Here is a 60,948-nt window from a genome sequence, read left to right on the forward strand (position 1 = left end):
AGTATTAACAGTGGCAAATGATGCAAGAAAACAAAGTTATACAGCTTCAGCCAAAAAAAAAAAAAAAATGCTTCCCATTTTGTTCATCCAGTGTCTAGTCCTTGAATTTATTTAAGCTATCAACTTACACAAGAATGGATGGAAACTTCTAGCAATCAACCACCCATTGGTTGAAAGAAAACTTCCACATCCATCCTGCAATCGTCCTTCCTCAATTTAAATTCCTCATTTGTGTAGTCTGAGTATAGGAACAATCTTATCGGCCATGGGCACTAGCAGGATATTTTGAAGGTGGTGCATGTGGGAATAAATTTTTTGTTCACCAAATTTTCAAATACAATGTATATGCAATATCTTAATTAAGTCAAGCTTGAGTGATTTACATGTTCAGCCAAGCCAATGTTTCGTACAATTTATATTGTTTTAATGTTTCAATAAATTAATGAAAATATTAAAAAGTGCACTTGCATTAGCATTAGCAATTAGCATTAGTAGAGGCATTTGATGCAAGAAAGCAAGCTTATGCAGCATCAGCCAAAAAAAAAAAAAAAAAACAACTTCCACTTCACCCCTCTGTTCATTCAAAATACCTGTCCAGCTGAGCATTAAACTTATTTAGGCTATCAACCTACACCACAAGGGATGGAAGTCTGTTCCACCAACCAACCACCCGCTGGCTAAAGGCAAATTTCCGCACGTCTGTCCTACATCTGTCTTTCCTCAATTTGAATTTATGCCTTCTCAGGTGATTTTTCTGAGCTAGAGGTAGAATCCCATCAGCATTTAGCATGCTTAAACCATTCAAGGCTTTATACACCTCTATCAGATCACCTCGCTGGTACCTAGTCTCCAGACACCGTAATTTGCAAAACTTAAGCCTTACTTCGTAAGCGCACCCCTTTGTTCCATTCACTAATCTTGTTGCCCTTCTCTGTACTCGTTCCAGCAGCTCTACATCCTCCTTGAAATGAGGCCTCCAGACCTGTATACAGTACTCTAGGTGGGGCCTGACCATTGCCTTATACAATGGAATAATCACCTCCTTATCCCTGCTGGAAAAATTCCAGTATATCATTGACAATACTCCATGAGCTACTCTTGCAGCCCGTCTGCACTGCTCAGAGAACTTCATATCTGCCTGCACAACCACCCCCAATTCCCTTTTATTCTCTACCACTGTCAGTGTAGTACCACAGAGTTGATACGTTGCTCCGGGGTTGCTGTTTCCCATGTGTAGTACTTTACATTTGTCAATGTTAAACTTCATTTGCCACCTCTCAGCCCATCTGCTCAACCTTTCCAGATCCTGTTGCAGCAGCATAGTGTCAGTAGTGTCTGTCCTTGACAACCCTGCCAACCTTTGTATCGTCTGCAAACTTGGACATTAAGCTTGATATACCATCATCAATATCATTTATAAATACAGAAAACAATAATGGACCCAACACTGAGCCCTGAGGGACTCCACTAATAACATTAGTCCACGATGAGCAGTGTCCATTGATTACAACTCTCTCTCTTCTCCCTCTCAACCACCCCTTTATCCATAGCAGCAATTTGCCTCCAATGTCACACTGCTCCAATTTGTGTAGCAGTCTTCCATGTGCAACAGTATCAAAAGCCTTTCTAAGATCCAAGTATATAATATCAAAGTTATTCCCTGCATCCAGTTCTTTTGTGACTGCACCATAGAATCCAATCAAGTTGGTCAGGCAAGACTTCCCCTTAACAAAACCATGCTGTGTCTGAGCTATAACTGAAGTCTTGTCTAAATGATCCTGCAGTTCTTCTTTAACCAGTGCCTCCATTAATTTTCCTGGAACAGAAGTTAAGCTCACAGGTCTATAATTACTTGTGTCAGCCTTTAATCCTCCTTTGTGAATTGGGGTCACATTTGCACATTTCCAGTCTATGGGTACTTCCCCTGAGTCCAAGGAAGCTCTCATAATTATGGCTAAGGGTTTGCTTACTTCCTTTGCTGCCTCCTTTAATATAACTGGATAGATCCCATCCACCCCGGGTGCCTTTCTTGTGTTTATCTTCAACAGTTTCTCCTCCACTTTACTCCCAGTTATTTCAAGATTCTGTAGCTTACTGCTAGAGTTGAATACACCTCTGGCATTCCCCTTGCTGAATAACTCCTCATGTGTGAATGTCGATGCAAAATATTCATTTAGTTTGTTAGCTACCTGAGCAGGATCATCAACAGTTGACCCATCAATATCAAGTGGACCAATCTGATTCATCCCCTTCCTTCTAGAGTTAACATAAGTAAAGAACTCTTTGCTGTTTTTCTTTGCATCCCTTGCCAAGGATTTCTCGTAATCTGCCTTTGCCTGCCTAACCTCCTTTGTAACTTGGTTGCATATCAACTTGTATCTATCATAGGCTTCTGTGTCATGTGTTAATTTGTAAGTATCCCATGCATTTTACTTCTCTGCCATATGCCTCATTAGTTCATCTGACATCCATTTTGGCCTAAACCTTGAACAATATTTCTTAGTTGGTATGTAAAGCCTAGTAGCTTCCAAGATAAGTTCTTTGAATGCTTCCCATTTTGAATTTGCTGTTGGTAACATCATCAGTTGGTCCCACTGTATAGAATTTAAATACTGTCTCAGTCCATCGTAGTCGCCTTTACGGAAGCAATAACCCTTCCCTTTACCCCTAATGGTAGTTACCTCTTTCAGTAAATCCCACTTCAGCACACTGTGATCACTGCCACCTAGTGGTTCGTTTATCTGCAGATTCTTAATGCATGAAGAATCACTGCTGATAATCAAATCAAGAGTATTACTCCCTCTAGTTGCCTCCCAAACATGCTGATGTAGAAAACAATCATCCAATAAATCCACAAAAGCACTGCTAGTGTGTGAGTAACCAGCCCCCAAATTCCAGTCAATATCTGGGAAATTAAAATCTCCCATTATAAGACTCTCTGATTTACTGGCCCACTCTATTTCCCTGTACAGTTCCTTATTATTCTCATCAGAGTCATTAGGCCTATAGCACACTCCTACTCTCAATTTTGATCTCCCAATGCTTATGTCACACCAAACTTACTCAACACTGCACTGTCTGGCGATGTCGACTGGCTTCACTTCCTTGGTTTTTATGTGTTTCTTAACTAATAGTATAACCCCTCCCCCCTTCCTATCCTGTCTATCCTTTCTGTAGACGTTGTACTCCCCAAATTGCAGTTCTGCATCCCTTATATCTGTGTGACACCACGTCTCTGATATCCCAACAATATCTGCCTTCGATGTTTTGAGCAATACCTCAAATTCAAAATTTATTTACTAAACTCCTAGCGTTGGTGTACACGCAAGTATACCTGCACCTGTTTCTATTCTTAGCTACCCTAACACAACCCATGTGTTTACTTGTACCGCAATGGCTCCCAGCAGTCTCTGAAATATCATGCATCTTGTTTTTCAGGCTTCTGCTCATTCTAATAGAAGCAGTGCAAGAATCTCTTTCACCTCTGCCAGTGGCTACCGTCAATCTATTGGTCTTTGTCTCCCCCCAAGCTAGCAGTTTTCCGACCCACCACACCTTTAGTCCAAAATCCTTACTAACTGTGCATAACTGATTAAGATTTTCCTCTAATTCTTTGGGATCGTGGCTTATGATCACAATGTCATCTGCAAATCGTAAATGGTTTAGGTACTCTCCGTTCACATTGACTCCTTTCCGCGACCAGTCTAATCTTCTGAAAGCTTCCTCAAGGGCAGCAGTAAACAGCTTCGGAGATATTGTCTCCTTGTCGAACTCCTTTCTCGATTTTAAATTTGCTACTGTCTTTGTCTAGTCTAATAAAGGATGTAGCAGTCTCATATATTTTCTTCAAAATCATAATATATGGAGTATCTATGCCTTGTCTTTCCAGTGCCCGAAACATTGCCTTATGCTGTATGGAGTCAAATGCCTTTTCATAATCCACAAATGCCAGGCATAATGGTGTTTTATATTCATTTGCCTTCTCCATTAGCTGTGATATTACGTGAAGGTGATCCATAGTTGAGAATCCTGTCCTAAAGCCATCTTGCTCTTTCGGTTGATTCTCATCAAGTATTCTTTCTAATCTGTTAGTAATGACTCTTGTGAACAACTTGTAGATATGGGATAACAAGCTAACTGGTCTATAATTTCCAATTTCTGATTTATCTCCTTTCTTATGCAGCAAAACTATGATTGCATTATTCCACTGCTTAGGCATCACACCTTTTCTAATGCACTTTGTGAAGAGCCTTGCCAGTTTTTTGTGTTATGTCTCTTCCTCCCAATTTTAATAACTCTACAGTAACTTCATCTTCCCCCGGGCTTTCCGATTCTTCATTTTCTTCAATGCATGTTCTACCTCATCAGGAAGGATATCGGGTATGTCGTATGTGTTGCTACTTTGCAATCCATGTTCCCCACTGCTGGTATCATTCCCTTGCTCCTTGTATAATTCTCTATAGTAGTCTTCTGCTATTTGAATTATGCCTTCTCTGCTGTTTATAGGTACACCATCGCTATTCTTCAGTTTCAGTATCATTTGTCTTTCTGTATTACTGCTTATGGCTGCTGATTTAAATCCTTTGTTTTCCCTTAATGCTTGTTCTACTTTTCTTGTTTTAAATCTTCTTATGTCCTCTCTGAGTCTCTTTCTAATGGCTTTGCATAACTCAGTATACTCGATTTTCTCCCTGTCAGTGTTTTTCTTGCTCTTCATTTGTCGTCTTTGGTTCATCATGACAAGTGTTTCTTGACTAATTTTTTCTTCTTTGGATTTCTGTTTCCCTATAGGTTTCTTGGGCTTTATCACTTTCAGAAAGTTGTAATATTCCTCGTCGATATCTTGGTCCTGAGCAGTCTGCAGAAGCTCAAACTTGTTCTTAAGTTCCAGTACATACTGCTTTTTCTCCTCCTCTGTTATTTCAAAGACCTTTGTAATATTTACTTGAGTCAGTTTTTTCCTTTCCTTTCCTACATCTATATCAAGTGTACATCTTACCATTCTGTGATCACTTCCAACATTTACCTTATTCAGGACGGTAACATCATTCACAATATATCTTCTGTTAGTGAGGATGAAGTCGATTTCATTAGTTGTTAATCCATTTGGACTCTTCCGTGTCCACTTTCTGTTCACCCTTTTCTTGAAAAAAGTGTTCATTACTGACAGTCCTTGAGATTCTGCAAATTCCACAAGTCTTTCACCTCTTTTATTTCTTTCACCAATTCCAAAATTTCCTATAGTTCCTCTTTCTGCGCTGTTTTGCCTTTTTCCAACCTTAGCATTGAAGTCCCCGATAATAATAGTGTAGTGGGTTTTCTGTTCATCTAGAAGACTCTCAATTTCAGTGTACATTTCTTCAACCTCTTCATCATCATGGCTCGACGTTGGTGGATAAATCATTATAATCTTTAGCTTGTACCTCTTAGAAATCTTGAATATTAGTCTTGCCACCCTTGGTGATGTACTTTTGAATTCCAAAATGTTGTTTTTAAAATCTTTATGGACCAGAAACCCAACTCCACCTTCACTCCTTTCACTGTTTCCATTGGTGTACAGCAGATTTCCACTTGATAAACTTATAAGTGATTCATTTATAAGTGGTAGAGAATGAAAGGGACTTGGGGGTGGTTGTGCAGGCAGATATGAAGTTCTCTGAGCAGTGCAGAAGGGCTGCAAGAGTAGCTCATGGAGTATTGTCAATGATATACAGGAATTTTTCCAGCAGGGATAAGGAGGTGATTATTCCATTGTATAAGGCGATGGGGTCAGGCCACACCTAGAGTACTGTATACAGGTCTGGAGGCCTCATTTCAAGAAGGATGTAGAGCTGCTGGAACGAGAACAGAGAAGGGCAACAAGATTAGTGAATGGAACAAAGGGGTGCGCTTACGAAGTAAGGCTTAAGTTTTGCAAATTACGGTGTCTGGAGACTAGGTACCAGCGAGGTGATCTGATAGAGGTGTATAAAGCCTTGAATGGTTTAAGCATGCTCAATGCTGATGGGATTCTTCCTCTAGCTCAGAAAAATCACCTGAGAGGGCATAAATTCAAATTGAGGAAAGACAGATGTAGGATAGACGTGCGGAAATTTGCCTTTAGCCAGCGGGTGGTTGGTTGGTGGAACAGACTTCCATCCCTTGTGGTGGAGGTTGATAGCCTAAATAAGTTTAAGGCTCAGCTGGACAGGTATTTTGAACGAACAGAGGGGTGAAGTGGAAGTGGGTTTTTTTTTTTTGGCTGATGCTGCATAAGCTTGCTTTCTTGCATCAAATGCCTCTACTAATGCTAATGCTAATGCTAATTTCTTCTTCTTGTTTCAGCCAAACTGATGATATTCCAATTCACATTTTCTAATTCCTTTTCCAGCTCTAATATCCTGTCTTCACCGATGAGTGATCGTACGTTATAACAGGCCAAGTTCAATTTCCGTGCATGGCAGCCTGGTCGTACCCAGAGATTCTTAGCACCCTCTGCTTCCACTCTGATCCTCTCGCTGCCGTAAGAGGGAGAGTGAAAGCTGCTGGGGACTGAGGGCCATTTGTATTGTTGTGCTTTCATTGCTGGAGGGTTTGGTCTTTTCCTCTTCACGCTGACCAGGTGTCTTGAAGAGAACCACTCTACACGTTCGTTGCCACCTAAGTGACGTAACAGGGCTTACCATCGAGAAGGTGTGCATGAGTGGATTTTAGGGAGGCAGGCCAACCGGACTTCTCCTAAATCTTCTGTAATAGAGAGATATTGGATCCATCAGTGTTTTAGGCTGAGTGTCTGATAACACACAGGATACCTGTTCCCCTCTAAGCCCCCTTATGTATATGTACACCCCTATCCCTGTTGATGGTGTTACCACTAGCCGCCCCGATGCGCAGGCTCTCAAGCCATTTACGGTCCCAGAACCCGTGAGCCCGGTCAGTGATGACTGCAGCTTCAGGGGAGATCTGGTGCTGCTTCTCCCAAAAATGCTCTCACCAACATAACAAACCCCACAATCTGGGCACTTAATTTCGTATACCACCCCACTACTAACTTCTTTTGATATGGGGTCTTTAACTTGTGATATCACTGTGTGCAACCTCCATCTCGGAAGCTGCACACAGCATATCTGGTACTCACAGACCAAACGTGCTATGCGTTCAGTAAAGCCCTGCCCCTGTGATCACTGCATGCATTCCTTACTATCCGTGCCTTACTGAACGCATCGCACGTTCAGTCCATGGGTGCCAGATATGCTATGTGCAACTTACGGGACGGAGGTTGCACACAGTGATATCACAAGTTAAAGACCCCATATCAAAAGAAGTTAGTAGTGGGGTGGTATATGAAATTAAGTGCCCGGGTTGTAGGGTTTGTTATGTTGGTGAGATAGGGCGACGACTCAAAGAACATCTGGGTGAGCACGAGTGCTATAAGAACGGCAAATTATGCAAAGTCTGCTGTGGCGGAGCATTTTTGGGAGAAGCAGCACCAGATCTCCCCTGAAGCTGCAGTCATCACTGACTGGGCTCATGGGTTCTGGGACCGTAAATGGCTGGAGAGCCTGCGCATCGGGGCGGCTAGCGGTAACACCATCAACAGGGATAGGGGTGTACATATGCATCTCCTCCTTGAAGCCATCATTCATGAACAAGATGATCGGTTTTTATTGGCGTGCTCCTGAGCCATTTCCGGTTCCAACCATATTCCTGTGGAACCATGTGACGAGTGCCGTGAGCCTGCTATTTAAGGATGTTGTCGTACAGTAGAAGCACACTGTTGAGAAAGGAGTCTGTTGTCTCCGAAAGCTACAGTTTTTAGTGCTTTTATTACTATTATTTTAACTTCCATTTTAGTCATTTTAACCGTCATTTCATATTTATTGTAAATAAATCTGTTTTTATCATTTTTATCTAATTCATGTATTTTAATCTACAGTAAAACTTACAATTTCTGGTTGGTGTGAAGTATAATTTTTCAACATGAATTTTCCCAATCTCTTGGCCTGTTTGGAGACGTGTCCACTGATAGGCACTCTGTTCAACAAGCTATCCATTATAGCAACTTGTCCTAAATGCCACACTGCTCCAATTTGTGCAGTAGTCTTCCATGTGCAACAGTATCAAAAGCATTCCTGATATCCATGTATATATAAAAATAATTTTGTGCATCCAGTTCATTTTTGATTCCATTGTAGTACCCAATCAAATTGGTCAGACAAGGTTTTCCCTTAGTAAATGCATGCTGGGTCTGAAATATTACTCCAGTCTCGTCTAGATGGTCCTGCATTACTTTTTTTTTTTATGAAAACCCCAAACACAAGAGGTATCAGAACCTATAGTACTTAGTACCATGCACAGGCTGAAGGTTGAGATGATCAAAGAAGATGCTTGTTGAATTAGACTTGAATTTCTGTAGATAGTAATTTTTAGGAAATATATATAAAGGAAGGTTGTTCCAGAAAACGAAGTTGAATAAATAAATGAGGAAGAAGAAAAGTTGGTTCTGTGAGTTTGAAGTTGAGCAGTAAAAGGGTGTTGAATGGTTGCAGAATGTGTTCAGACTACTCTGGAAAGGAAGCGAGAATCATCGAAACCAATTCAGAACAGTGCCTATGGAAGTATCTATAGAAAAGGCATGCAGCAGAAACAGCATGTCTATGAGACATTGTTAGAAATGAGTCATTAATTCACCTAAGTGCCCGCTTTTGAATGGAATCTAGAAGAAAGAGAGGTTTTGGGGACACTGCTCCAGATGTGGGAACAATATTCCATGGTGGGGCAGATTTGCAATTTGTACTGAGTGAACAGCTGTTTGGAAGAAATGTAATACTAGTTTTTTTGATGCAGAGGAAGCAATATTTGTAATAATGTGCTTATGCCAAGAGAGATTAGAAGTCAGGGTAATTCTCAATAGTAATATATGACCTTGCCTAGAAATCAGAATTACCTGAAGACCAGCAATTAAGGAATTGGTCTCTAGTGAGGTAACATCATGAGAACTGATAGTGGATATTCGAGCAGCTGAAGCTATTTGTGCAGGTCAAGGCTTCTCAAACTGGAAGGTGGAATGCAATGTGCTATCATCAGCAAAACTATGGATAGGATTTCCAGTCAATTGAAGAAGGTCATTAATATACAAGAGGAAAAGAGCAGAAGAAAGAACTGAACCTTGGGAAACACTAGCATTAGTGGAGAAGTTAGAAGACAGAGCGCCATCTGCCATCACCCGCAGTGAGCAGTCAGAGAAAACTGGATACCTAATTACAAATAACAGTTGGCAAATCATAAAATGGATGCTTATTTAGATGCCAAATGCAATCAAAATCCTTTGAAATGTCAAGAACAACTGCATGAGTTTTGCCAAACTTTTCCAATGAATTTGTCCTTAGATGAGTAACCTAAGCCAGAATATCAGCAGTGGATCAACACTGTGGAATCCATACTTGTGATCATTGATCAGATGGAAGGTTTCTAGATAGTTAAAAGAGTTTGCAGTTAATTGATTTCTTCATTATTTTATATGGAATAGAAGTGCTACGGGATGATAATTAGATGGGAAGATTTTGCCAGAAGAATTACTATAGTCATACGACCAAAAAAACTATCAGCCAAAAAAAAAAAAAACACGCTCCCATTTCACCCTTCCATTTGTTCCAAATGCCTGTCCAGCTCACCTTAAATTTATTTAGACTATTAGCTTCCACAACAAAAGATGGAAGCCTGTTCCACCAATCTTCTACCCGCTGGCTAAAGGCAAATTTCCGCACATCTATTCTGGCTGTATATGAGCAACTTTCAAGAAACAGGGAAAGCACCTTTGGAATAAGAAAGTGATAAAACATGACACAGAACAGTAGTTCAAGAGCAATCCCTGAATCCAAAGATGCTCTCATAATTATGGCCAAGGGTTTGCTTACCTCCAGGTGCCTTCCTTATGTTTAACTTCAACAATTTCCCCTCCACATTTCTCAGTTATTACAAAATCATTTAGAGTATGGTAAGCTTCTGGCCTCCCTTTCCTACAGAATTCCTCATGTGTTAATGTAGAGGCAAAATACTCATTCAGTTTGTCAACTACCTGAGCAGGTCATCAACAGTCAAACCATTGATATCTAGTGGATCAACCTGATTCATCCTCTTTCTTCTAGTGTTTAAATAAATAACAGTCTTTGTTTTTTCTTTGCATTCTTTGACAAAGATTTCTCATAATGTGTCTTGGCTTGCTTAACCTCCTTTGTGACTTTTCTTACATACTAGTTTATATCTACTATAGGTTTCTTTCTGTGTCACCTGATAATTTATATGCATCCCATGCATTTTTCTTCTCAGTCAGAAGTCTCCAGTTCAACTAACATCCATTTAGATCTAAGCCTGGAATGGTATTTTTTAGGTGATATTGAAAAGCCTAGTTGCTTTTACGATTATTTCCGAGAATGCTTCCCATTTAGCATTTGCTGCCAATGATAACATCATGAGGCAATCCTGCTGAATAGAATTTAAAAACTGTCCGAGACCACTGTAGTCCTCTTACGAAAGTAAAATCCCTTACCTTTTCACCCTGACAGTACTTAGGTCTCTAAGTCCCATGTGAGCACACTGTGATCACTGCCACCTAGTAGGTTCCTTTATCTGCAGATTCTTAATGCACAAATAATCACCGCTGATAATCAGATAAAGAGTATTGTAATCTCATTTTGCCTCTCTAACAGGCTGTAGAAAACAGGGCTGAAATTTAGTACCCAGTACCACTCGTGTTACACTACATGATGAAGAGAAGGTTGCGTGAAGGACGTGAACCGAGAAGAATAGTTGTAATTAGAAGGGAAAAAAAAAACACTTATGAGAAGGGTCCTGTTTTTGATCAACTTTCATTTTTGTTTAGTGAAAAAAAGGTTAAGTTTTTACACGACTTCGGGAGGGATTCTAGCAAAAAACCGGTCGTTGGCCACAGCCAGGGGGTACTGGATACTAAAGTTTCCCTGAAAACAGCCATCTGATAAATCCACAAAAGAGTGCAACATTCAAGTTCCAGTCAGTATGTGGAAAGTAATAATCCCCCATTATGAGACATTTTGATTTTTACTAGTCCACTTTATTTCTCTGTATAGTTTTTGTTGATTATTCATGTTTATTCTGTTAGGCTACCTGACAGGTTTTCTTCTACAGTACTATACAACAGTAGAGTTACAGTACTATAAAAATATTTATGTGAAAAGCAGAAAACTAAAATTTAGAAATAAACAAGTATAAATAGGTACAAACAAATATAAACAGGTATAACTATGAACAAAGATAAGCTTATAGTGAGTTACAAATTGTAACCACTCAGTGAATGGTCAAGGCAAACAATCAACATATGGTCAAAGATGATCAAGGCGAATGAACTCCATCTACACGTTGCTATTCAGACCTTCACTCCTTATACATCTACAAATAATGTTCATATTTTACCATTTCAATACCATAGATTTAATTAAGAATCATTTTAAAAGGTTAGTGAATAGTGAGAATAATAATCTTGCATTTAAAGAAAAATTGGTATATGCTTAAAATATACCAATGGAAAATAAAAAAAAATTCCCTCCACAGAAAGAAAATTTGACAACAGAGAGCTATTAAATGCTCTATTATTTCTATATTCTATTATCTTATGAGATGCTACAGGGATTACCTTTATTTTTTGCTATAGGATGGCTTCTTTCAACCAACTCTCCTCTAACGCATTAACGATTAATTTGTAACAACATAATCATAAGTTTAATCAAACATCTTTCCCACTGTCAGAACAATAGCAGGACAACCCCAAGGTACCAATATTGGATGCCCAACTCAATTGGGTTGAGTTGGGCATCCAATCTTATAATTATATCATTGTTACAAATTAATCGTTAACACATTGGACTAAGAGAGTTGGTCAAAAGAAGCCATCCTATAACAAAAAATAAAGGTAATCCCTGTAGCATCTCATAACAGAAAGAAAAGGAAATGCATTCCTAAAAATAAAACATCTAAAAACTAAAATACTTATTGAAAGATATATTCTGGGTCATCAACTGTGCCTACCAATAAGACAAGACTTATATCTAGGCAAAACTTTTTTTATTATAACTGACTACATATGCAAACATCACCTTCAATATACAATAAATTAGCCAATCCCTTCTATGTCAGTACATACTTTGATTATAACTGTTCTAAATTATTTAGCAACCACTGATATCTTTTTTGGTGTTTCGATAAAAGCGAGTCTCCAGTGGATCAAATCCTCTTTCCTTTGCTCCATACACGGCCCAAGAAGGAGAAGGGGCCATGTAATCTGAAGATGTAAAAACTTCAGTTTTGTTACTTACATAGTATTGTTTTAAAAGCACATGGAACTTCTCATAATCAATCCAAGTCCACCATGCACCATTTACATAAAACTTTTTATGAGCAATAAGTATACAATTTGAGTGTTCATGTTCTGCTGCAATTTCATAATCAGGTAGGAGGTTTGCAATTTTTTGGCCAAATGAAAACACTTCCTCATGCCAAGGTACATTTTCCATTGTAAGAGTACTAGCTTTTGAAGTCCCACAGTAAGTCACACCTTTCATTTCTATAAAGTCTGGTTTACCTATATGAATAAGGTCTACATATCCTTGAATTTCTTCAGTATTCCACTCTTTGACCAAGGTGAGCCTGTAAACAGTTCGTTGGCCTTTAGAAGACAGTGCTTTCAAACTATCAATGAAGCGAGACCAAAAGTCATGAAACAGTGGTCGATCAATTTTTTTCAAACTTTCCTTACTACTTGCATCAACTGACACATATAACTGAGTGACAGGTTCTAATTTCCGGATAGCATCTGGAAATTGTGCATTTGTTACAAGGAAGGTTGATATTCCTCTCTCATGTAGAAGATTTATAAGCTTGTTTATTTCTGGATACATTATAGGTTCTCCAACAAGTGATAAGGCACAATGTTTCACTTCCATTCCTTCGGCTAAACGTTCGGGCTGCACACCTGGGACTCCTCGAAATTCTTTAATCATCTTATAATGATTTTGTAATGCTCCATACAAAATTTGCTCTGCATCATCCATTTTCCATTTCCATTCAGTCCCCACAGGATTTGAATGATGTCTCCAACAAAACACACATTTGTTGGCACAGGCAAGGCTTGGGGTAGTTTCCATGCATCGATGACTTTCAATACCATAGAAGGTATGTTTATAACATCCACCACGCCCTCGTAGCATTGATTTTGTCCACCGACAAAGTTTAACCCCAGAATGAGTTCCGATCAATTTGTAGCCTTGTTTGGTAAGAGTCTGGCGAAGTAAAGGAGTAATCATTTCTTTGGATTCCTCTGAGTTTTTGGAATGAGAATTGCGACCACGTTTTGTATGGTTCACAACATTTCCAAGATCTTCCACATCTAGCACTTCTAATTCATCATCAGTGTCAGTTTCTAATTCACCTTCATTTTTTTCTGCAGAGTCTACTTTATGTAAATCACAATTTGCATTTGTTTTGCCTATTTCCAAATATTTTAAAATTTCAAGTACATCATTCTGCCAGACTTCAAATTCGTGTTCAGTGTTTCCAAATCTGCCTTTGGCATTTTCATCACCAAGAACAACAGTTATTAGCCTTTCTGCCTGTAAGTTTGAAAGATATTCATCGAGGCACTTACTTACTTTATTATAGTTGTTTTCATACAAAGAATTCCCCAGCCCAAAAACTGCATACTTTATTCCCTTGAGGGCAGCCTTTTGCATTCTAAAATCCTGAGAAGCTTCTCGCATCCACTTAAAAAACCAAGAACAATTCAACGGAGGCTGTCCATCTGCATATGTAGAAACGATAAAAAGGCATATCGACTTCTTTGCTGCTTCTTGAAGAAAGTTGTCTTCAGGGTCGTAGTTCTGCAAATCGACCAAGTCTGTTTGCCACTGTTTCTGCTGTATAGTTCTCGACAACTTTTCAGCAAATTGCTTCGATCTGCCAGTCTGTGTGGCATAAAATATTTTAACATACTTCTCAAAATTAACAACGTTGCTTCGTCCGACTAGTTGACTATCACGAATACTTTTTTGTTGCTTATTTTCGTGCTTTTTAAATAAAGCGAACAGTAAATAACTGCAACAGACAGCGAAAATAGCAGCTAACCAAGCATAGTTAGCGAAAAAAGAGCTGACAAGCCCAGTTTCAAATTCCAAAGCATCACAAAGCAAATTACACAACAGAAAACACAACAATAATTGTAAAATCATATTAATTAACTATGCCTTACTTAATTTTGTACACCGATATTTCTTTCGAAGCTACATTTGCACATTAAAAATCAAGTACCACAAAACGATTCCACATGGTGAAAATACAACATGCGAAGCTGGAGCCTAACTAGTGCCATCTCACATTATTGAGAAAAGAAAGGCGAAGCAAACGCAAAAACAAAAACTGTAATAATAATAAAAATAAATAACTTATATAATAATAATAATAAAATAAATTAATTTACTAAAATAAAAAAATAAACTACTATGTAAAAAATTACATTTTGTAGCAGGTACATAATGTGTCCTGCCGCTAGCATATTTAACGTGTTTTACATTTAAGAGTGATCGGCAGTCGTTAAAACGTTTTAATTTTCAGATATTAATAAAATTCATGGATAACAATATAATAATGTTTTTATTAGAAAACAGGCCTTGTGCGTCGGATTGCATTATATCATCAAAGTTCCTTGCAACGACCGACTTCGGTCGTCGCAAAAAAATTTTTTTTTTTTCTAATAAAAAATAAATGCACAAAGCATAATTCCTTATGGGTTTAAGTACTTAAACCCATAAGGAATTATGCCTTGTGCATTTATTTTCCTAATACATCATTTAAAACACCCTTCGGCATCTCTCATATTGTGGAAATAACTTCGCAACTGTGATGGCATGTTGCATTGCCCGCCCACTGATGATGAAACCTACTAGCTTGGAAAACTCAGTTTCACGGACTGGGCAACTATATGAGGTGGGTGCAGTGGGTTGTAATGGCAGGGGACTGGAACCGCGTTCCTGACCCCATTATGGACAAAATTCTGGGCGGTACCCCGCATCATGGTACGGGGGGGGGGGTTCGTGAATTAATCGATGTTTGTACTAAATGCGACTTGTTAGACGTCTGGAGGGAAAAAAATCCGGGGAAACGAGCGGCCACCAGAATAGCCAATAATATAGGAACTAGGATAGATCGCACTTATGCAACGAGTCAGTTGAAGGATAAGATAACAATGATACGGCATGTAAAATTTGCGGGAGGTCGACAAGTTTCCCTTCCATTTACATGGCAGTAAATGGAAGGGACATTTATTTACGAACGTTAGGCTGCGAAAAGGCTATTGGAAGCTCAACCCAGCAGTTCTGGAGAGAGAGGATTGGGACTTTACAATAGTTATTAAAAAGATAGTAGAGCAAGGTGGAAATGAGTGGAAAAGGTGGACGAAAATTAAAGAAAGTGCTAAATCATTTTATTACTCAAAAATTAAGGAAAGAATAGACTAAAAGATCTCTTAGAAGAAAAAAAATTTACCAACGGTGCGGGGATGAAAGGGCAACAGCAGAAGTACAAGCGATTATTGACGGTATAATATTGGAAGAAGAGAAAGAAAAGGCGCGAAAAATACAGCTGAAATTTAGGGAGGCTGATAGTCCTTCAGCTGCGTTTTACCAAAGAAGACTAAGGATAAATAATTTATCCAAAACGGTTCAGGAATTAAAGACGATGACAACACACATTCAACAATGCTAACTATTATGAATAGTTTTGTAAATTACTATGAAAAAGAGCTTGCTTTGCAGAAAAAAGAGAGAGACAACTCCATTTGGAGACGATTGGACAATTCACACCCGAGCAAAAAGCATTACAGGACAGGGAAATAATTATGGGGGATATAACTGTGGCTCTGAAATCATGTAAATTACGACGCGTGCCGGGCCGGATGGTTTCGGGGTTGAATTTTATAAGAAATTTTGGAACTTGTTAGCGCCTATTCTTCTGGCCGTCTTTAACAATTTTTTTCTGGAATGGGTTGTACCCGAAGGCTTTTTAAATGCCTATACTACTTTCATTCCGAAGCATGGACGGGATTTAGCGAAAATTGGTAATTGGAGATCTATAACGTTGGCTAATTGTGACTACAAAATATTTGCAAAGATTTTGATAGCTAATTAAAACGCGACGTAACCCAGGAGCACACAGTGCTACGGTATACCGGGGAGGCGGATAGAATATAACCTTTAGCTATTAAAAGATATATTAGAATATCGGAAACGAAAGAGTTACAATTTAGCGTTAGTAGCAATCGACCTAGAAAAGACTTTCGATAGAATAGACCACGACTACCTTTTCTCTATAATTAAAGATACGAACATAGGTTCTCAGTTGTTTACAGTCCTGAGAAATCTATATACACGTAGTAGCACACGACTTTTGATAAATGGAGAAATTTCGAAAAACATTAAAATTGATAGGGAAGTAAAACAAGGATGTCCACTTAGTCCTTTGTTATTTACGTTAGCACTAGAACCACTACTGCGAAGAATATTATTATTATTATTATTATTTTAGGGTTGCCCGTAATTAAATACATTAACCCGTATTTGTGCCTGTAAATTGCGTATGTTCTATGGTTGATTTGCCTGTTTTGCTGGACGAAAAAACCCCAGTTACTGGGGAGAAAAACCTTGCTATCTACGCCTGAGACTGACTAACTCAGCCAAGGAGTGAAAAAAGCCCATTAAAGTTCCTCGCGTCATCGATGGGATTCGAACCCAGGCCTTTTCCACCCGGTGTGGGGAAGACGGTGACAATACCACTATGCTACACGCGCAGACACTACTGCGAAGAATAGACAGAACTGAGGCCATTCAAGGGATACCGTTGCCAAAGCCGGCGGAGCAGTGTAAATGTATAGTGTATGCGGATGATGTTACCGCCACTCTCACTACGAGTTATGCGATGGAAGAATTTATGTCACTCGTTACTTCTTTTGGTAAAAAGTCGGGGTTAAACATAAACGAAGATAAAACTAGGATCAAATTGTTAGGGGGAATGGGTACATCGGCCTTTATCACAATGAGAAGTGGAGTCGAATAAATCGATTCAAATATTGGGAGTTCCGTTTAGAGAGAGTCCAATGCTACCTGTACGAGGGCTCACCACTAAATTACGGGAAAGTTTAAAAGAGTGGGAAGTGGGACAATTTTCTTTTGAGAACAAATCCATTATTGTTAGAACCGTAATTCTTCCTATAATCTTATACACGGTGTTTATAACAGGAATCACAGCTAGGACAATGAGACGATTTTACATTCCAACATTTCAATTTCTATGGGGAGGAAAACGGCAAGAGATAGCGCAGAAATTTTTATTTTTACCGTAGAAAGATGGGGGAATAAGTATTCCAAAAATTAATTTGAGGTGTAGCTGTAAGAGGCTGCTGGATGTGGCTAATATGGTGCAATATAAACATTTAGTAGCGGTACTGATAAAATATTTTATGGGATTTAATACAGCCTTAATTAAAGGCGGCAATTATCTAGGGCCAAAGGCAGAGACAATTCCAATATATTACAAAAGAATTCGGGATATATGCACGCAATTAAGGGAGAAAAATACAGATCCTTTTAAGGGTGGTTTAAAACGACTCTACTGGACACTGTTAAACAAAGAAAATCCAGAAAAGTCAAATTTAGGAAACCATAATGCGCAGTTGTTTTTTAAAAATCTAAAAATCGGCGGAAACTACCCATCGCGTATTGATTTTTCTTGGAGGGTTGGTTACGGAAACATACCAGTGAACGATATCACGTATAGATTTAGTCAGGGAGGCAACAGATTATGCGAATTTTGTACCGAAATTGAAACAGTGTACCATTTATTTTATTACTACCGATTCGCGCAGGAAGTTTGGAAGAGAATTTGTAAATGTTTGAGGATAAGGCAGTTCACAATGGAGAAGGTAATTTATTTGCAATTCGATCATCCCTTAGGCAAGAAAAAAATGTTCACGATATTTTTAATTACAGAGGCAAAATATCATGTGTGGAAGCTTCGAAAACGGAAAAGGTTGGGACCTTTAAGGGATATCTTTGGGACTTGAAACAAACAACGTCTGCTTCCATGCAAAGGTTTTTACAGTTGGAAAAATGGCGTTTAGGGTCTGATAAGTTTCTGAAAAGGTCGGGAGAGCCACATCTTCTGTGCAGTTTCGTTGGAGATGAGGTTCATCTTAAGTACTGGTTTTAGTTATTTTAAGGGGGAAAAAAAAGCACCTGGGTTTTTTTTCGTTTATTACAAAATTCAGTTTTCTTGATAAAAATCTAGATCTCTTAGACTCTCATCAAAACAGTTCCATGATATAGGGTTAAATTTTATAACTCATTTGTTTGGTTTAATAAATCTGGTCCAATGGGTTATTTTTCACATTAAATTCACAAATAACTTCGAAATGATCGTCTGAATTAAGATTTTTCATGATTTAGGATTGGATTTTATAATTCATTTGTTTGGTTTAATAGATCTGGTCCAATGCGTTTTTTTTTTAATTAATTAAATTCATACTAGCTTTGAAACGTTCGTCTGGGTGGTGGTATCCGCTGAAAATAAATAACAGCAGTCTTCTCTACTAGAGAAGCGTTATTTATTTGAAGTAATACAATAGTAGCTATCTCGTTGTGGAGGCAACCACAATATAGGATACAATTAAAACAATGCCTATTACACTACATACGTAGTTCAAATTTATGGGTTAACTATGGTGTATTTACACCGATATTATACGGTTAATAATAATTACATATCGGTTACTGAAAGTATTGGTCCGTGATGACTAAAGTAGGATATATAATTTTTACACTGAAGAGTTTACAACTAAACAAACCATCTATAGTTGTTCCTTTAGGATAGAGGTGCGGAAATTTGCCTTTAGCCAGCGGGTGGTTGGTTGGTGGAACAGACTTCCATCCCTTGTCGTGGAAGTTGATAGCCTAAATAAGTTTAAGGCTCAGCTGGACAGGTATTTTGAACGAACAGAGGGGTGAAGTGGAAGTGGGTTTTTTTTTTTTTTTTTTTTTTTGGCTGATGCTGCATAAGCTTGCTTTCTTGCATCAAATGCCTCTACTAATGCTAATGCTAATGCTTTACGATTTATCGAAAGACCTGATGACATGTCCAACTTGAAGAATGTTTTATAATTATTATTATTATTATTTCTCCCTGGTTAGGGGATTCCACTCCGTGACAGGTACTTCTACCAAGTACACAGTGTGGTTGTAATATCTGGTAATACTGTTGGTCGAGAAACTCTCTGATTATCCTATGGGTGTTCAGGATTGCAACTATCTGGAGATCCTTGTAGGTGTTCACTGGGAGACCTATTGCTGCTAGGCAATAGGTCTCCCAGTTCCGTTACAGTTATACCTAACAGTTCCGTTTGTTGGGCACTAGCAATGTACAGCAATAATAATAATAATAATAATAATAATAATAATAATGAAAATTATTATTATTATTATTATTATTATTATTATTATTAGAGAGAATATTATTAGCAGAGAGTATTATTATTAGAGAGAATATTATTAGTAGAGAGTATTATTATTAGTAGAGAATACAAAGGGAAAATCATTTAATGTCAAGAGAGGAGTACCATGCAGGGCCAATTCTTGGTCCTTGAGATTGTCACAGACATTCTCTCAGATATGCCAGACAAGCTGTACTTGCTACCTGGGAGTCTAAAACGCTGATGGAACTGATATTCGGGTAGCACTCAAGTCAAGTGGACCCAATTTCGGCGAAATCGGGATGGTCTGTGTCAGCCAAATCCTGTGCTTGCACCTTCACGACGGTGGGACATTTAGTAATCCTGGGTATAACCTCCATGCACAAGTACATGGTGGGTGACCACCCAGGCGTGAACCAACGTAAGCAGGGTTCGAGGTGTGGAGCCCACACCACATCGAGGAATGCCGCCCATCTATGTTACCAGGCAGTACTAGGTGGTAGATGACTCTCATCAACTGGGGCAATACCACCACTTTGCTTATTGGAGGCTTGAAGTGGTGGAACCCATGTTTAGTCTCTAGAGCTAAGTTCCGGTCAACCCCTTCCCTATCTTTTCCATCATGCAGTATGATTGATAACTTTAGGTTTTGATGAACATCGTGGCGAGATGCAATATTCCTTATATTTCGAAGGAACAGCTCTAAAACGATGTTCGCAGGCCGGCTGTTAGTTAGATAACCATTTAGGTTTAGGCTTAAATGGTTATCTAATGAGACTCGTAACAGTGAAGGAAAATGCATGGGATGCATAGAAATTATCAAGCGACACAGAAACCTCTGGCAGATATAAGTTAGTCTGTAATCAGGTCACAAAGGAGGTTAGGCAGGCGCAGGCAGATCACGAGAAATCCTTGGCAAAAGGTGCTAAGAAAAACAGCAAGGATTTCTTTACTTATATAAATTCTAAAAGGAAGGAGGTGAATCTGATTGTTGCACTTGACATCGATGGTTCGATTGTTGCTGATCCTACTCAGATAGCAAACAAACTGAATGAGTATTTTGCATCTACATTCACACATGAGGACTTATTAAGGTTTGAAAATGGCAGAAGGTTATCAAATTGTAGCAGGATACTTAATGATTTTGTAATAACTTAGGGCAAAGTTGAGGAGAAATTGTTGAAGTTAAACATAAGAAAATTACCTGGGGTGGATGGGATCTATCCAGTTATATTAAAGGAGGCGGCAAAGCAACTAAGCAAACCCTTAGCCATAATTATGAGAGCATCCTTGGACTCAGGGGAGTTTTCCACGGAACGGAGATGTGCAAATGTCTCGCCAATTCACAAAGGGAGACGAAGGGTGACATGAATAATTACAGACCAATTAGTTTAACTTCTTTTCCGGGTAAAATAATGGAGTCACGGGTTAAAGATGCATTGCAGGATCATCTAGACAAGACTGCAGCAATAATTCAGACACAGCATGGGTTTGTTAAGGGAAAGTCTTGTCTGACAAATTTGATAGGATATTATGATGTTGTCACAAAGGAACTGGATGCAAAAAATAATTTTGATATCATATATTTGGATTTTAGGAAAGCTTTTGACACTGTGCGCATGAAAGACTATTGTACATTTTGGAGCAGAATGGTATTAAGGGTAAGTTGCTACAATGGATAAAAGGATGGTTAAGTGGCAGAAGACAGAGAATGGTAATCAATGGGTGCTGCTCTTCGTGGACTAATGTTATTAGTGGAGTCCCACAAGGTTCGGTGTTGTGTCCACTGTTGTTTTCTATATTTATCAATGATATTGATGAAGGTATATCAGGCTTAATTTCGAAGTTTGCAGATGATACAAAGGTTGGCAGGGTTGTTAATGACAGTAATGGCAGTGTTCTACTGCAACAGGATCTAAATAATTTGAGCAGATGGGCTAAGAAGTGGCAACTGAAGTTTAACCTTGACAAATGCAAAGTACTGCATATGGGTAGAAGTAACCCCAGAGAAACGTACCAACTGTGTGGTACTACACTTAAGGTGGTAGAAAATGAAAAAGACCTGGGAGTAATTGTGCAGTCAGATATGAAGTTCTCTGAGTAATCAGACGAGATGCAATAGTAGCTCATGGTGTCTTGTCAATGATATATAGGAATTTTGCTAGTAGGGAAAATGAGGTGATTATCCCTCTATATAAGGCAATGGTCAGGCCACGCCTTGAGTACTGCGTACAGGTCTGGGGGCCTCATTTTAGGAAGGATGTAGTTTTATTTGAGCATGTGCAGAGAAGGGCAACAAGATTGGTGAGGGTAATTATTATTATTTATTATTATTAGCCATATGGTACAAGGAAGCCTGAGGCTTATGCTGCACCAGCCAAAAAAAAAAAATTCCCGAGTTACCCCCCTGTGTGTGTGTGTGTGTGTGTGTGAGAGAGAGAGAGAGAGAGAGAGAGAGAGAGAGAGAGAGAGAGAGAGAGAGAAAGGCATCACCAAGAAAGAGAAGAATGATGATATCCAGCTCAGGACCCTGGGTTTGCCAAACCCATACTCACCAGATGTGAGCCCCCGGGGTTAAATGAAGGATCCTCTTACCAAGAGAAGCTTAAGGTCTGTAAATTGCAGCGGCTGGAGACTAGGCACCTGGGAGGTGACCTGATTGAGGTGTATAAGGCCTTTAATGGGTAGCGCATGCTGAATTCTGATGGGATCCTCCACTTGTTCAGATTACGAACCTAAGGGGGCATAAATTGAAATTAAGAAAGGACAGATGTAGAATAGATGTGCGGAAATTTGCTTATAGCCAGCGGGTGGTTAATTGTTGGAAAAAACTTCCATCTGTCGTTGTGGAAGTTGATAGGTTGAATAAATTTAAGAAGGAACTGGACAGGCATTTGGAGGGAATGGTGTGATTTTTTTTTTTTTTTTTTTTTTGGCTATGCTTCATAAGCTCATACACTTGCTTTCTTGCATCACATGCCACTACTACTCTTTTACAGCGGACCGAACCTATTGCTACCTCTACTCTGCCAGATAATGACTGGAGGGAGTCCGAGTAGCGTGTGTATGCGGGTAGCAATGTCGAGGCCACATTATGTCAAGGACCTGGGTTATTCTTAACGTGTGAACGCCATATCCAAAATTTCATTACTTTATACAGCATGTCCCACTCACTTTTTCTTAGTATTGAATACACCATGAATTGTCAAACTAATAGAGCAAGCTTATCTGCGAAATGATGTAAACCTCCCAAGCACTGCCTAATTCATTTCACAAATACGTGGTCTCAATTCTAATCTCAACGATGTTCATTTCCACTTGAAGTCTGCCCAAACCCCATGTGCTTTTTCTGACAGAATTTCAGTTATCGGTTGATTCAAATACTGCTCATCTCGGATACCCAAATTATTGGCTGTATGATTCCTTTCGCCTCAAAGGTTGTATTTGTGCATATGTCCGTTCTGATATTCCCTGTCAGAGTCTTGGCAATTTGGAATCTCCTCTCTTTGATCATCTCTGGCTTAAAATCTCTCTACCCCATTGTGTCAAATTCATCTGTTGCCTCTACCGTTCTCCCAACTCCACTAATCACTTGGAGCTCTTTGACTTCCTCTCTTTGCAACTTGACTTTCTCCATTCCAACTTTCTTAACAGTGAGGTAATTTTCCTTGGTGATTTTAATGTTCCCAACTCCAGCTGGTTTCTGTTTTCTAGCCACACCGACCCAGCTGGTCGAGATGCTGAGGCTTTTGCAATTAGTAATGACCTTGCACAGATTGTTCATTTACCTACAAGAATACCAAACAATCCTGATCATACAGCCAATACGTTTGATCTTTTTCTCACAAACAACCTTTCGAAGTACACGGTCGAATTGAGAGGTCCTTTAGGCACTTCAGATCACAACTTGGTGATTGTCTCTTCTCCAATGGAACCTTTATCTCATGGCAATTCCCAAGCTCGTGTTGTTTGGCATTACAAGAATGCAAAATGGGATGACCTGCGAGATTTCTTTTCTTCTTTTCCTTGGTTGGATTACTGTTTCAAAACTTCTGATGTCAACGTTTGCTCAGATCGTGTCAGTGAAATTATTTTTGCAGGAGATAACCGCTAGAGGGCTGCCTTACTAGTCGGACGTGCTGATCAACGCTAAAGAAAAATGTGCTTAAATATGCGTTTTAATTATAGTTATTACCCTAAAAAGTGTGCTCACCTAAAGAAGTCAACTAGTGGACTCTCATGGTAAGAAATTTTTAAATTTCAACTGGGAATTTAGCAGGCTATTTGCGTTTTCATCTATATCCTTTGTTTGCGAGACTGCAGTGGTCACCATGTGGCTGGCAGCAAGGATATAGAGAGGCGCCAATATAAAGTGGGGGCCACGTAAATACCCTGCATTTGACGGGGGAGGTGCCCCAACTTGTGCCAAACCCGAGCTGCAAGAGCGTTCCATCATCTGTGCAGAATTACCGTTACTGTGCTAGTGAAACTTGTATTTTATGTCTTCTCCCCCCCTCTGCAATAGACATACCGTGGACAGAATGGATCTTCGCAAATATACATGTAGTGCAAAAACTGATGTCACCATCGTTATCGGCGCCAAGAAAAACCCCCCAGAGAAAGTAACCCCGTTTTCCTAGGGCCACTTATATACTAGGCTGTTTCCCCCTCCCATACTGCTAGTGGGGGGGAGCCCAAATCTTCGCCTGCAGATCACACGGCAACAAATATACTCACGGACTAGTGGTTTATATCCTCCAACAGCTCTCAGAGCCCTCAAACAAAATAACGCGTCTAGACCTCGCTAATCCGGATAACTTCGAAAATCCGAAATGAATACAAACATGGTGGGAGAGCCACACGAAAAAGACTGTGCCTCTGACTGTGAACAAGTTAACCCTGAACACCAATTCCGTACTCAAGAAGTTAAACCGACACCTTTGGCTAAAAGAAAAAATAAAAATCAAATAGTCTCTAATTCGGACAGAGCAACTAGAAGCCAGAGCCAGCCAAAGGACGCTCATGATGATCCTGGCTCCCTACAACCAGGAAAACAAGTTGAAACCAAGCCGAAGGATTCCCCCCTGGACCCTGCACTCCCAGAGGGATCCCCCTTGGATCAAGCACGCACTCTCAAGACAGCCCTAGAAGACTTATTTAGGGACCATAGCAACAGAATCTCAGCAGGCCTCAGAGGCCAAATTGTTACTTTATGGAATAAAATGGAGTCCGTTTTATTCCAAACATACTTAGAATCTGAAATAGCCACAGCTAAACTGGAGGCTTATAAGGGAGGAGAAGGAGCAAAAAATATGCCACAGCGCACTCCCTCCTATGCAGATGCGCTGAGGACACCGGCTCAGTGTGACCACACAGCCACTCAACCAATACAAGCCAAGGAGAAATCCACCACTCGGCGACCTAACGTTGTAGTGTTGAGACCCCTTAATAAAGTGGACAAACATTCTAGTGAAGGCATTAAGCAGGCAATAATTGATAAACTCTCCGATGACTTTTCCTACTTGTGCAGGAACTCATATAAATACTCCTCTGGGAGTGGGACTGGCATTTGACTTTTCAAATGCAGGATCATGCTATTAGGCAATCTGACTTTGTGGGTCACTTGACCTCACAACCTTTTCTCTTCTTCCTGAGGTAGGGTGGGCTCCCCCCTGGGGGAGCCCACCCTACCTCACCCTCTCTCTTCTGCTTACCTTCTTTCTTCTCAATCTCTCACCCCTTCTCCTATTTCAAAAAAAAAAAAAAAAAAATTTTTTTTTTCATTTATTTATTAATTAATTTTTTATTTATTTATTTTTTTATTTTATTTTATTTTATTTTTTTTTTTATTTTTTTTTATTTATTTTTTTTTTTATTTTTTTTTTATTTTATTTATTTATTTTTTTTATTCTTTTTTTTATTTTATTTTTATTTTTTTTTTATTTATTTATTTTTTTATTTATTTTATATTATTTATTAATTATTTATTTATTTTTTTTTTTATTTATTTTATATTATTTATTAATTATTTATTTATTATTATTATTTATTTTTTTTTTTTTTATTTATTTATTTATTTTTTTTTTATTTATTTTTTTTTTTTTTCGGCCCTCCCTGGGAAGCTCAGGCTAACCTCAGGGTCGGCCAGCCAGAGTTCTCTTTCCCCATACCTGGTCCGGCTCCCAGTGCCAGTGACGTTAACTAGCAGTCTGTGGTGTTCCACAGACCCTAGGCTAAGCGGCCAGATGAACAACATAACCCGCACTAAGCAAACATGAACACACACTAACATATGATATCTGGCCTTGACAGTACTGTACTGTCTTACTTCACAAGAGATTCAAATGCGGAGTTGTGCGAAAGCACCGGTGCCGCTTGTCAAAAAACACTATGTCACTATGTCTCCGATGACCTAAGGACCACGAAAATAAAATCGGTACGAAAGACAAGGAATCCAGGCGTGGTCATCGAAACAGAGACCACAGAAGAAATAAACGAAATAATAGCCAACCCGAAGATCGCAACCCTGGGACTCAGAGCTGAACCCCCAAGAAGGAAGGGGCCCTCCATCCTTATATACGACCTAGATAAGGATATCAAACCCGAAGAGGTCGCAAGAGAATTGTTTGATAGAAATCTGTCCAAACATTTGCCAGATCAAAATCTAAATGATCATGTGACACCCAAGCACACCATCAAGACCAAGTCTTCGAGCACAGTCAACTGGTCTGTAGGACTGAGCCCGGTAGCTTGGCAAATACTTATCAATCAGATAAGAGTTTATATATATTGGGGTGGCCATCGATTCCGCGAACATGTGGCTATCATCAAATGCTACAACTGCTGCAAGTTCGGACACACGTCGCACACATGCTCCCAGGCTGTGCGAACCTGCGGCCACTGCGCTGGCAAGGGCCACAACTTCACCGACTGCCCAAATAAGAGCACAGATGCCGTTTGTGCTAACTGCAGAAGTTAGAAAATGGATGCCTCCCATTACCTCAGAGACAGCATGTATCCCATATACCAAAAATACAAGAGCTTGACCCAATCCAGAACAGATTATGGCACCACACCATAAACAATTCAACACTAAAGTAATCAAATTCTTCCAGCTAAATGCTCATAGAACCAGGGCAGTGGCCGACCAGGTCAGGATGAAAGCCGACGACGAAAATATAGATATCATCATACTCCAAGAACCATACGCAGCAGCCAATAAAGTAAGGGGATACCCCCTACAATACAAGATCATACAGCCTGAAAATGAAATCCCTTGGGCCGCTATTGTGGTCAGAAACCCAGATATAACAGTTACCAGGATCACTCACCTCTGCACGGCCTGGGCAGTCTGTGCACATCTTATCTCAGCACTGGGAGCCTTCTACGTCGTCGCCCTTTATTGCCACCCTGGAGAAGACATAACCATGGCTACAAGGTACCTAGAACATGTAACAAATATCCTCCCTGACCAGAAACTAATAATAGGAGCGGACGTGAACTGCAGATCACCAGCTTGGTTCAGCCACACCCTGGACAGGCAGGGGACAAAGAATGGGCAGCGCCTGGAGGAATTCCTAGCAGCATCAACGATAACAGTGCTAAACCAACCTAATCAACTACCGACTTACTGCAACCTACGATGGGAATCAACCATCGATGTCTCCCTAGCCACTAGGTACATTGCTGGCAATATAACAGACTGGACGGTTCAGGATGCCTGGACAACATCCGACCACAGGGTTCTGACCTTCCAACTCAACAGAGACCATCAGAGACAATATCCTGAGAGAAAAATGCTGCAGAGATATGCGCTGAACACTGCAAACTGGAACCAATTCAGAGACACTCTAATAGCAGAAAAAGATACACAGCAAGCTGCAATTCAAACAAATCAAGACCCTGACCAAGCCCAAAAAACAGTCACAGCGATCATTACTAAAGCAGCGAATGCTGCCATAAAACGAAGGATACCTGCCTCAGGCGCTGTACCATGGTGGAGTCCGGAGCTCCAGAGGCTCCGAAGAGAAGTCCAGGACAAACTGAAAGCATTCCAGAGAGCTAGACGCTCCTGGCCTGCCCTGAAGTGGATGCACTACGGTAAATCTACAAGGAGGCCAGAAACCAGTACACCTCGCTCATACGCAGAAGAAAACAACTCTCGTAGGAAAATCTGGGCGCAACCACTGGCAACACTGACCCCTGGGGGGTGGTCTACAAAGTAACCACTAATAAACTCCCCAGGGGAGAGGTAATTTCAACCACCATAACATCACAGGCAGATGCTACCAATTCTTGGGAGGCATCTGTTAACAATATTTTGGATGCAACCTTCCACCCTCATGTAGACCCACAGACACCCCAACAAATCAAGATGTGCACAGAGAATGATGACTACCGAACAGAAGACAGGGAACCGGATTTCACAATAGAGGAATTACAAGCTGCTGCGCACCTTATTAAAAGTAAGAAATGTCCGGGTCCGGACCACTTGGAGCCGGAAATCATCAGGAAGGTGGTGGAGATAGCCCCAGATATGCTACTGAACCTCTTCAATCTATGTCTCCAAACTGGGACCTATCTGAAGGACTGGAAAAAAGCAAATATTAAACTCATAATTAAAAACCCGACAAAACCACCAGACCAACCGACTTCCTACAGACCAATAGCCCTACTAACAGTCTGCAGTAAACTCTTGGAACGACTCCTGTTAACCAGAATACAGGCTCACTACCTACAGGCAAACCTAATGTCCCCAAACCAGTACGGCTTTAGACCGGGAACATCGACTGTAGATGCCCTGAAGAACGTCCTTGCACGTGCAGCTGCCGCAGAAAACAAATATTTCCTGGCTATCTCTGTCGACTCTGCTGGGGCGTTCGACACCCTTTGGTGGCTGAGCGTCCTGGCCCGGCTCCGGGGGAGTGGGATGCCAGGTAACCTCTATCAAGTAATCCAAAGCTACATTTCCAGTAGACTCATCATGGTGAATGCTCCATATAAAATACTCACCAGAAAAATCAACAGAGGCTGTCCACAAGGCTCCGTTTTAGGACCAACGTTATGGAACATCGTCTTGGATGAATTCCTAAATACCGATATTGGAGAGGCGTCTTCACAAGCGTTTGCAGACGACCTCATCCTGATGATAGAGGCAAACAGCAGAATCCAGCTGGAAAGAAAGGCAAATCATGCCCTTGAAATCCTACAAGAGTGGACCAATATCCACTTCCTTAGGATCTCTGCAACCAAAACGGACTCCATTCTCCTCAAGGGTGCCCTAGATTACAGGAGACCCCCACAGATTAAGATTGATGGTATCACACTACGACTGTCCAAGGAACTTAAGATACCTGGGAGTAATACTGAACCCCACTCTCTCCTTCCAGGCACACTTGATATACCTCCTTAAGAAGATATTAGGTATTAGGTATTAGGTATGTTCGGGGTCTGACGGCACCTGGGATTTCTCCCATCTCCGCCTATGTTCTCTGTATCGGACAAGCCAGAGATTTAAAAGTGTGTGGGATATGCACTATGTACAGTAGGTTGTTGTGCCCATTGTTCGTCCGGCCTGTTAGCCGCCGGGCCCCTAGCGAGACCCGACGTTACCAATACCTGCCACGGGGAGGCCGGCCGGGTGTTACCAATATTTGTACTCTGGCTGGTCTTGCCACTTACTTTCCTGGGATTTCAGTGGCTAGGACCAAAAAAAAAAAAATAAATAAATAAAATAAAATAAATAATAAATAAAATAAAATAAAAAAAAAAATAATAATAAATAAATCGAGGTTGATATTAGTGATACTTAACAAGTTAGTATTAATAGTATGCGACGTGGGGCTGTGCGGTCAAAGTGAGTTTTAAAAACCAAATAGGTTCGGGCAAGAATTTTGATGTTCTCTTTTGATTTTGACATGTAGGGCTAAACGCTGTGCAAGACAAAAGTTTGGGGGGAGGATGAAGACTGGGGGGAAGAAATTGGAAATAAGGGGCCGACAGAGTAGATGGCCCCTGTAGGTGGTGAGGCATGCCCGTGCCCCACCAGAGTGAGAAAATTGGGGAGACAAGCCTCTTCTCCCCAGGAGTTTGAAAAAAAAAAAAAAAAAGAAGATCCGCTCAAGTGAGTGCGGATTTGGGTCGCCATTAGGCTGTTCCGGCGGGAGAGTGCCACCGGATGTCGTCTCCATCAGTTTGCAGGCCCTAAAAAGCTGGCCGTTGAGTCTCGTCTAGGTGGGACACTAATAGGGAGTTAAATCTGAGATGTCATCCTTCCAGACTTCATGTGGTTTGGGGCCTATTTTCTGGTCATTATCTTGGGGTCATAATCAAGTCTACTGGCTGTCATTATGGGGTTTTATCCCTTCCGTGATGTTTGCTAGTCCTTACACTACCTTTTGTCATTTTATAGTGGGTCTAGGCTGCAAGGTCTTGGGGCACTTTGTTCTGATGTCACGACTATTTAAAGGTTTTTTTCACTTCCATTGGCGGTAATCATGACTCTTGTAGTTAGACAATCTATTGTCACTTGTCTTTCCCAGTGCATTTTGTAGTCAGTCCAAGGTCTTTATAGTCGGCTCCTCTATGTCGTCTCGCTGCTATTTGCAGGTTTGCCGTTAAGGTCTTCTGTATATGGCGGTAAGTGTTTGGCGCCTGGTAAATAATCCCTGGGCAAAATCAGTTAAGGCTAAATATTCTTCTTGTGTATCTAGTAGATGTGACTCGAGATCCCTCGGTAGATAGTGAACTCTAGTTATTAGTCTGCATCTAAGGTCTTCGTATTGGGCACACTCAAACATAATGTGCACCCAGCTTTCTTGTTCGCCGCAAGTACAACGTGGATCCTCCACTATTCCCAATGCTGTAAGCTTTGCATTGAAAGCCCCATGACCCGTAAGGAGGTAGGTCGTGTAAAGTCCGGGTTGCAGCCAGGTTGGAAGAATGGGGTATACTCTGTCTACGTCCGGGATGAACTTTTTGGTGATATTCCCTTTTGTTGTGTTTGTCCAGCGGTCTTGCCAGGTTTCTTTTAGGTATTTCTGCAGCCTGTTCTTTTCAGCCTTGTGGGTTGCATTGTTATCCACTGTGTAGTCTTGGTGGGTGCAAGGCATTCCTTTGGTTATATAATAGGCTATTCCAGTACGTATGATGTCCAGATCAAGGGGAAGGGCTCCGGCCAAGACCTGTAGGGCAACAGTGCTAGTGGTGCTACAGGCTCTGGTAATGGTTAACAGGATAGTTCTATGGATTGAGTCGATTATGCGTCTATTTACGGCGGTTGATGCCTTGTGATACCAAACCGCAGAGGCGTATGTTATAGCTGGTAGGAATGTCGTTTTATAATATAAGGAGAGCACGCGACGTTTAAGTCCCCAGTCACGACGGACCACACGTGCTAACAGTGCAGAGTACTTCCTTATCTTTGTTCTTAAATGTATGAGATGCTGCTTGAAGGAAAGATTACAATCTAATATCACCCCCAGGTACTTAAGCTGGCTTTGGAGTTTCACTGTGGTGTTGTTCACCTTTATTTGAGGCGGCCTGTGCAGATCAAGGGAGCCTTTCAGTAAGATTGAGGATGTCTTAGTTGGTGAGATTTTTAGGCAGTGTAAGATGGTCCAGTCCTGTAGTATCTTGATGGCATGGTTTGCTTTTACCTCCAACTGGGTTCTACTGTCGGCAGCAATTTTCAAGATTAAGTCGTCGGCAAAAGCTTGGGTTTGGACGTCACCAAGGTCCATGGCCAGGAACTCATCCAAGACAATGTTCCACAACAGCGGCCCCAGGACAGAACCCTGGGGACAACCCCTGCAGACACGGCGGTTTACCCTACCATAGGGTGCCACGACACTGATACTCCTGTCGGTAAGGTAAGACTTGATAGTGAGATACAGATTGCAGGGAATGTTGGCCCGCCTTAGCCTTGCCAGGACACTTGGCCACCAAATGGTGTCGAAAGCCCCGGCAAAATCTATGGAGATGATCAGGTAGTATTTACTGTTGCAACTGGCCACACCGTGCAGCAGATGTCTAAGTGCCTCTACTGTCGAAGACTCAGGCTTAAAGCCGAATTGGGTAGACATGTGCAGTTCAGCACTCTTGTAATGTGTGTCAATTCGGGTATATAGCATTCTCTCAAATAGTGTGCTGATCACTGGTAGCAAAGCTATCGGTCTGTAAGTGGTTGGCTGTTGTGGAGGCTTCGTGGGTGTTTTTGGGATCAGCTTCAGTCCCGCAGTCTTCCAGTTTCTTGGGAAGATGCCTTGATGCAAACAGTTGTTAAACAGATTTAGGAGGAGTTCGGGGGTCAGATCCGTTACTTTTTTGACAATTTCCGGTTCGAGATAGTCGAGGCCAGGGCACTTATTATTTCTTAAGTGATTTGCTGCGGACTTGATGTCATCTAACGTGAACGGTGGTTCACGGGAGTCAGTGCTGTATATGTCATTTTCTTGGCATATTCTATGCTGTTCAGGTGAAGTAGGCATGGCAGTCTCTGGGAAAATAGTGCCCAGAATATTTGTGATTGACTGTTGCCATGTGGTGGTTTGGCTCCCTTGTGGTGTCAATGTGGTAGAAATAACTTCCCCCCTGGGGAGTTTGTTTGTGATTATCCTATAGACTACCCCCCATGGCTCATTATTTCCTGTTATGCCTGCCAAGTTTTCCCAGGCTCTTTGTTTGCTCTTGTTTATCGCATCCGTATATCTGTTTCTTGCTTCTCTATAGCGCTCCTTTAGTATCTGGACCTCAGCAGCAGGCCATGTGCGTCTTGCCCGTTGGAAGAGTTTTCTTCTTCTCATGGTCTCCCTTCTCAGTTGCTGGATCTCGTGAGTCCACCACGGGACTGCTCCCGGTTTGGGATTTCTCCTCTTCATTGATGCTTCACTCGCCGCAAGTATTATTTCCGTTACCCTCTTTTGATTCTCGTCTGGATCCCCATTCTGGTTTGTTGTTTCCAGGTGTTGGGCTGCAGCGGGCATTAAAACCTCTCTGAACCTTTCCCAGTTCGCACAGCGGATGGCGAAGCGATTTAGTGTTTGTTTAGGTATCAGTAGCCTGTTTAATAATCTTCTGATTTGGCAGGTAATCACCCTGTGGTCGGAAGTCGTCCACGAGTCTCTGACGATCCAATCATCAACGTAACCTGCAAGGTTTCCCGTGGACAACGTGACATCAATAGTCGCCTCCCACAGGGTATTACAAAATGTAGGCATCTGGTGTGGTCTGTTCAGGATAGTGAACCGGGAGTTGGAGAGAAAGTCCTCTAAAATCTGTCCATTTCTGGTACCTCTCCTGTCAGGGGTCAGACTATGCCAGGCTGGTGAGCGGCAGTTTACATCTGCCCCAATTATGATCCTTTGATCAGGGAGCATGTCGGTCAAGGCCTGCAAGTACCTAGTGATGGGTGCGATGTCCTCGCCCGGCCTGCTGTAAAGGGCCACAGCATAGATTTGGCCCAATGGCGTTAAGATGTGGGCACACGCCGCCCAGGGTGCACAAAGCTGTGTCACTTTAGTCACAGTATAATTGGGATTGCGCACCACAACCGCAGCCCAAGGGGTGTCACTCTCATCATGAACTATTTTGTATGCAGCCGGATATCCGCACACTCGTTTTGAGTGGGTATATGGTTCCTGTAGTAGTAAGACGTCAGCTGCTTCTTCGTCTGCTATGAGCCTAAGTTGCCGGGCCACTACTCTAGCTCTCTGCGCGTTATGCTGTATTATTGAAATTTTGGATCTGTTGTACTCTTTAGGGCGTCTCTCCATAGTCAGTTCTTGACTGGTATAACCCTTTTACTTTAAGATAAACTGGACAGTTCAGGTCTCTGATAGAATGCGAATGGTCCATTTTCCCTGCCTTGCAGTTTGTACAGATTGGATCTTGCTCCTTGTTTGGACATGTTTTATATTCATGTCCCCTGCCAGAGCAGTGACCGCAGGTTGGTTCTGTTTGTGTACAGGTATGAGTTGTGTGGCCGTATTTACAACACCGGAAGCATTTCGGGACTGCCACATGCTCCCGGAATCGGTATGATCCCCATTCAATGTAGATTCTCTCTTGTTTCTTTAATTGCTGCCAGACAGTCGGGGCCAGCTCTAGTACCCAGTTTCTGTTTGGTCCTGCCCTAGATCTGGTGGAGTATCTAGGCTGCACCAGGGTTCGCTGTTCCTGTAGTTGCTGGGGGGTCGGTCTCAGATTTCTGTTTATTATCTCTGTGGCTAACTGTTCTGGGGTTAGGTCTTTGTCAATGTCAAAGACAATGATAGCAGGTCCTCTCTTTTTTGGCAATTCTGCAGTCAAACCCAAGGTGGCAATTTTTGGGTTTTTCATTATCGTCTGTATGTCTTCATTTCCCTCCGTTTCAATAACGAGTCCTACATTCCTCGTTTTCCGGATGGACTTTATCTTAGTAGCTTTGAGGTCATCCCTTAGTTCCTTCATCACAGTTGTCTTTATTTCTTCACTAGTTCTCTTTTCCTGGGGGCCATCTGTGGCCACAGGTCTAAGCACAACCAAATTGGGTGTCATCAAGAGAGGTTGCTTCCTTTTTGGGGGCCCGCACTGAGTTTGTTTTCCCTGATTTTGGTTACTCCTCAGCGTTTCAGCATATGTGGGCACACGCTGTTGCATTTTATTTGTCCCACATTCTTTATAGGCCTGCAGCCTTGCAGTGACCTTTTCATTTTCAACATATGTCTTGAAAAGGATAGTCTCCATCTTGTTAAAGATTGTGACGATTTGCGACCTCACAAGGGTGGTTATTCTGTTATTCGGTTCTTTAAATATTGACTCCAGTGCTGTTTTGAGTGCCAGTGACTTTTCATAGACAGTGCCCACCGGTAGGGAGGGATCTATGGGGGGAGTTTCCTGCTGCTCTTCGTTGTTTGTTTCTTCGTTTGCATTGACATTTTCCTGAGTGACCTTATTCTCAGTTTGGGAGCGTGTTCCCCGCTCTATTTTCGCTGTTAACAGCTTTTTGTTTTTACGCTTGCTTTGTGTTTGGGGGGTCCCTGGACAGGCGTCTTCTGTGTCCCGCTGTTGTTCTGGGGGAGTTTTCTCGTCGTCCTGCCCTTTTGGCTCAGTTTCTTTCAGTTTGTGATTTTTTCTATCCATATCAGCAAAGGTTCCGGATAATCGGACGTCCGTAAGAAGATACAGGGCTATACAGCCCTTGTTACCAGAGCAGCAAAAAGGGACTGGGGATTGAAAAAGAAGACCCTCAAGCTGTTTTACAAAGCCGCCTTCTTGCCGATAGCTACCTATGCTTCCGGAGCATGGTACCCCAAAGTCACCATGGCTGTAAATCGAAGAATTCTCGACTCTATCCATAGAGCCATGCTGCTTGCTATAACCCGGGCCTGCAGGACAGTAAGCACCCACGCGCTGCAGGTGCTGGCGGGAACCCTACCTTTAGACCTCGAAGTAGCTAAATGTGGAGTATTATATGAACTCTCCAAAGGAAGAGCCTGCACCTTCGACGCAGATCCTACCACAAACCGTTTGACTAAGAAAAACAGACTTACAAATCATCTCATGCAAACCTGGCAAACCAGATGGGAGAAATCCCCAAAGGGAGAAGTCACCAAACGATTCTTCCCCAATGTTGGCAAACTCTATCCAATGGCTCCAGCATGGTTCACGCCGGGACTCCACACGACCTTCCTGCTAACAGGACATGGTGCCTTTAAGGCTAAACTTACAGCCCTGGGCATTACAGATGACCCTACTTGCTGCTGTGGAGAGCTGGAGAGCTGGCACCACCTTATGCATGAATGCCAGCTTTATGATGACCTCCGCTGCCAACTCATCGGCCAGATCACCTTTTTGCCCAGAGATAGAGAACAACACCTCCTGGACGGGAGGCAGGAATATATTGCCTTCTCAAAGTTCGCCGAAGCCTTGTACAGAAGAAGACGGGACTTGAATGCACACTAGCCACATAATGGCTAGAAGCCAAAATGTGCATAACACCAAAGAGGACCTACCAAGCAACTCTGAAGATAGACAAAAAATCTGAATGAAGGATGAATAGCAGCTGTTCTGGCGGCCTGAGCCAAGCACTAGCCTGGCTCTCCTTTAATACCCCTTCCTGGCAGGAGGACGAGACGACCAGTCGCCTCGTTCCACTGCTACCCCACCTTTCCGTCTGGTGAGGCATGCCCACTCTTCTGTGACCCCCATACTTCTGCCTTTCCCCCCAACCTTCTTCCTCCCCTCCCCCACTCTATCTATACCCAACGTGAGCACCCTACACACTAAATTTAATCTAGCCCAAAAATAATCTTCCCCAGTCTCGGCCTAATTATCCTACGCACTGCCCTACTCCTGCCATATGAATGCATGCACACGTGCTGTATGCAAACATCAAAAGTAATGACGATTGCATAGATGCGTATATATTATGTATCACTGTTGTGTATATGTGCATATATGTATGTGTGCGTGTACATAAGTTTTTTTTTTTTTTTTTTTTTAGGTCCTAGCCGCCGAAATCTCAGGAAATTAAGCGGCAGGACCTGCCAGAGTAAATTTAAGTCTACTGGTGTTTCCTGGTCTGCCTCCACGGGGTGAAGGTGGGGCACCGCTGGACTCCAGCAGGGGTCTAGCGGCTAAATGACCAGATGAACAACGGTACACGGCATTACACAGGTACAATACCCACACACTTTTAAACCTCTGGCATTCCCAGGAAACTGGTACACATACAAAGAAAGCAACGAGGAGATGGGGGAAACTCCTGGTGCCGCATGACAACAATATACCTTACACCTTATTTTTGCAGAAATGGAATCCTTTATCCCACACTCCACTTTAAAATCTCGTCCTTGATCTAAACCTTGGCTTTCCAATAAATGCGCTAAAGCTGTTCAAGAGAAGAACGTTGCATATCGTAATTGGCTTTTTCTATTTCTCCAGTTTCATTTTCTGCCTACACCAAAGCTCGCAACAATTGTAAAGCAGTTATTAACCAATCCAAAGTAGAATTTGAACAGGCTAAGAGTAAAAAACCTGCTCCTTGCCCTAATGGTAGCCGAGTATTCTGGTGTCTTGCCTATTCTGGTCTCTGGTCTATTGGCCGCAACTTTTTCCCATCTCTGATCCCACCTCTGTCCAAACCAGATGGTTCTGTTGTCAATTCAATCAAGGATAAAGCTGACCTGCTAGCATCCCATTTTTCTTACAACTCATGTATTAATGATCTTGGTAAAACACCTCCCACCATTCCCAACACGCTCCATTCAATGCCTCCTGTGGTCTTCCGTGAAAAGGGTGTCAGAAGGATTTTGACGAATCTTGATGCTAAGAAAGCTCTAGATCCCGGTGGTATTTCTCCACTTGTTCTCAAAACCTGTGCTCCTGAACTTACTCCTATTCTTTGCCGCCTTTGTTCACTTTCTTATTCCAAAGGTGTTTTTACTTCTATTTGGAAATTTTCTCATATCCAGCCAGTTCCTATAAAGGGTGACAAATCCCTCCCTTCCAATTATCGTCCCATTGCAATTACTTCTACTCTTTCTAAAGTAATGGAGAAATCAATTAACCGCCAACTCTTAAACTACCTAGAAACCTTCCATCTGATCAACGATCGCCAGTATGGATTCCGTCAGTGTCGATCCACTAGTGATATTCTGGCTTATGTTACCCATTTATGGACTAATTCAATGGAAAGGTTCGGTGAAACACAAGTAGTTGCTCTTGACATCTCAAAGGCTTTCAATCGTGTTTGGCATAAAAGTCTTCTAAATAAGCTTCCATCTTATGGTTTGCCAACTGTTTTTAGTAATTGGTTATCCAGTTCTCTCTGATTGCTCACTGAGGGGTGATGGTAGATGGCTCTCTGTCTTCTAACTTCTCCACTAATGCCGGTGTCCCCCAAGGTTCAGTTCTTTCTCCCACTCTTTTCCTCTTGTGTATTAATGACCTTCTTCCATTGACTGGAAATCCCATCCATAGTTTTGCCGATGATAGCACATTGCATTCCACTTTCCATTTTGAGAAACTTTGTCCTGCTCAATCAGCTTCAACTTCTCGAAAATCTGCTACCAATTCCTTAAATGCCGATCTTCAGGTAATTCTCCAGTGGGGCAAAGACAACGTAGTTGATTTCAACCCTTCTATAACTCAGTCTTGTCTTATATCTCGCAAAAAAGGATTCTTCTGCTGCTATGCTTATCTTTAGTGACACTCCGATTTCTAGGCAAAATGATATATCTCTTTTGGGGATTACTCTTACTTCTAATCTCTCTCTCTCTTGGCACAAGCACATCACAAATATTGCATCCTCTGCATCTAAAAAACTTGGTTTTCTCTTTCGCTCTCGGCGTTACTTTTCTCCCAAACAGCTGCTCACTCTGCATAAATCGCAAATCCGCCCTGCCATGGAATATTGTTCCCACAACTGGGGTGGTGCACCGAAAACCTCTCTCAGGCTTCTTGATTCCATCCAGAAGAGGGCAGTTAGGTTAATTAATGATTCATCTCTAACAGAGTCACTCCACGCGCTGTCTCATAGACGTACTGTTTCTGCTGCATTCCTCTTCTACAAATACTTTCCTGGGCACTGTTCTTCTGAATTGGCTTCTATAATTCCCGCTCTCTCTTTCAAAACAATCCGAACACGTCCAGCCAACATCCATTTACTGTTCATTCAACTGCCGTTTTCTGGAACAACCTTCCTTCATACGTATTTCCTGAAAATTACAATCTACAGAAGTTCAAGTCCAATGTCAACAAATATCTTCTTTTGTCTTCTCAATCTCCAACCCAAGCAAGGTACTGTAGGTTCTAATACCTGTCGTGTTTGGGGGTTTATATAAAAAAAAAAAAAAAAAAAAAAAAAATCATGTTCAACATCTATTTAAATGACATATTCGAAAAAATAAAGAACTCCTTTTTAAAAATTTATGCAGATGATATAATCTTATATACAATTCGAAAGAACCTGACAAAAATGGCAAAAGATTTACAGCAGGATGTAATAAATTTACAAAATTAGTTGCATGACAATAAATTAGCGCTCAGCTTTGAAAAAACAAAATTTTTGGTAATTAGACCTCCTCATCAAACCTTGGACATTCATCCCTCTATTAAATTACATGAACATAAATGCCTACATGTTCAGGATTTCCAGAATTGCAAATGTCTAACAGTGGAAGAAGTTTCAAATCACTGTTACCTTGGGTTATGGATTGACTATAGTCTAAGTTGGGCAATGCATATAACAAACTTGTACAAAAAAATAAGATTTTACGTTTACTTTTTTTATTACATTAAAAATAAGTTAAATCTAAGAACAAAAGTTACCTTATATAATGCATTAGTGGAATCCCAACTCAATTATTTAATAAGTGTATGGGCACGAGCAAATATAACTGAAATAAGGGTAATAAACAACTTACTTAACAGGATTTTGAAACTTGTAATGGGGACAAACTCTTGGAATGATCTGAATAAGAGAAGGCAATTTTTGTTGAAATATAAAATACTTTATCCAATTCAAAAACTGAAATTAAATTTATTCTTGAAGAATCTTAACACTATTTATGAAGAGTCGAATCTTCAAAGCAAAGTATCACATAACTTTAGGAATCCAAAAGCAATTGTTTTGCCTCATCCTAGGGTACTGAGTAGATTTGGAGGTAGGCACACAATGAATATAACAAACAACTTGTTGGCTAGTGTTGATTTCTGGCTCAGGAGAAGTTACCCCATCTCCAAATTAAAATTCTTAATAAGAAAATTCTTGATACTCAATGACACAGTAGATTAGAATTGATATGCAGATAAACTACTACCTCTGTTTACAGTGTGGAATATACTATGTGTAATGACTTCATTTTCTTTTCTGTAAGATAACAAATCTGTATGCAAAAACTGTTGTAAAATGATGAATTGTTGAATTGAATAGTCTATCCTGGATAAACTACTGCAACTTTCAGAGGTTTAAAAGTTTTTCCTCTAGTATAGAGCTCAGATGAAGCTCCGTGCAAAATTTCATTAAATTTGGTTTAGCAAAAGATAAATTAAACTGGAATAAATTCGTAATGCTTTTCGCAAGACTGTTTTTCGTTACAAAATTTTGTGAATAACGCCAGAAAAAAGAAAAAACGTTTTTAACGTCAAAACATAGGTTCCCAAACTTTCTCGGTTCACGGCGCCCTTAGTGTTTCAGTATTTTTTTCATGGCGTCCCTAGGCCAAAAGAAATACCTAACAGTTCCGTTTATTAAGTAGTTAGGTCCAAACAACTTAATAAGTAATGTTGAAACTAGTAAGTGTAAGTGTAAGTGTGTGTTGTTGTCTTACGGCACCAGGGGTTTCCCCCATCTCCGCGTTGCTTTCATTGTGGTGAACCAGTTCACTGGGAAATGCCAGAGATTTAAAAGTGTGTGGGAATTGTTCATGTGTTGTGTTCTGTACCGTTGTTCATCTGGTCATTTAGCCGTTGGACACCTTTTGAGGCCCAACGTTGTCCCACTTACGCCCCGTGGAGGCAGACCAGGAACCCAGTAGCTGTAGATTCACTCTGGCAGGTCCTGCCGCTTAATTTCCTGGGATTTCGGCGGCTAGGACCTTAAAAAAAAAAAATAAAATAAAATAAATAAAAAAAAAAAATAATAATAATAATAATAAAAAACAAATAAAAAAAATATATACATATAAGTAAATAAAAAATCTGCGCTGGGGTAATGTCGCTTTGGTTTGCTAGGCCGAGTTTTGGGCGTAAGGTAATTTTATGATATTAAGTTTTTGACGTGTGGGGCTTTCGCTATGATGAAGGTAGAGAGGGGAGGGAGACCGAAGATTGGGGGGAAAAGACAGAAATATGGGGCCAATAGAGTAGATAGCCCCAGTTTTCAGTGGGGCATGACCATGCCCCGCCAGAGTAGAAGTTTGGGGGTGGAGGAGAAGGAACAAAAAATGTCCCCTCCCCCCAAGGAAGTGGGAATAATAGGCGAAGAGGGCGAGGGTGTCCTCTTCAGATCGCCATCAAGCTGTTTGCAACTGTGCTGCGTTTAGTCTGTTCTCTACTGTCTGTGCTGCATTCCCCCGTCCTTGCTTTTCTCTTCCGTGTGATCAGCACTCTTCTTGTCCAAGTACTGGTCCTCTGCAGGGTTTCAGTTTTTTTTGTCACATTTGGCGCCGATTTTTGTCAATCTCTGTGTACGTTGCTGTAGATAGCTATTAGTGTTTTTCTCCTGGTGAATAAGTCTTGCGCATACTGGGAGAGTGCCCTATATTCATCCTCAGTGTCCAGGAAGTGGTGCTCCAGTCCTTTTGGGAAGTATCTTAACCTTGTTATTAGTAGCCCTCTGAGGTCTTCATAGTGTTGACAATCATAGACTATGTGGCTCCAGCTTTCACTTTCCCCACATATGCAGTTGGGGTCCTCAACGAGTCGGAAGCCAAACAGCTTCTCCTTGTAGGGTCCGTGTCCGGTTAATAGTGTTGTCATATGGTACCCTGGGAAGTACCACGGTGGCTGCTTTGGGTATATTTTCTGGAGGTCTGGTAGAAATCTTTTTGTTACTTCGCCTTTTGTAGTCTCTGTCCATCTTCTCTGCCAAAGTTCTAGGAGGTGGGTCTGTAGCCTATTTTTTTCGTGTTTTAGGTTGCCCGCCGGGTCTGTCGTGTATCCTTGGTGGGTAGCGGCCACACCCCTGGCCAGCAAAAACAGTAGCCCCGCCTGAACTGCCTCCAGGTCCAGAGGGAGCGCTCCAGCAAGTACCTGCAAAGCTGGGGTACTTACCGTGCTGCAGGCGCGCGTTGTTGATAGCAGTATGGTCCTTTGGGTCATTTCTAGTGTTCTCCACTGAACAGAATCAGCAAATCAGCAAATGACTCTCGCATTGACTTCTTTGACAACTCCCAATCACTGATGAACTCCATCCACAAGTTTGCCTCTTCACTTAAACTGCAAAGTGACTAGCTCACATCTAATTATTGTAGCTTATTATTTGTTATATTATTTTTCTATTCTCTAACGGATTAATTATTACTTGTTTTACCGGTAACTTAACTTAATACAATCCTCTTTTGTACATATGCTTTATTGTTTGAATTTGTATCAATGTTTATCGTCCTGTAGGATTTCACATTATTGTTATTATGTTTATTGATCTGATCTCAGATACACTGTTAATGGTTACCTGTTGTGTATCTTTTTATTAATAAAATAAAATAAAATAAAATAAAAATAAAAATTTTGTTGACTACCAGTGTCGTTTTTGGATACCACACCGCTGCAGCATAGGTGATTGCAGGCAGGAAGGTTGTTTTATAGTAAAGCATCAGTGCTTTTTTCTTGAGTCCCCAATCTTTCCTTGTGATTCTGGTTACCAGTCCAGAGTATCCTCTGATTTTTCTTCTGATGTATTTCAGATGCGGCTGGAACGTCAAGTTTTTATCTAGGATAACGCCCAGATACTTCAGTTGGCTCACAAATTTGATTGTTACATTGTTGATTTTAATTTGCGGGGGTCGTCGTAGTTGCAGAGTCCCCTTTAGCAGGATCGATGAGGTCTTGTCTGACGATATTTTCAGCTGGTTCTTTGATGCCCATTGCTGCAGCCGCTGCAGTGCCTGATTTGCCAGCGTCTCCAATTGGGCCCTGGAGTCCTCCTCCACCGTCAATGTCAAGTCGTCCGCGAAGGCGTGTACTGCCACAGAACCCAGGTCCGTAGTCAGGAATTCATCGAGGACCATTGTCCACAGAAGCGGCCCAAGCACCGACCCCTGCGGACATCCTCTGTGCACCTCTCTTGTTATTTTTTGATAGTGTACATTGATTTCCACTCTTCTTTGTGTTAAATAGCTTTCGATTACTTTGTAGAGGTTAAGAGGCACCTCAGCCTCCCTCAACCTTGCCAGGACGCTTGGCCACCAAAGTGAATCAAACGCCCCAGCAAAGTCAACAGAGATGAGCAGCAGATACTTTCGTCTACAATCGTGGAAAATCCTTAGCAAGTTTCCCAGTGCGCCCACGGTTGAGGATCCTGGTCTGAAGCCATACTGATTTCTGGCATGTAGGCCTGCCGCTTCATAGTGTTTTATAACTCTCACATGGAGTAATCTTTCAAGCAATTTGCTTGCCACTGGGAGCAGTGCGATGGGTCGATATGAATCCGGAAATTCTGGATTTTTGGTAGGATTTTTCAGTATTAGTTTTAAATTTGCTGTTTTCCATGCAGTTGGGAAGTGTCCTGTTTCCAAGCATCTATTGTATAGTGTTAGGAGTAGGTGCGGATTGTATTCCACGATTTTCTTGAGTATTTCAGGCTCAATAAGATCGAGGCCCGGGCATTTTCTATTTCTGACCCTACTAGCGGCCACGCTGAGTTCATCCAGGGTGAAGGGAGGCTCAATCGCCTGGTTTCTGTAGTTATCGTTTCTGTCGCATGTCTGTTTCTGACCTGGCATAGTTAACATATTTGGTTTTTGATATATTCTGTCGAGTATGTTATTCATCGACTGCTCCCAGGTTGTGGTGAGATCTCCCTGCAAAGTCCTAGTGCTAGAAATCACCTCCCCCCTAGGCAGTCTATTGGTTGTTACTTTGTAGACAATGCCCCAGGGGTCATTGTTCCCTGCTGTGGAGACCAAGGACTCTCAAGAGCGTCTTTTACTTGTCTTTATGGCGTCAGTGTACCGGTTTCTTATTTGTCTATATATTTGCCTCAGGGCTTCAACCTCATTTGCTGGCCATGTTCTTCGGGCCCTCTGGAAGTCCTTCCTACTCTTGTTCATTTGTCGCCGGAGCATGGCAATGTCCCGGGTCCACCAGGGGACTGCGCCCAGTCGGGGGTGTTTCTTCTTGATAGTTTGGTTGCTGATATCTATCATCAATTTAGTAATTGCCTTCTGCAGTTCGTTCGGATTATTCTGTGGATCTAGGGACGGAGGTTTGTTGTTAACCGCTGTAGTTAGTAGCTCTTTGTATTGGGGCCAATCTGCCTTGGCAGCTGCGTATCTGTGGGGTGTTTGTATATTTGCTGTTGTTCTTGGCAGCGTTCTTGTTACTTTGCAGGTGATGACTCGATGGTCCGAGGTGGTCCAAGCGTCTTCCACCCTCCAGTCGGTCACGTGGTTCGCCAGGTTCCTAGTTGCTAGGGTGATATCGATGGTGGCCTCCCAGAGGGTGTTGCAGAATGTTGGCAGATGGTGCGGTTGGTTCAGTACAACAAATTGTGATCCTATCAGATAGTTTTCGAGTTGCTGCCCATTTGTTGTTCCTCTTCTGTCGGCATAGTGACATAGTGACATAGTGTTTTTTGACAAGCGGCACCGGTGCTTTCGCACAACTCCGCATTTGAATCTCTTGTGAAGTAAGACAGTACAGTACTGTCAAGGCCAGATAGCATATGCTAGTGTATGTTCATGTTTGCTTAGTGCGGGTTATGTTGTTCATCTGGCTGCTTAGCCTAGGGTCTGTGGAACACCACAAACTGCTAGTTACCGTCACTGGCACTGGGAGCCGGACCAGGTATGTGGAAAGAGGACTCTGGCTGGCCGACCCTGGGGTTAGCCTGAGCTTCCCAGGGAGGGCCGAGAAAAAAAAAAAATAATAATAATAATAAAATAAAATAAAAAAGAATAATAATAAAATAAAATAAAAATAATAAATAATAAATAATATAAAAAAAAAATAAATAAAAAAAAAAAAATAAATAAATAAAAAAAAAAAATAAAAAAATAATAATAAAAAAAAAAATTAATAAAAAAAAAAATTAATAAAAAAAAATAATAATAATAAAAAATAAATAAAAAAATAAATAAATAAAATAAATAAAAATAAAAAAATAAATAATAAAAAAAAATTTTTTTTTTTTTTTTTTTTTTTTTTTGAAATAGGAGAAGGGGTGAGAGATTGAGGAGAAGAAAGAAGGTAAGCAGAAGAGAGAGGGTGACTCTTCTGTCGGCAGTAACGCTGTGCCATAGTGGAGAGCGACAGTTTACATCCGCTCCTATAATTATTTTTTCATTCGGCAGAGTGTTTTGGAGACGGCGCAGGTAGTTGATTGTGGTCTCAATTTCCTGTCTTGGCCTGCTGTAAAGGGCCACTACATATAGGGAGCCTAGTGCTGTAATGAGCTGGGCACAGGCAGCCCAGGTCGTGCACAGTTGAGTTACTTTTGTTGCAATGATTTTGGTGTTCCTGACTAGGACCGCTGCCCATGGGGTGTCCTCCTCCGTGTGGACGGCCTTATATTGCAGTGGATACCCCACCACCCGCTTTGCGTGAATGTATGGCTCCTGCAATATGATTATGTCGGTGTCTTCCTCATCGGCCCTGACCCGGATTTGGTCTGCCACTGTTTTGGCTCGTTGCGCGTTAGTCTGGATTATCTTAATCATTGCTATATTATACTTTTTATTTCTTGTCCCCATAATCGATTCTATTTTGGTATATGCTTTTGGCTTTAAGGTAGACTGGGCACTTCGGGTCCTTGATTGAATGCGCGTGTTCTATTTTCATTGCCTTACAGTTTGCGCAGGTGGCTTCCTTGTCTTTGTGTGGACAGTCTTTAAAGGCGTGTCCCTTCTCTGTGCAGTGTCCACAAGTTGGAACCGTCTGGGTGCAGACATGCGTAGTGTGTCCGAACTTGCAGCATCTAAAGCATTTCGGAACCACCACTCGTTCCCGGAATCGGTAGCTGCACCACTCAATATATACCCTTGTTCTGTCCTTTATGACTTGCCATGCTTCCGGTATAAGCTCCACACTCCAGTTGTTGTTTATTCCTCCTCTCGCCTTTATATGAAACTTTGTGGTTATTACTTCGTGTGTTTCTTTGTCTGGTATTTCCTTTTGCAGATTCCTGAGGTAGAGCTCTTCGGCCAGCTGAGCTGCTGTGACTTCTGGATTGACGTCATAGATTATTATTGACGGTCCCTTCCTTTTGGGCGGCTGGGCCGTTAATCCGAGAGCGTCTATTTTGGGGTTTTCTATGATACTTTGTATTTCTTGTCTAGTTTCGGTTTCAATTACTAGTCCTACGTCTCTCATTTTCCGTATTCCTTTTATTCTTGTATTTTTAAGGTCCTCCCTCATATTACTAATTACTTTTGTTTTTAATTCCTCACTAGAGGGGATCTTGCCAGTCTCCTTTGGTCGGAGTATCACCAGGTTTGGTGTTGGCAACAGTGTTTTCCTCTTCTGGTGCGTCTCTGCGGTTGGTTGGGTTTCCGTTGCTATTGGGATCCTCAGCGTTTCCGAGTATGTCGGGACGCGCTGTGGCGTTTGTTTTGCCCCGCATTCTTTATATGCTTGTAGCCGTGGTGTAGGAAGATTCGGTAGAGTGTCCAGCACCTTCTCAAGGATAGAGGTTCTTGTCTTAAGTTCCTCGTTAGTGGTTTTTAGTTTCTCGCTGTCGATAAGGAGGGCAGTGGTAATAGATTCAAGGGTGGCCCAGAGTTCTTGAACATAACTTGCCGCTTGTCTGTTGAATCGACTATTATCTTGATTAAGAAAGGTCACAAGATTCCTATGTAAAGCAGATATTATTTGATGGGTTGGAGAGTCTTCATCTATAGGTTTGTGAGTTGTAGGGTATGCAGAAGGTGTAGTTACTGTGACGGTTAGTTTTCTACATTGGGGGAGGCCTTCTGCCTCAGTCTGATCCAATGCTCTGCGTGGTCTCTCTGGTTGTTTGGCAGAGGAGGTCTTAGGGGTCCCTGATGGGGTAGGAAGATTGGTTGATAGTTTGGCTGCAGATAATGTTCCAAGACTCTCTGCTAGATTAGGGGAGGGCCCTAAAGCTGCCTGGGAGGCAGGAGCACTTATAGCTGTTGGAGAGAGAGTGGTCTGTAATTTCCCAGTGTAGGGAGAGCTTGCCTGTGAAGGTTGCAGTGTAGGAGGGACAGGGGCTAGGCGAACTACTAGTACTGGCGTTGAAGTGTTAAATTGAAACTTAGATGAGATCACAGGGTCAGATTCATCAAGAGGCACTTTGTTGAGAAATTCTAGTATGGTTTGAGGAGACCGGGGTGTTCTGGTTTTTGCTCTCCTCTTACTTTTCTGTTTCTTTTTCTTGGACTTGTTGACTTTGGGAGGCTGGAGGCCAACTTGGTCTGAATCGTCTGCTACAGCATTCTCGTCAGCTGACGATGAGGATGTTTCTCTTGAGCTCATGTCTAAGGGTTGTATGGTTTGGGTCAAAGACCAATAAAGCTATAATAAAGCAATTGTAAGGGGTTGCTCCTGAGTAATTTGATTTCTTCTGAAAGGTCTACCGGAGGTTTAACGGGGTTGAAATTTTTTACGCCTCAAGAGGACTGAAAAAGCCGCCGAACGAAAGCGTCAGGCCCGTGTGATGATCTGAAGCCGCACATCAACGCCTCGAAAATCCCCGAGTTATCCCCAGAACACAAGTGGGGGGAAGAAGTAGCCAGCGGTGAGCGTGGCCCTAGAGAGAGGAACCGACGGCGTAGCCAACTGCTTTTATTCTATAGTCGGGAATTGGAAGTACTGTATTGATAAAATCAGCCAAGAAATAAATAAAACATTACCTGAGGAAGATGCAGGCGATTTGGCATTATTACCGGACAGATCATCTTTAGAACAACTTTTTCGAAAATCAAAACAGTATAACGGCACAAATTATTAATTTTAATCGGAGCTGATTCGTAGGCTGCCACACACTATACGCGCACGAACTTGCTCCAAATCAAAACTATGTACGTATCGTATTCTCAGCAATATCCACTAGGCCTAACTGTCAACAATACGTGTTTGACTACAGCAAAGCGTTAGCAGAATGCTAAGCCTAAAGGGATTAGGTCTATGACGAGAGAGTACAGTCCAGATAACCCTCGTAATAACAAAAATTTTTCACTCACTTAATCCAATTGCGAAGTTCTTTTAGCTGGTACATTTTTCCAGTGGAAGAAAACACTTTAAACACATTAAAATAACTCAACATTCAGGAGCTCCAGAACACGTGACTACACTGAATGACGGCCGTGAACGACCAAGGTATAGTAGTTGGTGCGGTGTCTGACAGATGTCGCGTATCATTGTGTTCCCCTCGAAATTTTAAAATATCCCGCAGCGCCGCTGTGAGTTCGCTGCGGCGTGCCAGGACGCCGCAGCGCACCTTTGGGAACCGCTGATCTGAAAGATATCTTGGCTAAATGCATAACAGCATGAAGGAATTTACTTATGCATGTGTAATGCCTTATGTCTCATGGACCGGAAATGACTACCCACAATGCGCTGAGTAGTAGCACAAGATACCCCATCAAAACCGAAACTAGCATATGGAAGAAATGGAATACAACTGAAAGATGACAAATAATAACATATGGATGACCTTCTAGGCCCCTAGCCGGGGTGTTGGGAACCGCATCCTCAATCTGACCTGCCATTTGGCAATTTAAAGCAGGTGCCCTAACCCGGTTTCTTTAAATGGGAGGAGGGGGAGAAGACGGGTTCCACTAGGGGGCCCAACGGCTAAATGGTCAGAAGAACGACAGAACATTACCCTACGCGACATTCCACTCCCCACACACTTTTAAATCTCTGGCCTCCACAGAGTACTATAATACACAAACAGAGTATACAATGTGGAGATGGGGAAACCCCAGTGCCGCCAGACAGCTAACACACTTTACTTTACAATGCTCACACATAATTTCTACTACCAAGGTAGTTTTAATGCATCGTTTTAATTGTATCTGAAATTGTGAATACCTTCACAACGAGTTCGTATGGTATTGCACTACTTCCAATAAGTAATGCTTCACCTATGGAAAAGACTCATTACCCATGCATAAGTAAATTCCTTCATACTCTTAGGGCATTTCGCCAAGAAATATCTTTTAGATTAAACCACACACCATCAGGCATCTCTCATATTGTGGAGTTATACTTCATAATTGCGTTGTCGCTATTGTAACACCAGGGTACCTGCCCACCCACCGAGGAGAAGACAACAAGCTTTCAAACGGTGCCGAGGTTTAGCTACCTTCTGTAGTCGGAGGAAATTTCTGGGTAGAGTAAGTTATAATTTTTAGTTCTTTGTTAAAATTTTAGTTTTCCTCACTCGGGTATAGTTGCCGGAGTGGGATTAAGTGCCTTAGGGCACAATTTTGTCTGCTTTCTTTCTTTTTTTTCCATAATGAGTTTGTTCATTCGTGAAAGAACTTTGGAGTTTAGTTTAAATGCTGAGTATGAATCAAGACAGGTTAATGAAGTTTTGGGCAAATGTATGAATCTATCAAGACTGCAGGGGATTACTCTTCTGCCGATGAGGAGATTTCAAATAGTATGAAAGGACTGCATAACCAGAGACATTTTGCTGAGAGGCTTCCCTGTCGAAAACCAGATGGTACACCCCCCATCCGGTGGGAAGCATTAGAAAGTACATTACAATAGAGCGGTACCCGATTGAAATGCCGAATATACATTTGAAAAATTCACTGGAGGATTACGGCAAGGTGACGAAAATCGATATGCATACGTGAGAGGGCTTTCCGGAGCATTATGCAGGTAAAGTTACAGTACAAATGGAGATGAGAAAGCCAGTCGAGTCGCAATATTATTTTTGTTATGGGTAACCGATTACTCCTGAATTATAGAGTGGTAGTTAAAAAGTGCTTAAAATGCGGTAGCCTGGACCATTTTGGCAAACACTGCACGAGTGGGCGGTATTTCAATTGTAAAGAGGCAGGGCATATTACCAACGAATGTACGAGAATAAGCAGCAAATGTGGGGAGGGGGGAGAGGCGGACCACAAAATCGGTAGCTGTTCTATTCGTTCTTATGCAGACCTGTAAAAGAAGGGGTGGTAAAGGATAACTCTAGAAGGAAGGGAACGAATCAGATTAGTACACTTGATATCGATGGTTCAACTGTTGATGATCCTGCTCAGGTAGCTGACAAACTAAATGAATATTTTGCATATACATTCACACATTAGGAGTCATTCGGGAAGGGGGATGCCAGAGGTGTAATTAACTCTGGCAGTAAACTAGAGAACATTGTAATAACTGAGAGTAAAATGGAAGAGAAATTGTTGAAGATAAACATAAGAAAGGCACCTGGGGTGGATGGAATCTATCCAGTTATATTAAAGGAAGCCGCAAAGCATGTAAGAAAACACTTAGCCATAATTGTGAGAGCATACTTGAACTCAGGGGATTTTCACATCTCCAATCCATGGATTGGAGATGTGAAAATGTGACCCCAATCCACAAAGGAGGATCAAAGGCTGACACAAGTAATTATAGACCTGTGAGTTTAACTCCTGTTCCAGGGAAATTAATGGAGGCACTGGTTAAAGAAGAACTGAAGGATCATCTAGACAAGACTTCAGTTGTAGCTGGGACACAGCATGGGTTTGTTAAGGGGAAGTCTTGTCTGGCAAATTTGATTGGATAGTATGATGTACTCACAATGGAACTGGATGCAAAGAATAACTTTGATATCATATATTTGAATCTTAGAAAGGCCTCTGATACTGTTGCACATGGAAGACTGCTGCACAAATTGGAGCAGTGTGGCATTGGAAGCAAATTGCTGCTATGGATAAGAGGATGGTTGAGTGGCAGAAGACAGAGAGTGGTAATCAATGGACACTGTTCATCTTGAACTAATCTTATTAGCGAAGTCCCTCAGTGTTCAGTGTTAGGTCCATTGTAGTTTTCTGTATTTATAAATGATATTGATGATGGTATATCAAGCTTAATGTCCATGTTTGCAGACGATATGAAGGTTGGCAAGGTTTTTAAGCACACTAATAACAGTACACTGCTGCAACAGGATCTAGAAAAGTTGAGCAGATGGGCCGAGAGGTGGCAAATGAAGTTTAACATTGACAAATGTAAAGTACTACATATGTGAAGCAGTAATCCCAGAGTAACGTATCAACTCTGTGGTACCACACTGACAGTGGTAGAGAATGAAAAGGACCTGGGGATAATTGTGCTGGCAGATATGAAGTTTTCTGAGCAATGCAGACGGTCTGCAAGAGTAGCTCATGGTGTCTTGTCAATGATATACAGGAATTTTTCTAGCAGGGATAAGGAAGTGATAGTCCCCTTGTATAAGGCAATGGTCAGGCCACACCTTGAGTACTGTATACAGGTCTGGAGGCCTCATTTTAAGAAGGATGTAGAGCTGTTGGAACGAGTACAGAGAAGGGCAACAAGATTAGTGAACAGAACAATGGGTTGCTCTTACGAAGAAAGGATTAAGTTTTGCAAATTACAGTGTCTGGAGACTAGGCTCCTACGATGTGATCTGATCGAGGTGGATAAAGCCTTGAATGGTTTGAGCATGCTCAATGCTGATGGGATTCTTCCTCTTGCTCAGAATAATCGCCTGAGAGGGCATAAATCGAAATTGAGGAAAGACGATTGTAGGATAAATGTGCGGAAGTTTGCCATTAGCCAGCGGGCGGTTGATTGCTGGAACTTCCATCTGTCGTTGTAGAAGTTGAGAGCTTAAATAGATTCAAGGCAGAACTTGACAGATATTTGGAGCGGGGGATGGGGGAAATAAGGGGGGGGTTTGGTTTTTTTGGCTGATGCTATATAAGCTTGCTTTCTTGCATCCTGTGCCCTTGTTAATGCTAATGCTAAATGCTAATGAGGGATGTCTGATAGAGTCAAACAGTATGGTCATCTTAAAACCACAGCGCATGGATAAAAAGGTAATTCCATGGAGAACACGGGAATTTATTAACTGAAACAGGGGAGGCAAAAGGGCTTCCAAATCCTGCACAGATAGCTTCCGATTTAATGGAAACAGAGGAGAGGATTTAATGGAAAATAAAGACGAAGAAAGCTTAGGGGAAGAAGGAAAAAGTAAGTGGCAAATTGTGGAAGAGGGGAAAAATATCCTACAAGATCTGAATGAGTCAAATTCGAATGACTCTGAAATAGAAGGAGCATTAAATGAAGATAGGGAAAAGTTAATCGGGGCTGGGCATCTGAAGAAATATGTACGAGTAGGGCTGGAAACATTATTTGAAAAGTTAACAGAGTGGGAGCAGCGGCTGGGTACACCCGGAATAAAGTTAGAGTACATCCGGGAAGGTAAAGTTGTCAATATTCAATTTATGTGGAGGGATATATTTTTCGTAAATTTAGTGGGGCAAATATTACTGGGAATAGTCGAGCAGTTAAGTAATTCACGAATTTCATGGCTCTTGGGGTATGAACAAGAACATGACAAGACTCTATACACTCTAAGCATATCTTTAACACAAAAATTGAAACTTCTAAGGCAAGGCAAACGGTACAAATATTGTAATTATTGGCACTTGGAACGTACGGGGTTTTGTACAAGGGCGGGCTCAGCATCAAGTTTGGAGGAGCATGTTACTATTAGGAGTGAAAATTCTATTTATTCAAGAAAGTCACTTTTTTAATAGTGTCTAAGTATGTAATTTCCAGAACAGATTTAAATGTTTACGTTTCTTGAGTTTTGGAGCAAGGAATGCCAGGGGTTTAAGAATTATAGTTTTTCCACCGATTACAGGAAAGTTCTGTAATCTTCAATGAGATATAGAGGGCAGAATAATCTGCATTGACTGGAGATTGGGTGCGCAAACAATGAGGCTGATTAATGTGTATGCACCAAACTTCGCTCCTGAACAGGTACGTACATTCAATAGTTTATACTTTTTTATGTTGGGGGTCAGAACGATTATTCTGGGAGGAGACTGGAATTGTGTTTCAGATTCGGTTTTAGACAAGACAAGCACGGGTGACCCTACAGGAGGCACAGGGGTATCTCTGCAGCTTAACAATCTGTGTTTAAAGTATAATCTGGTAGACGTAAGGGAGATTGAAATACCCTACAAGTCACGGACCAACCTGGTCCAGGGGAATTGTAGGGACCCGTAATGACCGGATGTATGTCCCAAAGGATGTGGCAGAAAAGGTGACACAGGTAAGACACATTAATATCTCTTATATTATGAATCAACAGGGCTTACCTTTATTTTTGGTATAGGAAGCTCTTTTCCAACTCTCCTTGTCCAACTCGCTAATAATTCTGGGGGAAGGCGATATCAATTTTACAAGACATTGTCATAAAGTTAGATTTTGGAGGTCTAAACTGGCTAATAATTAAGGATCGGTTTTTTCTTTTTGGTGCTGTGGCAGGAATTTTGAGTGAAATTTAGGGGTCTAATAATTGGATATGGGGGTGGGCGGGTGGGGGTTATTCTCTACATTCCTTAAGTCGGACTAGAACTTTTCGGGGTGTCATGTTCACAGGAAGAGAGCTACTCACAATTAATCCGAAACTTTTGTCTTATGTTGCAGTGTTTGTTCTTCACGCATGCATATAAGTGACCAATCGTCGGACAATACGAATGGCCTACGGATATTGATTGAAGTTGCATGTAGTTTCATCTCTAAGGTTTCTGCAATAAGTAGTTTGTAGTAGTTGTGTTGAATATTTATAATTTTAGTTTCATTGAAGCCGAATGTATGTCGTTCATTTATGGCGTGGAACGAAAGGTCCGATGCATTTGAACGACCCGCCCGCACTGAAGCTTCGTGTTGTTTTGCTCGAAGCTGTGCCACTCCCATGGTGGATCCTACGTAGACAGCGTCACAATTTTTGCATGGTATACTGTATATTAGGTCATGCTGTGATTGCAATGTGGTATTTGATGGTCGATTTCTGAAGAATGTGTATAATTTGTTCATGGGTTTTGCTATGATTTTCATGTCGGTTCCCTTGCATATTTGGTTAAGTTTATTGTACCAGTGCTTGATATATTGAATGGTGATGAAATATATTTTTTTTGGTCTTGTCGGATTTTTTTGCAATGTTTGTTGGGAGGTTGTTGTTATTTATTTTATCACGGGCTATTGTTTTGACTTTGTTTATATAGGTTAGTGGGTAACCCCTATTTGAGAATCTTCTAGTTAGTTCGTTTATTTCAGTGGTTAGAGAAATCTGGGTGGAAGAATATTTAAAGGCATTTAGAAATTGGTTCAGTATGACCGATTTTTTGTATGGTTGAGGATGGTAACTGTGGAAGTGCAGAAGCATCCCTTTATTAGTGGGTTTTCTATATACGCTGAAATTTAGTTTTTGGTCTAATCTGTGTATGGTAAAATTAAGGAAGTTTACGAGTGGGATTCTGCTTCAGTTTCTAATTCAAATTTTAGTCTCTGATGGATGTTATTAAAAACCTGTAGAATATTGTTTATGGTCAAGTGATCTGTGATGATTAGGATGTCATCCAGATATCTTCCGTAATATAAATGTGTGGTATATATAATCTGTGGTATAAATGGATCAAGGTGGATCTTTTCTAATTTGTGTAAGTATAGTTCGGCAATGAGTCCACTAATGTTTAGGCCCATTGGGAGGCCAAAAATCTGTCTGTATATTTTTTTTTTACAAAAAAAAAATATACAGACAGATTTTTTTTTACAAAAAAAATATACAGACAGGTGGCTGAGCTTTGAAAGCCATAGGTAGTAAAAGGAGCATGAAAGAGTGGGCGACCCTAGAATCGAGGTAGGGCAAGCCAACTCCAGGCGGCCGCTGCTTTGGTGGTCACATGGACTGGGCCTTCCAGGAAGGGTGTCAGTGTGAGAGTAAGTAACCCTATTGGATTGGAAGGTATATAAACATGAGTGGATGAGGATGACTTTTTTTATTACCATGTAGAAAGCTATTTGGTTCTAAGAATCAGAACTCACATAGAATGCTTTATGGGTTTTGATATTGTAGAAGTATATGGGAATTGGAAAGTAAGTCTGTTTCAACCAGGGTACCTGTTTGCCCACTGATGAAGGCCAAATAGTCAGAAAAGGCACTGACGGGAAGAATTTAGTTAACACTGTGAGACCCCGATTGGGTGATAACAGTCTATTCTGGTGAGAGGCATTGCCTAATCGGAGAATTGAGTTTTAAGTCTCTATGTGAAGGTCAGGTAAACTATCCCTTTCATCCTTCTACGGCAGCTTTTCCTCTTCCCCTCTTAGTGCCACTTTCCTACCTATTTCTTTCTTTGCTCAGTCTCACAGGGATAGTATGAGGATAGCTGAGATCTTTATCCCATACCATTTTCAAAACGGTACCGTCGGCGTGGTAGCGTTACTTATTCCAGGTAGTGCACTTTTCATCGGTCCCCACAAATAAACATCTAACAGAGTAAGGTCTGGAGACCTTGGTGGCCAATAAATGGAACCACCATGACCGATCCATCATTTAGGGACAGTTCGATTTAGATATTGTATCACCAAACGAGTATAACGGGTAGGAGCTTCGTCATGTTGAAAGTATATACTGATCCCTGTAGCCGAGGGAACATGCTCCAATAGTAGCGAAAGTTCTTTTTCCAGAAATTCTAGGTAAATCGGCTCTGTAAGACGAGTTTGTAACACAACAGGCCCAATCAACTGAACAGCATTAGCATTTGCATTAGTAGAGGCATATGATGATGCAAGAAAGCAAGCTTACGCGGCGTCAGCCCAAAAAAAAAAAAAAAAAAACAACGCACTTCCATTTCACCCTTCCGTTCGTTCGAAATACCCTGTCCACCTGAGCCTTAAATTTATTTAAGCTATCAACTCCCACAACAAAGGATGGAGGTCCCTTCCACCACCTGCTGGTTAAAGGCAAATTTCCGCACATCTATCCTACATCTGTCTTTTCTCAATCTGAATTTACGCCCTCTCAGGTGATTATTCTGAGCAAGAGGAAGAATCCCATCGGCATTGAGCATGCTCAAACCATTCAAGGCTTTATACACCTCTATCAGATCATTTCACCGATGCCTAGTCTCCAGACACTGTTATTCGCAAAACTTAAGCTTTTCTTCGTAAGAGCAAACCTTTGTTCCATTCATTAATCTTGTTGCCCTCCTCTGTACTCGTTCCAGCAGCTCTACATCTTTCTTGAAATGAGCCCTCCAGACCTTTATACAATACTCAAGGTGTGGCCTGACCATTGCCTTATACAAGGGAATAACCGCCTCCTTATCCCCGCTAGAAAAATTCCTGTATAGCATTGACAAGACACCATTGACAACACATCTTGCAGCCCGTCTGCACTGCTCAGAGAACTCCATATCTGCCTGCACAATAACCTCCAGGTCCTTTTCATTCTCTACCATTGTCAGTGTTGTACCACACACTTGATACATTGCTCTGGAGTTGCTGTTTCCCATATGTAGTACTTTACATTTGTCAATGTTAAACTTCATTTGCCACCTCTCAGCCCATCTGCTCAGCCTTTCCAGATCCTGTTGCAGCAGCATAGCCTCAGTAGTGTCCGTAGCAACCCTGCCAACCTTTGTATCGTCTGAAAACTTGGATATTAAGCTTGATATACCATCATCAATATCATTTATAAATACAGAAAACAATAATGAACCCAAAACTGAACCATCAGGGACTCCACTAATAACATTAGTTCACGATGAGCAGTGTCCATTGATTACCACACTCTGTCTTCTCCCACTCAACCATCCCTTTATCCGTAGCAGCAATTTGTCTCCAATGGCACACTGCTCCAATTTCTGCTGCAGTCTTCCATGTGCAACAGTATCAATAGCCTTTCTAAGATCCAAATGTATAATATCAAAATTATTCCTTGCATCCAGTTATTTTGTGACTGATCATAGTATCCAATCAAATTGGTCAGGCAAGTCTTTCCCTTAACAAAGCCATGCTGTCTCTCTGAGCTATAACTGAATTCTTGTCTAGATGATCCTGCAGTGCTTCTTTAAACACGACCTCCATTAATTTTCCTGGAACAGAAGTTAAACTGGCAGGTCTATAATTACTTGTGTCGGTCTTTGATTCTCCTTTGTAAATTGGGGTCACATTTGCATATCTCCAGTCCATGGGTACCTCCCCTGAGCCCAAGGAAGCTCTCCTAATTATGGCTAAGGGTTTGCTTACTTCCTTTGCTGCCTCCTTTAATATAACTGGATAGATCCCATTCTAGCCTTTCTTGTGTTTATCTTCAACAATTTCTCCTCCAGTTTACTCTCAGTTATTACAAGATTATCTAGCTTACTGCCAGAACTGAATACACCTCTGGCATTCCCCTCGCTGAATAACTCCTCATGTGTGCATGTCGATGCAAATATTCATTTAGTTTGTTAGCTACCTGAGCAGGATCATCAACAGTTGAACCATGGATATCAAGTGGCCCAATCTGATTCATCCCCTTCCTTCTCAAATTTACATAAGTAAAGAACTCTTTGCTGTTTTTATTTGCATCCTTTGCCAAAGATTTCTCATAATTAGCATTAGCATTAGTAGAGGCATTTGATGCAAGAAAGCAAGCTTATGCAGCATCAGCCAAAAAAAAAAAAAAATAATAAATAAATAAATAACCACTTCCACTTCACCCCTCTGTTCGTTCGAAATACCTGTCCAGCTGAGCCTTAAATAATCTGCCTTCGCCTGCCTAACCTCCTTTGTAACTTGGTTACAGATCAACTGATATCTATCATAGGCGTCTGTGTCACATGTTAATTTATATGTATCCCATGCATTTTTCTTCTCTGTCATATCTCTCATTACTTCATCTGACGTCCATTTCGGCCTAAACCTTGAACAATATTTCTTAGTTAGTATGTAAAGCCTAGTAACTTCCAAGATAAGTTCTTTGAATGCTTCCCATTTTGAATTTTCTATTTGTAACTATTTGTTCTTTACTTATATAAACTCTAGAAGGAAGGGGATGAATCAGATTGGTCCACTTGATATTGATGGGTCAACTGTTGATGATCCTGCTCAGGTAGCTAACAAACTAAATGAATATTTTGCATCGACATTCACACATGAGGAGTTATTCAGCGAGGGGAATGCCAGAGGTGTATTCAACTCTAGCAGTAAGCAACAGAATCTTGAAATAACTGAGAGTAAAGTGGAGGAGAAACTGTTGAAGATAAACAGAAGAAAGGCACCCGGGTTGGATGGGATCTATCCAGTTATATTAAAGGAGGCAGCAAAGGAAGTAAGCAAACCCTTAGCCATAATTATGAGAGCTTCCTTGGACTCAGGGGAGGTACCCATAGACTGGAAATGTGCAAATGTGACCCCAATTCACAAAGGAGGATCAAAGGCTGACACAAGTAATTATAGACCTGTGAGCTTAACTTCTGTTCCAGGAAAATTAATGGAGGCACTGGTTAAAGAAGCACTGCAGGATCATTTAGACAAGACTTCAGTTATAGCTCGGACACAGCATGGTTTTCTTAAGGGGAAGTCTTGCCTGACCAACTTGATTGGATACTATGATGCAGTTACAAAAGAACTGGATGCAGGGAATAGCATTAGCATTAGCATTAGTAGAGGCATTTGATGCAAGAAAGCAAGCTTATGCAGCATCAGCCAAAAAAAAAAAAAAAGTAACATAAATAAATAAAAAGAACCACTTCCACTTCACCCCTCTGTTCCTTCGAAATACCTGTCCAGCTGAGCCTTAAACTTGTTTAGGCTATCAACTTCCACGACAAGGGATGGAAGTCTGTTCCACCCACCAACCACCCGCTGGCTAAAGGCAAATTTCCGCACATCTATCCTACATCTGTCTTTCCTCAATTTGAATTTATGCCCTCTCAGGTGATTTTTCTGAGCTAGAGGAAGAATCCCATCAGGATTGAGCATGCTCAAACCATTCAAGGCTTTGTACACCTCTATCAGATCACCCCGCTGGTGCCTAGTTTCCAGACACTGTAATTTGCAAAACTTAAGCCTTTCTTCGTAAGAGAACCCCTTTGTCCCATTCACCAATCTAGTTGCCCTTCTCTGTACTCGTTCCAGCAGCTCTACATCCTTCCTGAAATGAGGCCTCCAGGCCTGTATACAGTACTCTAGGTGTGGCCTGACCATTGCCTTATACAAGGGAATAATCACCTCCTTATCCCTGCTAGAAAAATTCCTATATATCATTGACAATACACCATGAGCTACTCTTGCAGCTCGTCTGCACTGCTCAGAGAACTTCATATCTGCCTGCACCACCACCCCCAGGTCCCTTTCATTCTCTACCACTGTCAGTGTAGTACCACAGAGTTGATACGTTGCTCTGGGGTTGCTGTTTCCCATATATAGTACTTTACATTTGTCAATGTTAAACTTCATTTGCCACCTCGAAGCCCATCTGCTCAACCTTTCCAAATCCTGTTGCAGCAGCATAGTGTCAGTAGTGTCCTTGACAACCCTGCCAACCTTCGTATCGTCTGCAAACTTGGACATTAAGCCTGATATACCATCATCAATATCATTTATAAATACAGAAAACAATAAAGGCCCCAATACTGAACCCTGAGGGACTCCACTATTAACATTAGTCCACGATGAGCAGTGTCCATTGATTACCACTCTCTGTCTTCTGCCACTCAACCATCCCCTTATCCATAGCAGCAATTTGCCTCCAATGCCACACTGCTCCAATTTGTGCAGCAGTCTTCCATGTGCAACAGTATCAAAAGCCTTTCTAAGATCCAAATATATAATATCAAAGTTATTCCCTGCATCCAGTTCTTTTGTGACTGCATCATAGTATCCAATCAAATTGGTCAGGCAAGACTTCCCCTTAACAAAACCATGCTGTGTCCTAGCTATAACTGAAGTCTTGTCTAGATGATCCTGCAGTGCTTCTTTCACCAGTGCCTCCATTAATTTTCCGGGAACAGAAGTTAAACTCACAGGTCTATAATTACTTGTGTCAGCCTTTGATCCCCCTTTGTGAATTGGGGTCACATTTGCACATCTCCAGTCAATGGGTACCTCCCCTGAGTCCAAGGAAGCTCTCATAATTATGGCTAAGGGTTTGCTTACCTCCTTTGCTGCCTCCTTTAATATAACTGGATAGATCCCATCCACCCCAGGTGCCTTTCTTGTGTTTATCTTCAACAATTTCTCCTCCACTTTGCTCTCAGTTATTACAAGATTCTCTAGCTTACTGCTAGAGTTGAATACACCTCTGGCATTCCCCTCGCTGAATAACTTCTCATGTGTGAATGTCGATGCAAAATATTCATTTAGTTTGTTAGCTACCCGAGCAGGGTCATCAACAGTTGACCCATCGATCTCAAGTGGACCACTCTGATTCATCCCCTTCCTTCTAGAGTTTACATAAGTAAAGAACTCTTTGCTGTTTTTCTTCGCATCCCTTGCCAAGGATCTCTCGTAATCTGCCTTCGCCTGCCTAACCTCCTTTGTAACTTGGTTACAGATCAACTTGTATCTATCATAGGCGTCCGTGTCACGTGTTAATTTGTATGTATCCCATGCATTTTTCTTCTCTGCCATATGCCTCATTAGTTCATCTGACAACCATTTAGGCCTAAACCTTGAACAATATTTCTTAGTTGGTATGTAAAGCCTAGTAGCTTCCACGATAAGTTCTTTGAATGCTTCCCATTTTGAATTTGCTGTTGGCAATATCATCAGTTGATCCCACTGTATAGAATTTAAATACTGTCTCAGTCCATTGTAGTCGCCTTTACGAAAGCAATACCCCTTCCCTTTACCCCTAATGGTAGTTACCTCTTTGAGTAACTCCCACTTCAGCACACTGTGATCACTGCCACCAAGTGGTTCATTTATCTGCAGATTCTTAATGCATGAAGAATCACTACTGATAATCAAATCAAGAGTATTACTCCCTCTAGTTGCCTCCCGAACATGCTGATGTAGAAAACAATCATCCAATAAATCCACAAAAGCCTTGCTACTGTGTGAGTGACCAGCCCCCAAATTCCAGTCAATATCTGGGAAATTAAAATCCCCCATTATAAGACTCTCCGATTTACTGGCCCACTCTATTTCTCCGAACAGTTTCTTATTATACTCATCAGAGTCATTAGGCCTATAGCACACTCCTACTCTCAATTTTGATCTCCCAATGCTTATGTCACACCAAACTGACTCGACACTGCACTGTCCAGCGATGTCGACTGGCTTCACTTCCTTGGATTTTATGTGTTTTTTAACTAATAGCATAACCCCTCCTCCCTTCCTATCCTGTCTATCCTTTCTGTAGACATTGTACTCCCCAAATTCCAGTTCTGCATTTCTTATATCTGTGTGACACCACGTCTCTGAAATCCCCACAATATCTGCCTTTGATGTTTTGAGCAATACCTCAAATTCATCAAATTTATTTACTAAACTCCTAGCATTGGTGTACACACAAGTATACATGCACCTGTTCTTTTTCTTAGCTACCCTAACACAACCCATGTGTTTACTTTTACCCCAATGATTCCCAGCAGTCTCTGAAATATCCTGCATCTTATTTTCCAGGCTGCGGCTCATTCCAATAGAAGCAGTGCAAGAATCACTTTCACCTCTGCCAGTGGCTACTGTTAATCTATTAGTCCTTGTATCCCCCCAATCTAGCAGTTTTCCGACCCACCTAACATTGCCTCGATAGCATCAGCAAACATTCTTGCACCCTTTCTATTTAAGTGTATCCC

General features: G+C 41.4%; 1 protein-coding gene across 1 annotated transcript; it reads right to left on the reverse strand.

Annotated features, from left to right (window-relative positions):
* Positions 1-12,138: 12,138 nt before the first annotated feature.
* Positions 12,139-46,660, reverse strand: LOC150077642 (S-adenosyl-L-methionine-dependent tRNA 4-demethylwyosine synthase TYW1-like). Its single transcript, XM_090385184.1, has 5 exons — positions 45,653-46,660; positions 33,832-34,699; positions 18,707-18,735; positions 14,258-14,288; positions 12,139-14,194 (listed from the first exon to the last, which is right to left on the reverse strand). Exons 1-5 carry the CDS (start codon positions 46,658-46,660, stop codon positions 12,183-12,185), a joined length of 3,948 nt encoding a protein of 1,315 aa, XP_090241310.1. The 3' UTR covers positions 12,139-12,182.
* Between the last annotated feature and the right edge of the window lie 14,288 nt (positions 46,661-60,948).

This window comes from Mastigoproctus giganteus, chromosome 11 (assembly GCF_048544385.1).
Source record: "Mastigoproctus giganteus isolate SK-2022 chromosome 11, ASM4854438v1, whole genome shotgun sequence".
Taxonomy (NCBI): domain Eukaryota; kingdom Metazoa; phylum Arthropoda; class Arachnida; order Uropygi; family Thelyphonidae; genus Mastigoproctus; species Mastigoproctus giganteus.

Excerpts from the sequence above, each read along its gene's own strand:
- LOC150077642 (XM_090385184.1), bottom strand. The coding sequence starts at position 46,660 with ATGAGCTCAAGAGAAACATCCTCATCGTCAGCTGACGAGAATGCTGTA. Across the intron at positions 14,289-18,706 it reads TAATTGTATCCTATATTGTG|CTTCGAAAGAAATATCGGTG; the intron begins GTTGCCTCCACA and ends GTGCAAATGTAG. Across the intron at positions 14,195-14,257 it reads ATATCGGTGTACAAAATTAA|TTTGTGATGCTTTGGAATTT; the intron begins GTAAGGCATAGT and ends TGTGTAATTTGC.